Source organism: Solanum stenotomum, chromosome 7, assembly GCF_019186545.1.
Source record: "Solanum stenotomum isolate F172 chromosome 7, ASM1918654v1, whole genome shotgun sequence".
NCBI lineage: Eukaryota > Viridiplantae > Streptophyta > Magnoliopsida > Solanales > Solanaceae > Solanum > Solanum stenotomum.
In genome coordinates this window covers 52,074,773-52,146,861 of record NC_064288.1, presented here as the reverse complement: position 1 = coordinate 52,146,861, position 72,089 = coordinate 52,074,773, and the positions used below count along the sequence as shown (strand labels likewise).

At 29.9% G+C, this 72,089-nt stretch overlaps 4 protein-coding genes across 5 annotated transcripts; 2 read left to right on the top strand and 2 right to left on the bottom strand.

Annotated features, from left to right (window-relative positions):
* Positions 1–14,501: 14,501 nt before the first annotated feature.
* Positions 14,502–18,961, top strand: LOC125871802 (cytokinin riboside 5'-monophosphate phosphoribohydrolase LOG3). The gene is made up of 7 exons (XM_049552478.1): positions 14,502–14,865; positions 15,461–15,558; positions 15,722–15,752; positions 16,503–16,602; positions 18,186–18,256; positions 18,360–18,503; positions 18,610–18,961. Exons 1-7 carry the CDS (start codon positions 14,746–14,748, stop codon positions 18,700–18,702), a joined length of 657 nt encoding a protein of 218 aa, XP_049408435.1. The 5' UTR covers positions 14,502–14,745; the 3' UTR covers positions 18,703–18,961.
* Positions 18,962–25,665: 6,704 nt separating this feature from the next.
* Positions 25,666–28,867, bottom strand: LOC125871110 (BTB/POZ domain-containing protein At5g03250-like). Its single transcript, XM_049551705.1, has 4 exons — positions 28,800–28,867; positions 28,177–28,246; positions 26,451–27,653; positions 25,666–26,119 (listed from the first exon to the last, which is right to left on the bottom strand). The coding sequence occupies exons 1-4, from the start codon at positions 28,856–28,858 to the stop codon at positions 25,667–25,669; spliced, it is 1,785 nt and encodes a 594-aa protein (XP_049407662.1). The 5' UTR covers positions 28,859–28,867; the 3' UTR covers position 25,666.
* Positions 28,868–48,057: 19,190 nt separating this feature from the next.
* On the top strand, positions 48,058–51,956 carry LOC125870589 (auxin response factor 18-like). Of its 2 annotated transcripts, XR_007446915.1 has the most exons (5): positions 48,058–48,620; positions 48,735–49,942; positions 50,485–51,199; positions 51,279–51,383; positions 51,503–51,617. XR_007446915.1 is itself a non-coding variant. In XM_049551047.1 (4 exons), exons 2-4 carry the CDS (start codon positions 48,833–48,835, stop codon positions 51,576–51,578), a joined length of 2,085 nt encoding a protein of 694 aa, XP_049407004.1. In that variant the 5' UTR covers positions 48,061–48,620; positions 48,735–48,832; the 3' UTR covers positions 51,579–51,956. The 2 variants fall into 2 exon arrangements, 1 of the variants encoding a protein (XP_049407004.1); XM_049551047.1 differs by having other exon boundaries at positions 48,061–48,620; positions 50,485–51,383; positions 51,503–51,956.
* A 9,595-nt stretch (positions 51,957–61,551) lies between these two features.
* On the bottom strand, positions 61,552–68,766 carry LOC125870938 (uncharacterized). Its single transcript, XM_049551487.1, has 4 exons — positions 68,549–68,766; positions 65,442–65,553; positions 62,129–62,194; positions 61,552–61,946 (listed from the first exon to the last, which is right to left on the bottom strand). The coding sequence occupies exons 1-4, from the start codon at positions 68,701–68,703 to the stop codon at positions 61,860–61,862; spliced, it is 420 nt and encodes a 139-aa protein (XP_049407444.1). The 5' UTR covers positions 68,704–68,766; the 3' UTR covers positions 61,552–61,859.
* Between the last annotated feature and the right edge of the window lie 3,323 nt (positions 68,767–72,089).

The following is a 72,089-nucleotide window of genomic DNA, read 5'->3' as shown; positions in this document are numbered from 1 at the left end:
ATTCTTTTAACTTTAAAAAGCATAAACACAAACATTAATTATGGAAACTACTATAACAAATTTGTTATTTAAAATAATTCTATTACACTATGCTTGCATACTTAATTAACATGTTGGTACCAATTGAGAAGTCGGTTAAGCTACTAATTAAGTTGACTAGAAATTAAAGGAATCATTAAGATTCTTTTACCCCACCCCAAATGACTTTTGTAAGTGGAATTTGGCATCATCAATATTAAAGATCTCGACTTTAAACTTTATGTATAGATTCGTCTTTGATAGGGAGTGTTTTACTTTCAAAGTGAAACTTTTTGTCCCCCAAGTGAGACTTTATGTCGTCTTTGATAGAGAGCGTTACCCTCAATATGAGACTTTTCAATACAAATTTATATTAATCATGCATCAAAGTGAATATCAAACGCCAAACGAAAAATCTAAAAAAAAAGTGGAATTTGACAGTTAATACCGTTAGGATGTCAAATAAAGTTATTAATGCCTTATTCCTCCCAATAAAGTCGACCAAAAGCAGGCCACTTATTTGTCTTTATCAAAATATCAATTATTCTCATTAATTACTTTGTAAATATCATTGCTATTTATATATTGTAATTACGGATAAAATTACAGAAAAAAATGTTTATCATCATCATTATACATAATTTTTTGCTTGTATTTTGTCATGAGGGTAAGTTCTATACATATTCATTATAAAAAAATATTTACTAGAAAATTTAATACTAATTAATATTGATTGGATACCTACAAATAAATGACGAGAAACAATATTAAATATATATAGTTAGACATGTATAACTTAATTAAATCTCACCTATCCATAAATTGTAAGCACTATATAGTTAATGAGTTTAAATTATATATAACATACATTGTTTAGCATAATATCTTCATATAACTTAAAGGATATTTATTTGTAGGTAATGTTTATTAAAATTTGAAAATAAGAAAGGATTCCATAGGAAACAATAAAACCATGCATGTTTTTTTGGTCTAAAATGGCGGCCATCTATGCATGCCTATGAAAGCTATTTATCAAGAAACATGAAACCAATAAGTTTGCTTCCTGTCAGGTCCGAGTCAAATTTAAATTTAGTTAGATTTTAATATAAATATCAAACATCGGATAAAAAATTCAAAAAATAATATTAAAAAATAATTACTTCCTTTAACTTACTTTTTTTCATTTTAAAATTGAAATCAAGTAGTTTTTTTCTTTTCACATTTCCTTCATTATATATTCAGGTTAATTTTATAAATGGTTATATTAAATTATAAACTAATTGATAATATCAGACTTTTAATAGCGAATCAGAATAAATTAGAATAAAAATAAAGTATTAATATAACAAAAAGATCACAACGGTTTAAATTATAACTCGATACACTAACATATTTTCTTTTTATTTGCTTAAATTGCCACATTAGCACTTCCCTTAAACTGTCGATTCACATCGCTTAATTATCTATCTTCAATCACCTAAAAATATTTAGTAGTGAAAGATTACTTGGGTTGAAATATCTTTGATCAAAATGGATTAAATTATAGTATGTCATTAGCAATTTGCTCAATTCTAATCAATTTGTTTTTGTACTTCTTATATTATTCGGTTAATTAACTAATAAAACTTCTTTTATTTTTAGTATAATTATATATAATACAACATTTTTTCAAAATATTTTAACAAGATTTCTTACGAAGCAGTTAAATTTGATCTTTTTTTAAAAATCCAAAATAACCCAAAAAGAAAACCAGTGAGAAAATAGTCAAAGTGGGACTTCTTTGAACTTGACTAATGTAACAAAGCTTAACCACCGAAAGAGTTCTCTCTTTGCCATATAGAAACTCATTTTATACATATTTTTTTTGTTTGTTTGTTTTTATTCTACATTTTCAAGAAAATAAGAAAATAGAATAAAATAAATATAAATATAATATTTAAAGGAAAAAGAAGAAGAAGAAAAGGCAAATAAAAGTTGGTCTAACTTAATAAAGGGGTCCATAATTGTTTGCAACTTCATTAATGTTGTTCCCCTTTTATGTCTCAAACCTCATGAGCTTGTCCACTTAATTGTCATCATATTTTTTTTTAAAAAAAAATTATATTAAAAAATCTCACTTCCTTTTTCATGGGATTTTGTGTCATATTTGTACTTTATATTATTTTTTATAAATAAAAAAATCAATTTTAAATTGGTGTTTTGATCAATCAAAGCATGCATAAAGTTTTTAAAGCAAGGTGCTTATTATGATATATTTTGCATGGCTGACCAACATCTCATTTTTTTCAAAAAGAAAAAGAGGTTCATAACTAACTAATATGACACCTTGAAGTACTTTAAGGATAATCCTTTTCTTTTAAAACTTTTAACCGACTTTTCTACGATTACATCAACGTATTCAACGTAATTTCATAAGCCTAATCTGAAAAGAATGAGGTATATGCATGCTTTATTTCTATATTGTATTATGAGATAGAGAGATTGTTTTCAATAATCTTCAACTCATATGAATTAGTCATTCCAAACACTAGTTTATCAATATATTTTTGCTAATTAATATGGTATATATCTAAAATTTACAAAAAACAATCCTATTAATTCATATTCATGTAGGGTAAAACTCATTTGAGGGGAAACGTTTTTTAAAAAAAGAAAATGTTGCCCTATGCCCAAAAGCATTAATGAGTAAATGGAAGATGGTAATTAAAAAATAAATAAAAGAAAGGTGGTATCAGTATGACATGATGCTTTTCATTTTAACTTAAATAAGATGATTTATAATCACATAAAATCTACATTTTATTTAAACTATATAATTTTATCTTAAAACATTTCGTATGTTTAAAAGAACATATATGTAGGCAAACATTCCAAAAATATATTAAGAAAAATAAAAGGACTGTATTATTCATCAGACACATCATGTTATAATTACTAGTTAAGTTATATTTTCACAATACAATTTAATCCTTGATTATTACAACAAAAAAGCCAATAAATATGTTTAAAATAATATTAAACTATAACATTCAAATCCATCTTGACCAAACATAGTATAGTAGTTAGTTGATGCTTAGTCTCTTATTCTGCAATAATATGTTATTATTGTCTGTAATTGCTTCATTTGTTTTGTATCTTGTTATTTTGTTGTTATTTTTTCTTGCAATTCTACTTTGAAAACTCTTCTTTTGAACCAAAAATTTATCAAAAACAGTTTCTCTACGGCTATACTCCACAAAAATAAGGATAAAGTCTATATACATTGGAATTACATTGAATTTGTTGTTGTTATTATATTTCTTGACCAAACAATTGCACTAGTACTAACCTTCCTATAGATTTAATAATAATAATAATAATAATAGGAAATACATCTTCCACTATTAATATGATGGCAACTCACTCTTTAATTTCCTACTAATTTGAATAAATAAATCAGTCAAAACAAGAAAAGTAACTTTAATTATTCCCACTAAACTAGTATTGAAAAAACAGGAATTATTATCAAACATGATCATGATTGGTTATCTACTACCTTAAGTCATTACATCTTGCTTAAAATTAACCATTTGTTTCTCTCTTTTTATCTTTAAGTCAAAGATAATGAAGGTTTAAAAGTTGTAAGGGGAATCATTATAGTCACAACTTAGACTTCTTTAACATGATTCAAACACTACTAGCTATAGTTGAAGCCAATGCCTATTAATAATAAAATAAAGAACCTAAGTTATATATATTATCAGTACAAAAGTAATTTTTGTATATCATTGATCAGATCATTTCTATCTATTATAAGATATAACTTATCGTAATTTCAAGATTACATATCTTACATTTCAAGTAAGCTTATCTATAAATATCTTTTCAACTACCTAATTAATTAATAGAGTGAAAAATATATCTTAAACTGACGACTTATATATAATTTACACTCTAAGAATAAAATTTTAAAAAAATGAACGTTAACCTATTTTGAAAGCAAACATGCTAGCCATGCACTCATATAAGTCTTACTTAATAATCATTACCCAATGAAAGCACTCTAAAGTTTAGGCTTTTTTAATTTTTCCAAAGTTGAACCTTCTTAGGTCAAAAAAATATATTGTCTCACTTTAATTTGCACTTTATTTAATTGGTCTACATATATCACATGTTAAAAGAAAATGTTCTTTCCACAATTTTTGGATAATTTGTAGTCCAGTCAAACATTCACCTTAGAACAAATAGTTTCAAAACTAATTTGCTTCTATTTCCAAGATAATGGAACCACAAGTATATCAAGAACCTACCACTCCCTTCGTTCACTTTTATTAGTTTATTTTGAACTTAGCTAATTAATAAATATATTGTTATAATATTATTTAAGAAATGTATTTAACTTGCCTCCTTCGAAACACAATGATACATTTCAAGGGGTTACGTTAAACTCATTTTGTTATACTGTTTAAGCTATATACATCATTATCGTAGAATTTTGTAACAAATGTTTTATTTTATTTTAAAAATTATAAATCCTATAATATTCTAATGAGTCTACCTATAAATATTATTTGATTGATTAGTCATAAATATAAGTATATTATAATGAGTCTACCTATAAATATTATTTGATTAACTAGTCATAAATATAAGTATTCACATATTTTTTTTCTTTTCTTCTACTATTGCTTTGAGACAAAGGAAAACAAAAAGTGGAAAAGTTAAAAGGAGCTTAAACCAATGTAGGAAAAGACTTAAACATTTTGGCAGCCTCTTCTTTGACCATATTCAAATATAAAGCTGCATATAATTGAGCAAAAGCATATATAAGTCAATCATATAAAAGTTAGCGAAGTGAAACTATATCTTGAAAATTCTCATTGAACGAAAAGTACGAAATAAATCAGATATTATTCCCCTTCCTCGATACATAAATATATTAGTATACAATGTTTAAATTAATAGAGAATCTTTTCTTCTATATGAATTAATTATTCCATTTTAAATCCTCCTCAATACATTGAGTGGCAACGTTTGTCCTTTCACATATGCAGACGGGCCTCATCCACACACACATTAGTTCGACCTTAAAACATTGGGCTCTATCGAGTTCACAAGTTGTGATTTCTATGAAAAAAAGTGATAGTTACGTGATCATTTGCGAAATTTATGTGAAAAAAGTGTGTGTCATCATGTTGATTAATGGAGGTAGTCTTGTCAACGTGGAATATTCTAAAAGACTCATAAATGTTGTTTTACTAACTTAACAAATATGGTCAATAAAGCATTGGCATGTTCCTTCCCCAACCGATCGATGGGCACAATCCCTTCAAGTTAGGCTTTACAATTATTATTTTTCTTTTACAATCATTAAACAAAAAAAGTTGAAAATTTATATTATCCTTTTGTTTTTATTTTTTACTTGTGTCTGATTTGGACGTACATGACTAATTCAAATTCATATGTGTAAGGCATATTAAAGAATTAATGTTTTTAATTAAGATTTTTTTCATTTCAAATGTTTGATCGAACTTTGTTTGAAGATAGAAAAGTTCTATTCATTTCACCGCAATCTTTTATATTGAGTCGAATTGTATTTTCGATTTACTTTAGGCAAACGGTAGCCCATTTAAAGGAAGAAGTAGTTCTCCGATCCCTACTAATTGTTTCCTAGGGAAAACTTAGGTTTAAGTTTTTGGTAATGAATTTTTGGTAAGAAGCGACGCAACCTAAATTTGTAATTGGATTCCAAAAGCAGATATCGAACCTCGAGTGAAAAATAAAAAGTTAAAGCTCTTCATAGAGTACATATGCTGTTATTTTCCTCTTATTTTTAAAAATATAAAAAGAACAAACAGCCCAACAACTCTGTGCAATTGCAATTGTCAATCTTTTTTTAACTAATTCTAATTTGTACAATTGAATTTTCTTTATTATAAACATACAAACACCTTGATTTTCTATTATTATAAAATTTTTTTACTTAAAAAAATTATGTCTTCGTATCTTGTTTCAATTTATTTATCCTATTTTTATTTCAATTCATATATTCAATTTTTTTAATTTTAAGATCACAAAATTAAAAAATATGTTGATATATTTGACATGTTTTATGTTTATAACTATAAAATTTTAAAAAAAAGTTATTTTTTTTAAATTCTATATTAAATTATAAAAAGACAAATAAATTAAAAGGATGATGTGAGATATTTATGAGGGAGGATGTGAAAATGAATCAAGATTGGGCTAATAGTTGAAAAATGAAATAACCCACGATGAACCTACGTATAGGGGGAGACAAAACGTGACTTTTTTATACTCAAAATCTTTCATTAAATGCTTTAAATATTAGAATAAAAATTATGAGCAACGGATAATGTTCATGTTAAATAACAAAAAAAAATTATTGCTAATTATTTAGCATCATATAAAAATGCTACGAGTAAGATATGCAATTTCAAAAAGTAGAATATTCTATTTGATAACTAAAATATGTTGTGAAGTTTTATTAGACTTTTGACTTGAAAGGTGCAAAACGCAATTTTTATTTTTATTTTGGAAATGTGCAATAAAAAATTATACAAAAACTAAAAGTAATAAATTTGGTTTGAAAAATAAGCATAACAAATCACGAGAATTTTGTTAGTTATACTTATCCAGAATAGTTGATAATTTTGGTCACGGAAAATTTGAGGGTCATTATCAAGTTTTTATAGAAAGTAGAGTTTCACTTTTATGTAACCGATTTATTTTTGAGTAAATTTTAGGTTTAGAAAATATAAAAATTAACATAAAATTATATTTGTATGTTATATTTATAGTTTGTATAATTGCGCTCGATAACAAATTTTATGTTTGCTATGGAACATCAAATTTGTATAAAATCGATGACATCCTCTCATTTGTATAAATCGTTGTCAACCTCTCATTTGTATAAATCGCTGGCAGCCTCTCGTTTGTATAAAGAGCAACTTTCACATATAGCAAACATAAAAATCATATTTGTATGCTATAGCTATAGTTTGCATAATTGTGCTCCATAGCAAATTTTATGTTTGCTATGGAGCTTTTGATTTGTATAATTCACTAGATACATCCAATTTTATACAAATTGTTTAGTTTTGTATAAATTCATTTATACATTGTAATTTGTATAATAAGATCTGTATTTGTATAATTATAAGTGTATATGACGAAAATATATGTATTTGTATATACACTTTTCTCTCGTTTTATACAAACACAAACACATTTTTATATATTTATATATTGAATGGGTAATTGTATATCGAAAATGACTAATTGTATACCGAATCAAATGGTAAAAAAATGAAATGTTTACTGCGAATTACAAATAAAATAAACTATGATTATAGCATTTAAGGAAAAAATGAATATTTATTATTATTATTATTATTATTATTATTTCCAATTCAGAGACAACAGTCTGAAGCATAATTTTATCTATTTGACATGATAATATTTTAAGGCCTGTGGTTCAATTAGCTTTACACCAAAATTGCCTCTATCACACATTTATTCCACTTCTCACAAAATGTACTTTTTTCTTTCTTATTTCCACCTACCTCTTTTACATGGATTTTAATCCCTTACAAAATTTTAAAATGGAAACTTATTGTTAGGGAGCTAGTTGTGGCAAAAGCGAAAGATCTTCTAATATAATTTGAATGGAGTTTGATCGTCGAATTAATCCTGACCTCCCTGAATGTACTCCCTTCGTCCACAATTATTTGGCAGGTATACTAAAAATAGATGTCCAAGATTAATTATCAATTTAAACAATCAAGAAACAATTAATCACCTTTTTCCAATTCTGCCCTTAATGATAGTGTAGTTCAATTAAAAAGTTATGTAGACTTTTGGTATTCTTGGTATAATAGGGTTATATTAGTGAAATTACACCTTCTATTAAATTTTCCTTGAGGGGTGTGCATGACTTTACCCTGACAAACAATTGTGAACGGAGGGAGTATTTGATAAAGACTTTTCGCCTATTTAATAATGAAAAATTAATTCTTAATCTGTGAGCACATTGGTGAGTAGGCTTTTGTTCCGAATCGAGAAAAAGTACTCAAGCATAGTGAAAGGATATACCTAACCATAACACGAAGTTCAATCGAGACTGAAGAGATGTTTACTAGAAGCCTTTTCTCTTCTTTCTTAGAATTTTCAAAGCTTGTCATCCTTTCCCTTATATTTTTTTATTTTTTGGGTGATATTCATATTTGTAATTATCTCCCATCTTGGTGGTTTAATTAGTCCAAATAAAATAAAACTTGTTAAATCTTAATTTACTTGTCTTTAATATATTTTTTTCTTACAAATTTTATCGCTAACTATAATGTTGATTTTTCACGTAAACAAATGGATATAGTGATTAATTTAATTCTTGTGCCATCAAAATAATTGCCATTCGTTAATAATGAAAACCTGCCGACTATTTCACCTTTTAATTTATTTATTTTTACTTTTTATTTTTCCTCTTTAATTTCCTTCTGACTTTTCAATGAGAGCTAATAATGAAAATAATTTTAAGAGAATTTATAATTTAAAAAATTGTACACCACAAAATTGCAAATTGTGACGGTGCCAATTTATATTTATATAAAAGTAAAAATTTAAATTACCCCAATCAATTAAAAGTCACTTTCTACTCCACCAATTGACAGTTTGGTTTTATTATCATTTTTGTCTTCTTATTTATGTTGCCATCCTTTCCACTTCCAACACCCCCGCCCCCCAAACCCCACACACACACACCCATATTTTTTTTCATTTAAAATAAGAAAAAATGACAAATATACTTTTGATCTATCATAAATGATATGCAAATATCTCCGTCATACTTTTGGGATATTGGTGGTCCTGCCGTTCAAAAACTAGAGCATATATGTCTTTCACTCTAACAGAAGACTAAATAGTGACACGTGACACAATCTTATTCGTTGATCCAATATTTAATAAATATCGGATCGGTGGATGAGATTATGACACGTGGATGTCCGTTAATATAAACTATAAAGGGTATATATGCTCTAGTTTTTGGACGACAGGGGTACCAATGTCCCAAAAGTATGACGGAGGGTATCTGCATACCATTTACGATAGTTCGGAGATATATTTATCCTTTTTTCCTTTAAAATAATTTTTTTTTTGCTTTTTATATTTAATTTGAAATAAGTAGTAAAAATTAAAACAAATAAGAAAGTATTAAATTTATTTTATCAAATATTTCGTTCGTTCACTTTTACTGATTAGTTATTTATACATTGCACAAATAAATATACATATATTGCGATAAAGTGATATGTATTTTTTTATCACTAAATCAGAAGTTTTGAAAGTTCGATAGAATATACTTTAGTATTTCTTATGTGACTTTGAATTAGTCGAGTCGAGTGTTGCCACCAATTACAATACAGATCAAAATACACACAATACTTGAGTGTAAAAAAAAAATACACACAAAAACATGCTAATTATAATACCCCGCGTGCAAGCATGCACTCATTTTTTTTATGTGTGTATATCCAACATCCCACTAAACATATATAAGTAATTATATTTTGATAATCTCTATACTTTATAAATATTTTTTTTGTAGTTTCAAAAGAGTGGACTGTAAGTAATCAGACACAAAACAGAGATGAAAAAAATAAATAAAAAATAAGACAGATAGGCCAACCTAGGGATTGAGGAATTTTTTTCCTTCCAAAATAATTTAATTGAAATATGAGTTATTAGACTAATTATTTTTTGAGTTTCTTATTTACATGTGTCGACCTACAAACATATTTAAATATGAGTTATCACGGCATGGTCCCCTGTTCCTCCCATCCTGACACCAACATAAATGACTAAATTTTTTATTTTTTTTAATTATATTTAATTATTTGATATTCGAAATTCACTAGCTCGATCGATTAATTAAGATTCCTAATAAGAGTTAAAATCCAAGGGTGACTCAATGCCTTTAAAGATGAAGCATATGCCTTAGGCCCCCAAAATCAAAGGGCCTAATTTTTTTAGTAATAATAAAATTATCTTAAGTTTTTTTTTTAACAAAAAAATAAATAAAGAATGTTTTAATTTGTTTCGAAACATTAAAGAATGTTTCTTTTATGGATCAATTTTTAAATTTAACTTGCACATGATATATTTAAGACCACAAAATTAAAATATATATATATATATATATATATATATATATATATATAACAAGAAGTTTTTTTCTAACAGAAGTTAGATTCGTGTTATCTACCTTCATAAAGAGAAAATGTTGATCAGAGATAACATGTAGAGTCCAATTTCTTATCGTTTAGAAAATGTACATTGACACAACTTAGGATTATTTGTATTAGGGTCATAACCCCTCGATTGATCTTGACCTATTTTTACTCCTGATGAAATAATTTAGATGCACACCAACAAATCCAAACGCTATATTCATGGGTTTGGGACAACATGGTAAGCCAAGTGACATGGGAGGTGGGAAATAAAAATTGAAATGTTTCCTATTAATAGAGCAAGTGTGTCTAATGAAGTAGGGTGGATTAGGGTACAAGCCTGATACACCAATACCCAATTGTTTTAATTTGTTTATTCAATAATAATTAATAATAATAATAATAATAATAATAATAATAATAATAATCTTTTAATTTATTTAATTTGCACAATGCTCAATGAGTATTAGTGTTACTCCATCTGAATTTTTCACATATATTTGCCCATACAATGTGTTGTAACTTGTGAATGGTAGTAAGCATGCTAGTACTTGATTTTTTTTTAATTGTTTAGTCCAAGAGAGAAAATAATTGTTTTGTAATGTCCATTTAGAACCTTTTTGCAGTTGAAAAGGTGTTAATCTTTTTCAAAGTTGCATGAGAAAAAGGCAAAAATAAAAAATAAAACTAGATTAAGAAAAGTTTCAATATAGTACTGTTTATTTCAGAAAGGTAGAATATTTTATTTGTATTATGCTTATGGGGTTCATGTTGTTTATTTTCTTTTAAGTGATGAAGTTCTTTTAATTTTTTTCATCAATTTGAGGTTCTTTTTGTTTCTATTTTTGAGAATGGAATCTCCAAGAATATAGGAAAATGAGTGGAAAGATGAATTATTGATATGTGAACTTGTGAAATTATCATTAATCCATTGTTCATAAGGAAAATATAAAATTATATACAATTAATTAGAGGCCTCACCATTAAAAAAATTCGTTAAGAGTGTTCAAAATTTAATAAATAAAATATTTATAATATTTTTTATACAGATGATATAAATTTTTTATAAAGAATATTCCATTGATCAAATAGCCTTCATTATATTTGATTACCCTAATTTTATGAATCTAATGTTCTCATATTCAAGTAAACCCCCCCCCCCCCCCTCCCTACCCCCCCTAAATTTCTACCTTCTTCATTTGACTACTTATGCAAAGAAAATAAACATAATGTGTCAATAGCCTCAAATATAAATTTCAGGGTCTACTCTCTAAAAATCTTATTGAGAGCATACTCCTTAAGTATGAGCTATGTAATTTGCGATTTCGAATTTAGTTGTACCTCTATATACGAATAGAAAACCTTTTTAAAAAAGTCATTAATCCATTTTTCATAAGGAAAATTTAAAATTATGTATCATTAATTAGTGGTATCTGTTGGGTTCTGAAGGTGATTAGGGCGTCATGCGGAAGCTTACAATTTGCAAATCATATGATTGATAAATCAGATATCAAAAACTTATACTAAAAATCAAAATATTATTATATCAAAACTAATATAAAGAAAAATATTGAAACTTTAGAGATAATAAATCTCCCCATAAACAAGACTCTTAAACGACTACATTGTGGATGCTATTGTTGTTTTTGTTAGAAGAAACAAACCTATATTTATAGAGTCCTAAAACCTTTTCTTAGTAGAAAAAGAGTCCTAAAAGGAGAGAATAAACCAAATATGAAAGAATATTATATTTTCCTTTCAAGAAAAGTAAAAACATTTATGGTAATGTTTTGTCTTTTCTTTAAGGAAAAATAAATCTTAAATTATGGTAAGAAAATCAGGGCAAAACCCTAACAAATCTCCCCTTTTGGCTGGATTTTCTTGATAAAGCTTGATTTGTCTTCTTCATTGCATGACAATCTTGTTCTTCACAAAATCTTCATCACTGTTGCTTGCCATGGTTAAAAATAAAGTTTAAAATATATGGGTTAAAAATATTTTATTTTTATTCTTAAAAATTGCAGCAACATGAATGTTGAAAATATGTTGAAACTTCTTCTCCACATGTAGCTTGACAAAAAAATCTTCATTATCATCAAATTAATTACAAATTGATTTGAAACCATCTTGAGCCTGTCTTCAACCTCGTTGAACCATAGGACCATCGGACCATGGAATCGTTAGACCATGTGCTCTGATACCACTTGTTGGGTTCTGAAGGATGAGTAGTGCGTCATGCGGAAGCTTACAATTTGCAAATCATATGATTGATAAATCAAATATCAAAAACTTATACTAAAAATCAAAATATTATTATATCAAAACTAATATAAAGAAAAACATTGAAACTTTAGAGATAATAAATCTCCCCATAAACAAGACTCTTAAACGACTACATTGTAGATGCTATTGTTGTTTTTGTTAGAAGAAACAAACCTATATTTATAGAGTCCTAAAACCTTTTCTTAGTAGAAAAAGAGTCCTAAAAGGAGAGAATAAACCAAATATGAAAGAATATTATATTTTCCTTTCAAGAAAAGTAAAAACATTTATGGTAATGTTTTGTCTTTTCTTTAAGGAAAAATAAATCTTAAATTATGGTAAGAAAATCAGGGCAAAACCCTAACAAATCTCCCCATAAACAAATTTAGTTGAGCTATGAGCTATGTAATTTGCGATTTCGAATTTAGTTGTACCTCTATATACGAATAGAAAACCTTTTTAAAAAAGTCATTAATCCATTTTTCATAAGGAAAATTTAAAATTATGTATCATTAATTAGTGGTATCCACATAAAAAAAAAGTCATTAAGAGTGTTCAAAATTTTATAAACAAAATATTATATAAACAACATAAATTCTCGATAAAGAATATTCGACTATCGATACCCTTCAGTTTATGTAACTATGCTAATTTTATTAATCTATTATTGTTATATTCAAGTAAATCTCCCCACTAAATTTCTACCTTCTTCTTTTGACTACTTATGCAAAGAAAATAAACAAAATGTGTCATAATAAATTCTCCATAATTTCAAATATAGATTTCGGGTTTGAGTCTCTAGAAATCTTGTTGGGAGCATACTCCTTAAGTATGAGCTATGTAATCTGCGAATTCGAATTTAGTTGAACCTATAATACGAATATCAAATATACGTATAGAAAACATTAAAAAAAAACCTTCAAATACAAACTACCTAAAATACAAAATTGGATCAACAACATATTAGTGGATTCACATGAATTCAACAAACTTTGTTCATACTCTATATATATGAACAAAACAATTATATATTTATAAATTTTATTATTGTGATTACTATATATGAACTTCAATTATTATAGTTACTATATATTAACTTAAATTATTATAAAAACCTATAAAATTCTAACCTTTAAAAAAGATGGATAGAAGGATTTGGAAAAAGATGTGGAGTGAACATCATGGGTGAGGAGAGAAGGTATGGACCCTTTGGCCCTAACTAAAGGAAGTAAGAAAACACCAAGTACAAACTATTGTTATCTTACCAATAATTCTACAAATGAAATTATTATTCCCTGATTTACTTCTCAAATTTTGATTTGACACACCTATTAAAAAAATAATGATTGTTATATTGAGTTTATCATTTTACCTTTTTTTAAACATATATTAATTATGGAGAGTTTAGTTATTCATGTATATAGTTTTTTCAATTTCTATTATGCATAAAATAATATATAAATTCCTAATAACTTATACATGTATTAGTTATTCAGGTTTCTAGATTACAAACAAAAAATTTATTAATTTTGTACATGAATAGTTTACTTTCTAACCAGCTACCAAACATGATATTACTTATACAAGATTTAATATTTATCTAACTCACCTCCAAACCAGCTTTCCCATAGCTCACAGAACTAAAAGTTCATATCCATCTCCACCCCATAGCTACTTTTAGTCCTAATATTATTACAAATAAACAAAAATTACTGAATTCGTCCAAAATCATTCCTAATATTGTAACTTCACCCCTAAACTACACACGAGAACATGAATTCAAATTAATCGAGAAAAATGAATTAAGGTGGTCCACACGTGCCTAGAGAGCACAAAGCACAAGCGTGCTAAGTGATAGTCACGTGCCATACTCCCCCAATACATGTATAGAAAAAATCACATATTGTATTGAGCAATGGAGATTTTTTTAAATTTTTTTTATAATTTAGCAATTTTTTTTATTTTTTTTGTTTTTGTTTTAGTGTGGTCAAGCTAAAGGGTGTATAGGTATTATTCATTAATCCTATTATTCTATGTCACACGTATATATGTGAAAGACCCTATTGGTCTCTTTTGGCCCTCTATATATATTGCTCTCTCAGAGTGAGTAATTTGTAAGAATAGAGCTAAAAAGTTTGTAACTTTGAGTTTTGTTTTACAAGGGGAAGGGAAAAAAAAGGGGTCTTTTTGAAGGAATAGTGTTTAGTACTAGAAAAAAGTTGAGAACTTTTTAAGAAAAATGGAGATGGGGAGTGATGTGATGGTGTCAAAATTCAAGAGGATTTGTGTGTTTTGTGGGAGTAGTCAAGGGAAGAAGAGTAGCTATCAAGATGCTGCTATTGAGCTAGGAAAAGAATTGGTATTTCATTTTCTTAAGTCAAAAATGGAACTTCCCATTTTGTTTTCTTGATTTTTAGCTTTGGTTTCTTGGAATACTAGGATGTTGTAGTTTCTGACCTTTTTTTTTTTGGGTTTTTGGGTAAAATGGTTTTTTTTTTTGCTTTTTGCTCATTTGGGGGTCAGTGTTTGTACATTCTTGGTATGTAAAAATGGTATCTTTACATGAATTTAATCCAAGTTTTAAAGAATGTATTTGGATTTTAGGATATTTGGGTCCAAATTTTTTCATGCAAAATGTGATGTTACTTTGAGGTTTTTTCCAAAAGAAAGTCCTGCATGGAATTCTTCTATCTCTGTAGTTAGTGTGTGTGTATGTAGTCATGTTCTCTGCTTTACATTTTTGTAAAATCAATGTTTCCTGTTATTTTCATATACAGGGGTTTTGTATCTATTCCCCCCCACCCCCTTATTGTACAAACTCTTGCATTTATGCCTCATCATCATCTTGATATATGTTAATTAAATATACTACTTTAACAAGTATATTTGGTTTTTGGGACATGTTATTTTCCATTTTGAATGTACTAAAAGTTTCTTGTTTCTTCATATTGAAGGTCTCAAGGAACATTGATTTGGTCTATGGAGGAGGTAGTATAGGCCTAATGGGATTGGTTTCACAAGCTGTTCATGATGGTGGTAGGCATGTTATTGGGTGAGAAACAAAGAAGAAGAAGATACCTTTCTATGCTCTAATCACTCTGCTCTTAAATTAATGATAAAATATTAGTACTTTTTTAACATGAGGAATTTAGTTAATCATCTTAATTATTACTAACTCCTACTCTATGTTTTGTCATGTTATTGTCTGGCTGCAGAGTAATTCCCAAGACACTCATGCCTAGAGAGGTATGTCTGTTGTTTTCTTGACAAGTCTTAGGCCTTTCTTGATTTATATTATATTACTTAAAAAATAAGAACCTTCAATAGTATATTCTCATGTGTTTATGAGGTGAGACTTTGAGTTAGTTTCTTGTTAACACTAGTTTTGTCATAAATGTTGATGTTTGTGCTTTCATTTTCTTCTAATTGCTTTCTGGGGTTCTGAAGGAACTGTTTATTTCTTTGGTCCTTATTGGCCTTATCCATATATCCCCATAGTACTTTGGCATCTGGCTTTTTGTTTGATTTCCCCTTTTATGAGTAGCATGCTTTATTCACTCTGTTGCTGCTGTTTAGTTCTTGTAGTTTTCCCTCTTGGCTGTTAGTGAGTATCTGTACATGCTATGTTGCTCGGACTCTTCAAAAGTAGTATATTTTTGGAGTTATCCAACACGGTTGCGGCAACAATTTTGGAGAGTCGGAGCAACTTAGTGTACATGTACATGTATATAGTGTTTAGTTTTGTGTGTATATGTTTGGTGACTTTTCTACTATTTCAAAATGAAGAGTTTTGGGTGGATTTAACTCTTTCTGAAATGCTCATCATTGCTTCAGTGCATTAATAAGGCCACTACACTCCATCAAGAACCTGTTTCTTCTCCTGACCCTTTAACCCCCACCACCCCTTTTTTTTCTTCATTTCTCCCAAGAAGAAGGGCACATATTTCAAGAAGTTCAAAAAAGAAAATGAATTCATATTTTATCCTTTTTGCACAGTTAACTGGTGAAACAGTAGGGGAAGTGAAGGCAGTTGCAGGTATGCATCAAAGGAAAGCAGAAATGGCTAGGCACTCTGATGCTTTTATTGCCTTACCAGGTTGGTATAAGCACTATCAGTGCAAGTCTAAATTTCACCCTTTGCACTCAAATTCACAGGCAAAATGCTTATATAAAAAGGACATCAGGTGCTTTTAGTTTGCTAATTTGGGCATAAATTCACCATATATCTTGTCTGCTTTGTTCATTTGTGAGTTAATGTAGTCATTTTTTTAGCTTAGTCTTCCTCACATTTCCACAATAACTTTTAAGAGAAGTAACATCTAATATGCATCAGTTCTTTCAATGACTTTGTTTTAATTTGTTTGTCGTATGATTTTGATTTAACATGGAGTTTAACAAAGTAAAAGAAACTTTTTAATCTTGTGGCTTAAACATGTCACGCAGAAAATTAGAATTATAGAGTTGTCAAAAAAGAAAAAAAGACATTCTTTTTTAAACAAGACAAAAGTAGTAAAACAAACAAATTAAAACGGAGAGAGTATCACTTTTAGATTTTTCAAGATTTCTATGGATATTCTTGGATAGAAGTCCCAAGACAAGTTATAGGTTTGCTCTGCCTAGAGGCGGAGCTAGGATTTTAAGATTATGGGTTAAGGAATTGTTTCCTTTTGGAGTATCCATCACACCTCCGTTGACATTTTTGAAGAGTTCGACCAATAGATGAAATGTTATCTTCAAGAAGGCAGAGGAAAAAGTGAAATACAAAAGAATGTGAATTCCTGAAAGCTACTGTATGAAAAGATAAAAAGAATCAGTTGGATTACAAGTTCTTTGGTTTGATGTTTCTCACAATCCCCAAAGACTCATGATTAGAGAAGCCTATATAGTTCAACCCCTAGTTGTTGACCAATCAACATCTTGCACTGAAAATTAAGACCTGTTTTTTCACTACTTAAAATATTACTAATCTGGTTCTGTGATTTATTCTTTTTCCTTAAATGTTCACTGCCCTCCTGCAAGAATCTTCCTCTATCTCACTGAGAGAGAAGAAAGGAGAAAACTGTCACACTTTCACAAAATTGTAAATGCCAACTAGCTGCTGTACCTAACAAGGTATCATGCTCACTCTATTCAAGGAATTCTAATTGTCCAAAATATTCAACTAGTCATATACTTGTTCTGGCTGCATGTAAATAAAATATTTTTTTCAGTGACATTATATAGCCTGAGAACGTAGCAGAGGATCAAGCCATCCTATTTGCTGAAGGATGAGGCCAAAATAAATGTCAAATACTTGGGCACAACTAGCTTTCTGGCTCTACTGTTCAGGCAACAGAGTCAGTTTGAGAAAGTTGTGGAAAATAATAACTCCCTCCGTTTCAATTTTTTTTGTCTTTTTTTGTTTTTATTCTATTTAAAAAGAACGGCTCTTTCCCACTTTCTAATTCTAACTTTCCACATGACATGTGTATTTTGGTACTTTCTACTTATGTTTAAGACCTCATGATTCTTAAATTCCGTGTCTAGTCAAAACCAACAAACAAATTGAAACGGAGGAGTTATTAACTGGAATTTCACCTTCTTTGCTATTTGATTTAACCAACCAGAGTTGTTTGGCATTTACATGTAATTAGATTGTTTTGGAATTCAAACAGTGAATAAGCTTTTCATTGCATCCAGGTGGTTATGGCACACTTGAGGAGCTACTTGAAGTAATTACCTGGGCGCAACTTGGCATCCACGATAAGCCGGTATATATATATTATATAATGATACGTGCAACTTTTTTGTTCGTCTACTTTGTAGTTGACAAATGCAGAACTTAAAAGCTATATGCATTGTACAATTTTGCAGGTAGGATTGCTGAATGTGGATGGATATTACAATTCATTATTGTCATTTATTGACAAAGCTGTGGAGGAAGGATTCATCAGTCCCAATGCTCGCCAAATCATCGTATCTGCACCAACAGCAACGGAGCTGGTCGAGAAACTGGAGGTAACATCCTATAAGAGACAACCACAATGGTCATTATATTCTTGATGAAAATTTTCTATCTCCTGAACTGCTCTATCTAACTATTTTCCTCTTCTTGCAATTGCAGGAATATGTTCCTTGCCACGAAAGTGTTGCTTCGAAGTTGAACTGGGAGACGGAGCAGCTTGGCTACCCTCAAGTTCAAGAAATTGCGCGGTGAAAACAAAAGGGATTTGCAAGCATAGAAATGTGCATTAGGAATTGAAAATACCAAAGTGGAAGAAGCTAACATCAATGAAATTCTTAATTTTTGTTGTGTGGGGGGATACCTTTTTTTTGTAAATCAAACTAGAAATGACAAACAGCATATGTCCCTAGTCCCTTCACAATGAAATCTCCTTATTTACTACTATAAGATGTAAGTACTAAGATGCATATGAACTTCCCTTTTAATGTTAACTTACCAAGCTTTACTTTTTGCTCTTGTATTTCTTGTTCTTTATGAAATATTATATGTTCCTCTGTCCAAAGTTGTGGTTTATTCCCTGGTTTTCGAGCATCCTTCTCGATAAGCTCATCGCCTGTTATGGAGAAACATAAACAATAGGAACAGGTTGTTGAATCCAAAATGTTCATAAGTTAGGTAAATGTTGAATTCTAGAATTGCATCAACAATGGGAGAGACTTGTAACAGAGTTAGTGTTGTGGGGTTCTCTTTGTTGTTTCAACCATACACCAACAACATGAAGATTGATCATCCAGTTGTCAAAAGAAGGGCCTGTGACAACCCTGATTGAATCTTAGTGAAAATTATTAAAGACAAACTGAAAAATATGAAAGGGGACTGGTAAAGTTATCTTCGATCTATAGATTATGAGTTTTGAGCTGTAAAATTAGTCATTAATACTCGTGTCAAGGTAGATTGCCTACGCCACACTTTCTTTTGGTGCATCTCTTTCTTGTATTGTCTCTGTGTGAGAGATGTGAAATTAATCACTAATGATACTTAGGTCAAGTAGGCTTCCTATTCCATGCCTCCTTTGGGTGCAACTCATTCTCAGATTGTCTCCGTGTGGCCTATAGGCGACCTACTTAGATTTTCTATATCACATCAGATCCTGTTAGAACACACGATACTTTGTGCACCAAACTATACTTTTAAATTGAAATAAAAGTTGGTAACAACTCTTGTCATTGCACTCATTGGTGGGATAACATCATTGCTCAAATGGTAAAATGTCATCTCTGTACTTTCCTTTTTGATTAGGGATACTTTGATATAATTTATTCCTTTGTACACATTCACATTGTAAGGTCAACAAGAGCACTAACAAGATTGTTAACTAATCAAATGAGTCCATTTTTCATGTCCTTTTCTATTTTCTTTGTCTAGTATCTATACTGCATTGACAATGAAACATATTTCCTCTAGCTAGGACCAACTAATAAATTCAAGAATATTAAACTGTCTTAAAAGGAAAATTAACAAAACTTTCATGAAGTATAATTGGAGATGAGGGACCATTGGGGCCAGACACAAAGCACATGGTACGAGTTCATCTGAAATCAATAGCTTAGACTCAAATTATGTATGTGTCAAAAAATCACTTATAACAAATTCCGAATATAGTAAATCAAAAGTAATAAAAGTCAAAAAACAAACCTAAAGTACTACCTAAACATCGACTATTATTCATCCAAACACCCTTTAAATATCAATTGTTCCTTTTTACTACCTGAATGGTGGTGAAGTTTCAGGTCGAAAACTCACACACCTAATAGTTAAAATGTGTTTTGATAAATAGTATAGTTCAAGTTTTGAAACTCGAAAACCTGAGATACTTCAAACGTATTTCTTATTATTAACTCTCAATCAAATAAGTTGTAGTAGAATCTCGAATTTGAATCGCGTAAAATTTAAATTCTGAATTCGACTAGTCGATGGACCATGTCCTCTAACAGAAGCACATGTTTCTAACTGTTATTCAAGATTGATGTTTGCTGTTAAGGTTTCAACTATTAACACAAAGTTATGATCCACTATACCACTACCAACGACAGGTAACAGAATGGGCCCCTCTCCTTCTTGTTCCGGGGAACAATAAGGTGAGGTCGGGTCCCATTGCAGACGAATGAGGGGTTGACAAGTGTCATGTAAAGAAAGTCTTTTCAATGAGAGATCGACACATGTCATATAGAAGGAAAACCATGAATTTAAAATATTTGGATTCAAAATTAGTATAATTTTGTTACATATGCACAATTTTTATTTTTAATATAAGGTACTTTCTTGATGTTTCTAGTTAAAATCTATTTTCTCATAGTTCTTATAAAATCTATCAGCTAGAGTTTATTAAATATTTGACGAAAATCAAAAGTGTTAGGTTTTGATAAAACATAGAGGATCAAAACCATTTTTGTCATTTTCTAGTCAAGAAAAAAAAAATAACAAGTGTAATTAAAATTACTGAACGTGTTCAAAATCCGCCTCTAATAAAAATTATGGCTAACTAGATACATAAGCAAGTAAAGGAGAGCATGTGGACTAGTTGATTATTCTAGACAAAATGATAGCCTCATGTTGGTCCCAAATTTCACTTCATATCATGTACTAGTGAACCACACTTGGTAATGCTTAACTGGCTATAGTTGGAGGAATATGTATACAAGGTGCCAAAAGGAAGTTGAACAGTCAATTTCTATGTCTCTTATTTTTGGTTTTGCTTTAATTATGTAAAGTTCATATAAGGGAATATACTCTTGAAATGGTGTTGAAACATAGGAAAGGTTGAAAAAAATAAAAAAAAAGTATCCACTTCCAATATCAATGGGTAGTGGTGTTGTGTGAAAATTTTCTCTTTTGGGATAACTGTTTAGGAAATGATTATCTTTAAAATAGACGAAGAAGTTACGTCAATCAAAAGAATATGTCCAAAACTTCTAAGTTTACTATGTGTTTCCTCATTTCTAAGGTTCAAACTCAAGACGAGTAAAATTAGAAAATAATCACTTATTAACCTGTGTAACTGAAAAATGAAAAATTGATCCTGAAATGATGTTGAAACATAGGAAAGGTTGGAGGAAAAAAAGGTATCACTTCCAATATCAATGGGTAGTGCTGTTTCTACTAAAAGGAGGGTCAAAAACTATTCGGAACGTTATTTCTAAGTTCGAGATTTATAGATAAGGACGGAAAAATCCATCTCATTACACCCCTTGATAGTCAGAGAGCTTGTTACACAGCCCAATTAATGTGTACCATTGATTTGTCTCAGAAGTGGATGTTATTCTTTCACTCCCTTATCTCAAATTACTTGTCATGTTTTACTTTACAAGAAACAAACTATATGCATCAATGGATAGTGTTTTTATAAAGGGAGGGCCAAAAAGTACTATCTAGAGTGTTATTTCTACGTTCGATTTCTACATAAGGGCGGAGAAATCCGTCTCACTACGCCCTTTGATGGTCAGAGAGCTTGTTACACGTCCCTATTAACTTGAACCATTAATTTGTCTCAAAAGTGCCCCGTCTCAAATTACTTGATGATTTTTTTTTCAAGAGTCAAACTATATAAATTTTGATGAACTTTTTAATATGCATTTTTTTATTATACTGATATAAGAAAAAAACAATCTTACTCATGATAATATTCATTTAGCTTTCAAATATTTTAATTTTAAAATATGAAGCTAATCTAATTTAATTTCGCTTCAAATATTAATTAAATTAGCTCTAAAAAATAAAATATGACAAATGACACATATTTTAGGACATATGGAGTATAAGGCAAAGTGTGCCAATTTTATAAAAAAGGTTTAATTTGGGGAAGGAGTAATTATTATTACATATATAACAACTAAAATTGACAGCTTATATAAATGTAAAACAGTAGAAAAATTGTATTTCCATAGTGTTTTTATAGACAAACATAAAATTCTTCAGAGGAACACAATCATTTGAAATTATACTTTGGATAAGTTGGTGAACTGAACAATTATTTTTGGTGCAGCTCATCTCTGTTCAATTTGATTTGACTGGCTACTATTTTCGACTCGAAATATAGATATTTATATAAATAAGTTGATAAATTTTTAATAAATATTAAATTCTAAATTCATAATTCCAAAAGCGGGAGCACTCATGACCTTTCAAAAGTTGCACCTTTAAAATTTAAATCTTAAATTCACATCGAACTTTATTTTAGGCCAAACACATAAGCAAACTCTTAAACTTGTTCCTAAATTTCATTTTGGCACTCCAACTCAACCTTGTTCCATTTTAATCCTTTAACTCCAATTTTTATGTTTCCTTTTGGCACTTCTAAGTGATGTAGCAGAGTGTGCATCACACTTTCTCTAAGAGAGTGAAAGACAAAAAAAAAAGTATTTTTTAAAAAAATAATAAAAGATAACCCTTCAACTCTATTTTTTTATGTACCATTTAAACACAAAATACTAATTTTATGATTTCTTTATTTCTATATATGTTCTTCAACTGCAATTTTGCATTTTAAAAATTGTCGTTTATCCGTTAGTTATTGTAAAAAATTCAAATTGACGGGAATGAAAAATTAGAAAGCTGGTATTTGAGTTAGTCCAAATAGATTAGATATGAAAATAAAAATATGTGGTGTTATTTAATTTAATTAATTGTTTTAAAAAGAAAATCAACACACTTTTGTCGATTATTTTTCACACAATAATGTACTCTAAAAAAAAGTCAAAAAAAATTAATGTTCATCCATTATTTTTTTGTAAAAAAAAAAGATATGACGTTGATTTTTAAAATGAAAAAAGTGGAAATGAAGAGCATAAATAAAAATGAAGAAACTTATCATTAAAAATACAACATAAAAAATTTCTTCATTTTTATTTATGTTCTTCATTTCTAGTTTTTCATTTTAAAAATCCACGTAATATCTTTTTTTAAAAAAATAAAATAATGGATGAACATCAAATTTTTTTAAAAAAATTTACATGGAAACTCTCAAAAGAAATTGTTACTTTAAAAAAATAAATCAAAGATCATCCATTAATTTGATTTTTTACAATAACTAACGGATGTACGACGATATTTAAAATGCAAAACTGCAGTTGAAGAGCATATATAGAAATAAAGAAATCATAAAATTATTATTTTGTGTTTAAATGGTACATAAAAAAAATAGAGTTGAAGGGTTAATCTTTTATTATTTTTTTAATTTTTTTTTCTTTCACTGTCTTAGAGAAAGTGTGATGCACACACTCTACCACATCACTTAGAAGTGCCAAAATGAAACATAAAAAATTATAGTTAAATGATTAAAATGAAACAAGATTGAGTTGAAATGAAAAATAAAATTTAGGGATAAATTTAAAGATATGCATATGTGTTTAGCCTTTATTTTATGAAGAAAAAATAGGCAGCTAATTAATGATAAAAAGGGGAATAAAGAATATACAAGAAGGATGAGTTTTGCCTGCCATAATAATGATAATAATTCCTCAAGAGACAAAACTTTTTATAGCTGGCATATAGAACTTCTGTTCCCCATTTAGCTTTCTAAAACCTTTTTTTTTTTTTCTTTTTGTGATTTTTTTGATAATCAAAATGCCTATAATGTTTAGGTTGAAATTTTTTTGACCTTTGAAAAAAAAAAGTGTTTTATTAAGATTGGGATCATCTTACATTATTTAAAGTTTAGCCCCACCTTGTAATCGCTTCAGATAAATGAGTTTCGAGTTATAAAATTCAAATTCTTGAGGTTCTTAAATTAGCAATTATTAAAATCTAACTTCATATTTGATATTTAAATTTTGTATTTAAGCTTTGCCTCATATTTGAGATATCAAGTTTGTATTTAGGCTTTGGCAAAGCTTAACTTTTTAAATTAGAACTTCGGTTTATCAAATTTCAGATATTTAAATATGAAGTTAGGTTTTAATGAACCCAACTTTAGACATCGTAGAAGAAGAAGAATATTAGTACTTAGTAGCAACAAGTTCAATCTGAAACATGGCTAAACTTTTAAATAGCTTTGAAAATGAATTATATTTTAAATTAACGCTGCTACAAGCGTGAAATTTGTTTGGGGTAATTATTTAGTAAACAATCATTTTTTTAATTATCACTCTTACAACTTATGAACCTTTTAGATTACGGTCTAAAAATATTTTTTGAACAAACAGAATATTACATGATAGTAATAATTTATTGTGATGTGGAGCGATCGCAAACATTATAACCGAATCTAATATAGTCCAAAAGGGTAATTTTTCAAATACTATATTTGTACAATTTTTTAAGAAATATAGGAAAAATTTAAATGATGGCCTAAAAAATAATAAACATTTGCATAAATCAGTGGCTCCCTGGTGTCATTTCAGCCCAATTTAACAAGGCCTAAAATGAGTCCACTAAGTTATAGCCCAATTTCTGGACCCAGTTGTGGATAATATAGCAACAACTTCAATTGGGCCAATTTCTTATCTTAGATGTAAAAAATGTTAGGCCGTTCATTTCATTGATTTAACTTCACTTAATTTACGATCCATCATAGAGGTCGGGGCAAATGAAGGTTTAATTAGTAGACAACAAGCGAACCGCAAGAACTTACTCATATCAAAATGATTAGAAATCAAGCGGAACTTGAACTTGAAGAAACTTGCCTCTATCACGGAAAGTTGTTGCATGCTAACCCCTTTTATAGGTTTTCAAACTGAATCCGAGTTTGTTGCTTCAACCATTACCAAACTAATGTACTTAATTTAGAATCCCCAACAACTCTATTTACATAACACATACCTTGTATTTGTACTAAAAAATCCATTCAACGTATATAAATAATCTGTCAAGAACCTAGTAACTTTCTTTTTATAGAATCTAGAATCCATAAACTCTGACTAACTATTATGGTCAGATATCTTTATAATAACCTTCCTCTATAACAACATTTCACTATAACAACCAAGTTTTATGTGGAACTAATTTTCATGTTGTGTTATAGTATATGTTCTCTATAATAGTATTTCGCTATAACATCCAAAAGAATATTCGTATAAACAACATTGTTATAGAGAGTAGAACAAAAGTAATCAATGAAACTTGGCTAAATATTTGAGAATCAAAAGATTGGCAAATGTCAAAATGACCAAAATAAAAGACTTTCAGAAACTCCAAAAACAGTTTTATTAGTGTTTAAAACTTAGTGAACTTTTGGTGGAACAGTTTGACATGTTGCATCTTCACTAGGCTTTCCTGATTTTGAATTACACTGAGATTTTCTCCTGAAAAATATATTCCATCTCCTCTTTGTTTTCACCATCTTTTGGAACTCTTCCTTCATGTTGTTACACTCTTTTTCAAGCTCGGAAACACGTTCCCTCATGTCCTCAACACTCCTTCCTCTGCCTCGTGTAGCATTGTCCGCGTGTTGTCCAATTGCTCCGCTAACATTTTCAAGGTTTTCGGACACAAAGAACCATCCAGAGATTGATGTACGTAGACGAAGCTGTTCAAAAAACAGGACTTGAACAATCACCCTTAGGGGAAGCCTCTCGTTTTGAGCAGCGTGCGTGCTGGCCTCTAACGACAGCTTCTGGCAATTCATTAGTCTGCAGATTTGCTCTCTTTCAATGTCTGTCAACCAAGGATGTGCCTACATTTGAAACGTTTAAATTCAACTCCTTTCTTTTTTTAAAAACAGAACGTCAGACAAACAAACTGAAACAAAGGGAGTAGTTTCTATCTTATGTTTAGATCAGTACTATTATCATAAGCTGTGTTGTTAGGACTTAGGACTCTTCAAAAATAATACCGGGTGCATGACAGATTGTCCAAAAGTAGTGCATTTCTAGAAGATCCGACAGGGTACAACTATATATTTGAATAGTCCTAGCAACATAGCTCTGAACTATCAACCTTTATAAAACAAAACAGAGTAAAATGGTTTATATACACACACCATCAAAGTTGAATTTAAGAGTTACCTTCAAATATATATCGATTGCACGATAGATACCATCGGAGACTGGCCTAGCATATTCTGGGATTGCAGAAGCAAGAGTCTGAAATTTTGGAAACTTGAAATTAACATCAGGGGCGACCTCAGCAAGATACGAATCCACGAGATTAGCTACTCTTGTTATGGAAGCCAAAGACTGACTACCTTCAATCAACTGACTCTCTTCCATTATACATGGAGATACGGCTGCTGAAGCCTGATCTATTAACAAGAAATGATCTAGAATACGCTGAAAACAGTCTATATCATACAAAGTTTCAACAGTGTAACCGATATTTGGTATGAGCAGATCATCAAGTATAGCCTGGTCTAACTGCAACCCTACTCTTCCTTCCAAATTTACTCGACAAGATGGACTAGCCTGCAACATCATAGCAGTACGTAGCAGCCTGAGGAGAAATCTAGTCTCCGTTACACCTTTCTGTTTTGGTAACAACTCAACGATCTCTTCTAAAAGCGCTCTTTGATCAGCCTCAGACGGAGTAGAACCTGATTTAGCATGAGTAACGTCCTTAAAGCTCGATTGCCTATTCATTAAAGGAACATATTTCTTTGCATAAAACACGAGTGCACCCGATATGTTCCCAGCCCTCATTCCTCCAGCTTCAACAGCCTGAATCAAACGTTTGTACAAAGGTAAGCTGAGGAAGGACACATCCTCGTACCACCAATCATCAGTCATCGGTTGTGTCTTAGTCCCCGTGCTTATACCATTCCATACATCATGAACACTATCGTTACCATTCTCCATCACAGGCCAATTAAGCAACTTAGAATCGCTACAAGCTTTCATAGCTAATGAATTTATGCATCGCGACACAATGTGAAGCTCTTCAGCATATGACAACACTTCTTCACAAGTTTCTAATGCTTTAATTGTATCTGTCCAATTACTAAAAACATCATTGAGAAAAGACTCGGTTTGTGATACAAGATTTTCTTCACCATATTCATTTGTCATTTGCAAATACTCAGATGCACATCTAAGGGCAACTACATTTAGAGGAGTAAGTTCAAATCTAACACCATAACAAAACTTGGCTACTAACTCAAATGCTTTAGCTCCACCAGGTATCTCACTAAGCTGAAGAACGCATAACGATCCATCGTCTTTTGTTGATTCATTCATCAGCTTTTCTAGTAGTCCACTTCTTGAAAGCAAAGGGAACTGCAACACAACATCTTGTATGTAGTGTTAATCTTTAAAAAGCAACTCCTTGGGGCGCAGTGGGGGAGACAAGATTTTCATCCAGGAACTTCAACATTTACTATAACACATATATATATATAAACAAGTGTGATTTTCCACGAAAAGGGGTTGGAATAAACCCCCTTTCGCGCACTTCTTTGAAGTATACAGTGTTTTTTAAAGCGAAAAACAGCAACAACAAAGGTCCTTAGGGATTGAAGCAAAAACCAAGAGTGAAGTGCGTGCTTCTTTGAAGCTATGTTGCTTTGACTCTTCCAAAACTTCGACCGGTTCATGTCAGATCTTTCAAAAGTAGTGCATTTTTTGGACGATCTGACAAAACGTTCGACCACATTTTTGGAGAGTCTCTAAGCAACGTAGTTTTGAAGTAAAGCCCACAATCATAGAAAAAAATTAGAAATATACTAAATTTGTATATATGAATGTATGGTTAAAAATACTAAAATAATTATTAAATGCTAAAATAAATATTGAATCGAACCTTATGTAGATAAAATGACATTTCTCCAATTTCAACTGTAATGTCACTTGGAAGTCCTGACTTACATCGCCTGAACAAAGTTTATATATGCATAAGTTAAAAATAAATTCACTATTGAAGATAAGTTAAACATAAACAAAACATAAATAACTTAAATAACTTTATTGTTGCTCCAAGGCTCTCTTTGATTCAAATATATGAAAGTCAAATAATGTTTTGAGGTGAAAATCATTAATTCATTCCCAATGCCATGTCCCATGTTATGCAACATTATGAAAATTAAGTATTTTTTAACTCTCATACTCTAAATTCTTCACATAAAATGGGACGGAAGGAATCACACCCTATGGATATAAGCTCATTTATAACACAAGACAAGAACACTTCTCTCAAAATTTACTCGTAAAATGGGAATTGATTTCTCATATGATCACTCAAATAGTAGTTATTCAGAAAATGGACATTCTGAGATAACAACCATCAACTGAGCAACCATCTGAGAAATCAACTCTATAAAATCGTAAAGCTTAAACATAAAAACATAAGAACTTGTCATTTTTTTTCTTCTAATTATGTGAATAAAAGAACTAACAAATTAAATTATACAAATAAAAAAGAATTACCAAGCTTGACCTTCACAACAGAAGGCTTCAGATTTAGAACCAAGCTTCAAAAGAGCCATTAATTTAATCTTTTTTCTGCTAAGAATATAATTACACTAATTATAAGTCATATATAGAAAGAGTACTACTTTGCTTTCCTTGCATAAAAAAAGAACACAAACAATACACTAAAAATTACATATATTTATATATATATAAGGAAACAAGAATTTCAGTATTTACTGTAGTTATTTTAAGTAACTATGAAGTTTTATCCTTTTTATTTATTTATTTTTAATTTTTTTATTTCACCATAATTTTAAGTGAGTACCTAGTCTAAAGGGATTATTTTTTTTTGTTACAACTGTCCTACCAGTCCCCCATAATACTCGCTCAGTGTGGATTTAGTCTACTAAATTAGCTATTTTGGTAACCCGCTCGATCCATCCAAGGGTTATATGGGTCGGATCGTGATGTTTGTTACTAATGAGTTCAACTCAATCGATTACGATGAGATAGTGTAACCAAATGGATCAATATTTATCGAATTAAAAAATATTTATAAAATTATGTTACTTACTATTTAGGATAATTTAGTGCATAAAGCATCTGGTATTAGCTAGAGGTTTCAGGTTACTTATACAATCAAAGAAAAAAAATACTGAAATACACGTCTTATGTTTCCCTTATTTCTAATATTCATTTCTATTTTTAAAAACCTCTAAAATCCCTTATTTCTCTTCTAATTATAAATTATTTTATAATATATATCCGAGCTACATATTATGTATCCAGTTTATTTTATAATGTATCCGAGCTAGTTTTTAATGTATCCAAGCTACTTATTATGTATCCGATTTATTTTACCTTTTCAGGGATTAATGTAATTACAAATTAAATAGAGATAGATTGTAATTTCATATTAAAACTATGTGATTCCTAAAATTTATACTTAAATCAAATATTAAACAAAATTATTATTTTTTGTAAATCCAATTTCAGATGCCCCTAGGATTTGCATTTAGTTGTAGAACCTCCCTAATCTAACAACAAAAATATTTGAAACCACAATTATCTCAAAATACAGTAAAAAGGAGAGTATCTTTTTTCTTTGGATACTTTTTGTTCACTTTTATTTGTCCATTTTAAAATCCGCATGTCCCTTAAGAGATAAGAATAATATAATATTTTACCATTACTACTAAAAAATCATAATTTTTTCCATTGAAATATGTTTAATGGCTATTTTCACATATATTTTGATTGAATCGGTAAAAAAAAAAATAGTAGTGTTTTCATATGAAAAAAACAAGAAGTTTCCTAGCATTTCAGTCGGAATCTATTTCCCATCATGCGTCTTACCAATTCCCAATGAGTTGGTTTGGTGGAAAATGAGTGGGGAAAAAATCATGTTTGATTGTATAAACTTTTCACTGATTCGTGCTGGAAAAAAACATTTGTTTCTAGTAGTGCACATTATCCATATCAATTGATATATAGTCTTAGATCTTGAGAAATAATTTCGAGAGTGAATAAATAATGTTGAGTGTAAAACATGAAAAAAAAATGTGGTTATTTTTTAAACTGTTAAAAGTGACAAGTAAAAAGATAGATCAATTTTTAATATAGTAGACAAATAAAAGTGAACGGCGTGAAATAACCAAGTTGAAATATCCATAAAAATCAGTGAAATAAACAAGACATATTCATGTTAAAATTTTAGGAATCCCATATAAGGAGCAAATTACATCTTATCCCTACTCTTTTCAATTTACAAAAATTCTCTTAAATTGCTGTCATCCGAATACGTCACATTTGATACATTATACAACTAGTTTGTTGAGATTAAAAAGGAAATATAAAATTATATGTCAGTTCCCCAAATCATGATGTCAATCTCTCCAAAATAACAACTTCAAACAATTCAAATTTCAAATTTTCTTCTCTCAAATCTCGCACAAATCGTAACAGATTAAAAAAAAAGTCGACAATTATATATAGTTATGTACAATATACAAAAAGATAACTGTGAATATGATATACATTGATTTATTTATAAAACAGTGTTGCAGATACTTAACAGCATGTGATACATCACAACATCAGATACATAACTATGTTATACACATAACAAAGTTATATGTCATATTCATAACTATGAATATGATACAAACTAATTTTGTTATAAAATATTAGTATTTATGATCAACAATTATATGTGATAGCGTCTATAGATAGATAGCCTTCTACTAGTTGAATAAGGCTGGGTGTATATATCAGTAGTAAAAGATAACGAAATTTGTAATAGTTGTGTATCCAATATGTAACTATGAACATGGTACCTACTAATTTACATTTCAACAAATTAGGGTTATGTATCAAAACTAATATTTGAAAACGATATATTGTACATGATAAAATTGTAATGTATCATAAAGGTGAAATAAACGAATTATACATTAATTTAAGAATCAAAATCAACTAGATACATTAAAAGATCGGATGAAAACAAAAAAAAATCAACAATTTGATCTGCTAAAAGCAAAAAAATAAAATGATGAAGAAATCCTTCCACACTTTCTCTTTTGCTCTATATCAACTCTTGTAGCTATTTTCACTTTCAACAAGGACGTCACCCATGGATTTCGACCCAAAATCCTTACCAAAGCCACCAATAACTCTTGATAAAATTGTAATGTATCATAATGTTGAAACGAATGTGTTATACATTAATTTAAGAAACAAAAACAACTAGAACATTAAAAAACTGAACACATATGTAACAAAAAAGATGAACAACAAGAAATCGAAAAATAAGTCAACAATCTAATTTGGTGAAAGAAAAAAAATGAAGAATAAATCCTTCTAGACTTTTTCTTTTGCTCTGTATCAATTCTCATAGTTTTTTTTTTGACTCTCAACAATGGCGTCACTATGGATTTCGACCCAAAGCACTTACTGGAGCCACCAACAACTCGACCTTTTCCTTCCTTTTTTGGGCGTTTTTTCCACAATCGATTTTGATGTTGAAGATGCATCCTTCATCGACTAAATCTGTAGATGAAAATGCTAAAAAATAAAAATAAAGTTGATGCATGATGAAGTAGAAAGAAAAAATTTGATGAAGAAGAACTACCTCTTCAATAACTTGCAATCAGAAAGAGAAAATATTTGAAATTCAAAAACAGAGTGATGGAGATAAGTGGTGATACCATGGAGGTGATTTAAGGCGTGAAAAAAAAAAGAAAAAAAAATCTTGAGGTGATAGTTTACAGTGATGTATTTGGAAAAGTGACAAAAAATGTGAAAACGGAAATTTTTGTAATTTTTTAGAATGATAGAGAATAAAAAAAAATAGGGCAAAATAATGTATAGTTAGATAATTTTTCCTTTTAAAAAAAGAAAAAATTTTGGGCCTTGATTTCCAAAGTTTGGGCCTCACACTATTTGAGCTAAAAGATGGACCTATTCCACTACCAAAATTGGACCAATTGTCCAACTACATATACATTTTTCAATATAATTTTATTTTCTTACAATAAATATGCTCCACATATATCTTTTTCATAACTTAAAATAAAATATCTTAACTGATACTTAATTAGTTTTGATATGATTTGAAATTACAAGGAAATCATGCAGTAGTTGAATAAATCATGTAATGATGTCATTTACACAGCAAACATAAATTCTTGATGACAAAATCATTAATTATTGTAATTTAGGCCACAACTACTAATTAATAAACAAAGTCTTCATTCTACTCGTTTTCTTTAAATTGATTTTGCAAAACATGGGTCCATTCCACGTATTCTATACGTGTCTATATATTGCATTTTCCACCATCTTTGCTTCATTTTTTATTTTATTTTTGTGGTTTTGCTTATAGAGAAACAACTCAAAATAGTCTCTTATATTTGGACTCAAAATTAAAAGAAGGAAAAATTACTTAAATACACAACACTTATTTATCTATACTCAATTTTTCCCTACTCTTTTATTAAAATATAAAAATCCCTTATTTTCCCCCAATTCAACTTAACCTGATACTTTATTAGTTTAAGTATCTGCCCGTTATTAATTAAAGTATTCGTGCTGCTATATTATGCATCCTCCCGTTAATTAAGTATCCGTGCTGCTAACAACTTAATAATTTAAGCATCCGCCCGTTATTAATTAAAGTATCCGCGCTGCTATATTATGCATCCCCCGTTAATTAAGTATCCGTGTTGCTAACAACTTAATAATTTAAGTATCCGCCCGTTATTAATTAAAGTATCCGCGCTGCTATATTAAGTATCCACACTGCTATATTATGTATCCGAAAAACACTAAAAAAGGGGATTTTTGGTAATTAATGAAAGAGTAGGGAAAGGAAGTAATTTCTTTCTTATACTATGTCATTTGCCTAATTTTTACTTAATAGAAATTTCTTATATTTAATTTGTAGCACTAATAATCCTTTACACAATATTGATATACTTTCGGATGTTTTACACAAATAGCTGGCCTAATTTATTATTTATTTTTTCTAGTCTATATATATATACCCATTATCTTTGTTTTTGTTGATGGGCAACTATTTAGGTCGATTCTTTTAAATTTGTAACTATACACTAAAACTAATGGAACTTAGACTCACATAACTCTTTGTTTATAGCTTATAAGTTTAAAATAATTCCTTTTAAGTTAAGTTTTGTTAATTTTAGGACCAAAATGCACTAATATTGTATGGCTAAGGGAAATAATTTAACTAAAATTAATTTTTTACTTCCGTTATAGGAAAAGGATACATTTGAGTCATTTGTATAACAGTAGGGGTATATATGCGTCACTTTCATAACGATGGTATATTAACTTTAAATGACAAAATTGAAAAGTATATCAGACCCTTTTCCTATTAAAGAATAAGAATGTCTTTGGTTAAATGTCTTAATATAAAGGACTATTTAGAGCTTTTTTTCTTTTTGTTTGTACTAATTCTTTTTCAACAAATTAGAACTCGACAAACATGACTTACTAGCGCAAGTCTCTCTTAAACATCAACATCTAACTATCATCATCAACATTTAAAACTTTAATTAATTTTACAAATTGATCTTCTTGTCTTATTCTAAAAAGAAAAGGTTTACTCCTATACATATAAAAATTATTTTTTACACAATTATATTATGGTATAACTTGTAAGTACATATAAAATAAAGGGAACCCAGTAATAAATCCAAAAAAGAATACAATATAAGTTTATCGATATTCTCGTTCTACCATTCAACAGTGTGGAGGGATGAATACGAGATCCTTCAACTCTTAAATTAGAGCTATTAAGTTCACACTAGGACGGTTCAAAATCGAATCGAAGCCAATAATTCAAATCAATAATTTAGTTATCCGGTCAATGATTCGAGTTAATGATTTAACAGTTCGGGTCTCGATTTACTATAAACTTTTTATCGGCTTATCGATTCGGAACTCGATTTGACCATATTTCTAATCGGGTGCCTCGATAACCCGATAAGAAGTTTAATTAATTACATTTATATCAGTTAAGGTGTTAGGCACTTTTAGCTTTTAGGGTTTACACTTCATTCTTTAGACTCTTTACAATGACTTTATAGTTGACACTCAAATTTCACAATAATATTCCAAAGCTGCGACATCACTCATTGATTCACAGTCACTGCCCCCATGTTGGCGAGTTATATTGAATATCATTCTCTAAGTGTCTAAATTGAGGTTCAATGGTTGGTTCCCTTGATTTAAGTCTTTGTTTTTATCTTCTCATTACAGTGAGCGAGTCAGTGAGATATGCTTGCAATATTGCAATACTACAATCTGCAATGAAAAAGTTTTTATTAGTAATGGTCTCATGATCATTAATGTTTTCGTTAGTAGTGCTGTAATGGTTTCTCTTCATAGTTCATATCGAAATTAGCTTGGTTGTTAAGAGGAATCCTTTTGAGTTTGCCAGTTTGGGCAATGTTGACATCTCTGTCCAAGTTAATATGGAGTTTTATTAAGTGTTTTATGTAGTAATGGACTAACACAGAAAAATTTATCAGTGACTATTGGCTACTGCATACGGTTAATTAGTGATTAGTCCATTAGTAATTCTCAATAAAAATTGTGTGAACTGTTAATGGTTAACCCGATAACTGAACCAATAACGATTACTAACCGATAAATCAATATCCGACATCTTAATAGTTCTATAATGATTTAGCATGATTACAAACCGATAAGTAAAATCAATAAATTTTAAAACCGAACCGATTGATACACAACCCTAATTTGACTTGATTTTAAAACAGTCATGCCAGTATATTTCGAATACGTTACATTTCTTAGGTTTTTACCAACTTCTACTGTCTTTTAATTGGGGGGGGGGGGGGGGGGGGGTACCAAGACGACAGAGATTCTGAAAGGAGTTGCAGTCGTTGCACTAACTAAAAACAAGTGGCCAAAGAGGTTTCCATCAACATACTCACCAACTACCCAACATTTCACAACAAGTGCTTCTTACTTTTGTCAAATACTAATAAAGTAATATGGGCCAATGTCTCCCTCTCTAATAGCTTTGTGACAAAGACACTTTCCTTCACGCTTAATTAGAGGTGTTAAATAGGCGTGATCGAGTTATATGGGTTATAAAAGTGGGATAAGTTAATAAATAGATGAATCAAGAGAAAATTGATAAATATACCTTTGAATTATCGTAAATGGTATGCATATACCCTCCATCATATTTTTGAGACATTGGTGCCCCTGCCATCCAAAAACTAGAGCATATATGCCCTTCACTCTAACAGAAGACTAGATAAATAGGGACACGTGACGCAATAATCTTATCCATTGATCCAATATTTAATAAATGTCGGGTCGGTGGATAAGATTATGACACGTGTATCTCCATTAGTATAAAGGGTATATATGCTCTAGTTTTTGGATGCAGGGACACCAATGTCCCAAAAATATGACGGAGGGTATATGCATATCATTTACGATAGTTCGGAAGTATATTTGTCCTTTTTCCCATGAATCAAAGACTAGCTTGTTTAAAAGTTACTTAGGTTGAATGAGTTAAAAGGTAAATCATAACATAAAATTTTAATTTCTTTGTTTGTTCTTATATGATTTATAAAAACCTAATATTTTTCTCTCTTTATTATAGCTATATATAAACATTATCAAATAAAAAAATTCAAAATATTTTTATTTTGATAAGATTTCTCATGAATTAATTTGAGCTATGTGTCAAGTTAATGTTTAATCTGAATTAGGGTGGTAAAAATGCATCGATCTGCCCAAACTTGCACGAGTTGGGTGGATCATATCTTCATGCGCTAATTATTGATCCGACCAAATATGTATGTATGCGATGGTCGGGTGATCGAGCTATATTTTTATGGACTAATTTTGTCCTGATAAATGTATTTGTTAATTAGTGATCCATTATGTAGTTTCAATTTAAAATAGAGAATCTGAATCATCAAAGAATTAATAATCAGTTTGAGAAGTATTTCAAGTGAAATAATGAATTTCACTCACGAAACTTCAGCATTATTATTTTTTTAGTGAAATTCATGTACAAACAATACAACGTTTCACTCTCAAATATCATTTTTTAACGTTAATTTCAAATGCTTTTTTTCCTAACAAATTTCAACCAAATCAATATTCAAACATCGATATTAGTAATGTTCAAGTGGAAAATACGTTTTTGATCCATTTATAATGAGGCGTATGTTATAAATAAAATATAGGCACGTTTTTAGTTGCACAGTTGCACTTTACAAGTTTTGTAACTCAAAAAGGTAAATTTAGTTTACACGATATCAAAAGGCAAACTAAATTTTAAGAAAGTTTGCTAGACTTTTTAAATTTCAAACACAAATTTTCTTCGCATATTTTTTCGATCGATGTTGATTATATGAAGGTTACTTAATGCAATTTACTCCTCTTGTACTGTGGCTTGCGTCTTTGTGAGGTATTATACTATAATAGGATTTACTTTATATCACCCAAAAAAAATAATAACCAGATATTATATATATACTGCTGATAAAAGCTTTTGCATGGTTTCTTTCCAAGGGGCATTGATTTCTTTGATGTATATTCTAGAGGAATTTTATTTATAATTTGACCAGAGTACAATATGCCTTTTTCATAGTTGGAATATTTACCTTAGAAAAGGAGGAGGTAGATAGAAGAAAACATTCAAAATTCGTAAGTCTTAGATTTGAGCTTTTAAAATAAAATTATTTTTAATATAAAATATTTTTATCTTAAAAATTAAATTCTCAAAATAAATTTAATTTAATTGAACTTCAATATAATACTAAAATCAAGGTGTGAGTATAGTCTTGACGTTTATTTTTCTTTTTTCATTGTGACAATCATTGTATTAGACTTTGAGAAAGCACAAGAAGAGAACATTTTTGACTTTTTTGTTACTTTTAAGGACAAGATGTGAGTAATATGTGTCAATAAATTCATCTTTGAAATGATTTTGCTTCTTCTAGTACTAATTTTTTCTTATTTCTTTTGTCTCATTATGTCTCTCATGAAATTTCATCTAAAAGTAATGCCTCATAGCAGTGTAATTTTGCTTTTTTATTTAATTATAAGTTCAAAATACAAATGCTTATTTTATTTTTAAAATGAAACAAAAAAAACATTAAACATTGTATTTGATTAGGTTTTTGATACAATAATAAGATAATTTAGTGTTTATTTATGCTTGGATTGGTAAAGAGAAATAGAGGTAATTATTTTTTACTTTCAATCATGTATCAATTTAAAATCTTAAATAATACTTATTTTTTTTGTCTCAATTTATATGTCATAGTTTAAACTTCGAAACTCAAACCTTTTAAATTTTGACCGTGAATTTTGAAAATTATGTAAAATATAACTGCGAGGAGGCGACATTTTCAAAGTTTTTCGACCTACTAAAGCAGGTAATACCATACGCCACACTAATTAACAATTTAAAATATATGAAATTTATGATTTTTCGAAATTCAAACATTTTCATAATTCTCACTCCAAATCCCACACAAAAATTCAAAAACAATTTTAATTATATTCATATCAAAACATAATCAATTTTCAATTTAAAAACAAATGAGTACTACTTTTGATCAAATTTCACAAATTTTATGTCCAAACGTCCACTTAACGTCCATATAAAGAAAAAAAAACAAGGAAACTAATTGCTGGTCCCATTATCATATTAATGTTGTGACAAATACATGGTTTTGCCAACAAAAACCAACTAGTACTTACACTAAAGTCTTTGAGAAATTAATTAAGTAGGTTTAATAGAAAAACTTTGCCATTATGACACCCCACAAAATATACAAATTTACCAAACTTTGCCATTAACATACCCTACTTAGCTAGTCATACATAAAATCCAAATTAAACCTTGCATTAATATGCAAGTATGTGGTTGTTTAAACTTTTTTCTTTTAATTTGTACTGCTTTTATTTTATTTAATTAATTACATTCTCAGTAACAAAGGAATATATGTTTTTTCTCCAATCATGAAATTTGGAGTTATATATATTAAGGCTTAACTTAAGCAAAAACTGCCTTTTTTTAATTATAATTAAATTAAATTAATAAATTATAATCAAAGGGACAATATGTATAGATCCCACATTACAACATGCAATGCTAGAGGCAGATTAAGGCAGGTTCCATTAGGTTCAATTCATAATTAAATCTTGTTTCTTTCGATTCGAACATAATACCTACGAAAAAAACTAAATGCACATATATACAATAAGATCGTTGTCTTCTGAATGATTAAATTCATCGATTCAACATTCTGAATCTGCCTCTATTATTGATATTAGAAGGAGTTCAAGTGGCGCTCGAAAAAAATCCAATAATGTTTGGAGGATCAAAAACCCTAATTGACGTTTGTGTTCTCCATACACAAGTATATATATATATATATATTCTTATTGATTGAACTTATTAATATATAATTGTAAGAAAACAAAATAAAATGAAACACAATGATGTACTATAACTAACACAAACTTAGTGATGCTTTAATGTTGCTGTACGTTTATAGTTGCTTAATTAATATGTATTAGACCCTACAACACAACATGCAAATTAAATATGTAAAACTTTAATTAGAAATGCAAAACGCAAGTTGATCAAAGTGAACGTACATGTATAGACCCTACTATACATATATGCATGCTAGAGGCTTATTAGAGCAGGCTGAGTGGATTCATAACTAAATCGATTGGGCAAATTACAGAAATCACATACTTTTAAGGTAAAATTACAATCTATCTCTTAAAAGTTTATAATTACAGAAATCCCTCAAACGGATATAATAATATAAGCGTTGATACATTAATCTGATGCGCGAGATACATTAATCGTTAAGTAAGACGCATTACATTTTATACATGATACACTAATCTGATGCGCGAGATACACTAATCTAATGCGCGAAAATGAGGGATTTTGGAGATTTGTAAAACTTATAGGGGATAATGGTAATAAGTAAACTAAAAGGTGGAATTTCTGTAATTTGGAGGATAAAAGATAACCCTAGATGGAGGCTTGTGTTGATCTCCACACAACTATATTTTTCTAAGGGATTGTACCTAATAAAAAAAAAAGGAAACACAATGATAAAACATGTGAGGTTTATTTGAACTTTCTTTATCGAATATTATATATAAAGGACTATTATATATATATATATATATATATATATATATATATTTGTATATATATTTGTATATAGTAAATAATGAACCTTCTTAGTAAAAATTCAGCCTTTGCTACTAAGTATCATAAACAAAGCTAGAATATAGCTTTACCGGTTTGGTTGAATTCGGTAAGAAATTTATTGAATATGTACCAACTATCAATTGAAAAACCTATAACCTCAAATTCATAAGCTTCAAATCCTAACTCCATCTCAGTTCTACTGAATATTTGTATAACTAATAAAGCTTGAATTTAGTTTTTTCTTTTTTCCTCTTTCACTACAAGAAAACATGAAATCCATTAATCTATCCCTAGATAGGTTTAGTATGAGACTTTTATTTTCAACTACAAAATTTTATTTATCGCTAATTTCTTATTATTGATAGTGTTTTATTATGTGTTGGCAAAGAAACCATCATGTGGTGTCTTTGATGATGGCTAATCTCACACTTGAATTGTCTTTTATATATATATATATATATTTATATTTATATTATGTGTGATGTGGAGTTGGTTAGCTGTCTGTATGGCAAAGGCTGTGTAGACAATTTAGTCGTGGGGTGTATCAAGCACTTGAAAGACAAAACCCACCAACATCTTGAAATGGACCATTTTTATTTATTTATTTTTTCTTGCATTAACTCATGAAATTAATACTACTACAACACAATACAATGGGAAGTAGGCCTTGAGTTGTAAAGAGGTTAGGGGTAGAGCATGTCCCATGCATCTATTTGCCTTTTTCAAACTTTTCTTTTATCTATTTTTCTATATTGGATGGTTAGGTTGAAACAAAGGTTAGAGGCGAATTCAGTATTTAAAATTTATGATTTCTGAATTCTCGCCTTCTGAATCGGCTGGGGGATTAGATTCCATAATTTATAATTTGTACAATTATTGAATTCTATCGAACACATATTAAAAACAATATATCTTTCCTAACAGATGTACGTATATACAAGAGTTTCAATTAAATTCATCTATCATAATATATGCATGGTTGAATTTCGCTAACATACGACAAGTTTGTTGTGTACAGTGCTAAAGGTTACTCAGAATTTGCTTAAGGTTACAAAATCAAATCTCCAGTGTGACGTTCTTGCTTGTTTTTAGTCCTTTTATTAGAATTTCTAATTTCGACATTAATTAATCTATGCAGGGCCGATGCTAGGGTTCATCTGAAACCCTTCGTTCGAAAAAATACACTATATATTCAAATATAAAATTAATAATATTTATAGTAAATATTAAATTATTTTCATTTATCGTACGTTTATTTTTTTATATTTTGAATTCTTTATCGATTCCACCATTAATGGTAGGGTTAGTATGCAGAGAAATATATTATATATTGATATGGTTAAAGTGTCTCATTCTTGGTGCTCCTTAGCTAATATTCAGAAATAAGGTGGACATAGTTTCATGGCATTAATAATATCTTTCAACCAAACTGTGGGGATGGTCTTTTGCACTCCTTTCTGGTCATGTCTTAATTATGACTTTAGAATATTAGTCTTCTTCTTTGTTTCTTATACTATATAATATAATATAATATATTAATTTGTACATTTCTATGTTTGTGTACATGTGTGTTACCGACTTGTATATATCTATTTATTGTGTATATATTGACATGGTCCATATACAATATATAATGACATGAATCTAACATTTGGTTTGAAAATAACTAGTCACATAATGTGGTGGACAAATAAAATTATTTTTATTCTTAATTAGAAATTTCGAATTCGAATAGTATAAATGAATAACAAAACATGGTAGTGAGTGCTTTCTTTTTAATTGGCTTTATGCATTGCCAATTTGAATTAATTAGAGCTCCAAAATAAATATAAGATAACATGTGGAAATTAAAACTAAACAAAAATGTTCTATAAGAAATTAAGAATAATTAATGGTCGCTTAACCAAATAATTTTTATAAGTATCTAATTAGACAAGCACTCCTATCATATTTACTAAATTCCTCTCTACTTTAAAATAATTACATAATTCCTCTCTTCCCTTTTTATGCCCTTCTTACTTGAAAGACATTTAAACGTTCATTTTCAAAATTATGCTGGGAAACAACAAAACCCCTTTCTATTTAATATCTTAATTGTTGGGGGGCATTAACTAAGGAGCTAAACTGGAGGATCTCATTCTATGCCTTATCCCCCTCGCTATCTCCCTCTTTCTCAATGATGATGTGCATTAGGTAAACTGGAATTAATATCAGATATATTGAATCAAATTGATTTTGGATACTCAGATACATGTAATTGATATTGGATACTTACATAAAATTTGTGAAACTCAAATACATTCTTAAATACATATACATAGGAATTAGGAATAGAGGCATGAGAGAAGAGAGAGGTGAGCGAAAGAGTTTGTGTATCAGAGATAAATATGAATTACGATTAAATAAAATGTATCTAAAATAAATTACATCTAATTTAACTCGTGTATATCTGAAATACATATATTTGTTCTGTATACATGTATTTGGAACATAATTCTTCTAGTTTAGGGTTTGGGGCCTAAAATAAAATTAGGTAAATTGTTGTTTCATCATATTATAATTAGCACCAATAATAGTATGATTTGTTTGTTTTATTTTGGTCCCTGATAGAGCACTTATTTTGTTAAACGGCCGACCAAGTAATTAAGTTTTTAATAATTTTCTTAGCTAAGACGGCTTTACTATATATGATTAAAAACTATGGTCCCAAAAATATAACCAACTTCCCCATCTATTTATTATAATAATGACACAAATAATAATAATAATAATAATACTAATAATAATAATAATAATAATAATAATAATAATAATAATAACAATAATAATAATAAAAAATTATTAATTGAATTCATTATTTTCAATTATCATGTTGCAAGGACGGAAAATAATTAAAGATAAAAGAAGTCAAAACTACCAAATAAACATAGGTTACAACAAAACCCTTATTATCAATATTGAAGTTTCTAAATTATGTCAAATAAGAGATGTGTGGTGGTACAATTTATGACATACAAAATTTTGTATGTACATAGATTTGAAAAAAATCTTGTAAATCAATCGAATTGAATCCAATAGAATATTGAATCAATCGAATAAAGATCTCCATTCTATTTCAGTCGTTAGTAGCAAATTCACACTAAAGACAATTCAGACATTTGTAGCTAGTCTTCAAATTTTAAATATGTTGCTAATTATAAGATATGTAAATGATCCTTTTTATATGTATGATCGTAAAAAATTTACATATGTTATACTGATATAAGTTAAATACACGCCTCACACTACTTTTTAAATGGAAAGACTCCCTATACCAAGATAATATGTGAATATGATCAAAACTAATGATTCTTCAAATATTATTTTTTTCATTTTCTTCTATTTTTATTTCCTCATAGATTGGCCAAAGTTGGCAAAAATAGTACTCCTATAAAATATGTTTGGCATAGCAGTACACAAACTTTTGCCTATTGAAACTTTAGCCACATCTTTAATTTGTAGTTGAAACTACAAGTCTTTTGAGTTATCTTTGCACTGTATACCCATATTGCATTATTGTGTTGTGTTTTTGTCTTAGCCTCTTTAGTCTTTAGTATGGACCATTACTACAGTGACTCTGGTCCTAAACATTATAGCAATATTCAAAATTTAGAGTCGGTGAGTTCAAAATGACTATAACTATTTACAGTTCAATATGTTTAGCTAGACTTAGAAAAGTTGATCTAAATTGGTTTTTGCATGTCGCATTTTTGCAACTTCTTGTAAGTATTTATTCGTCCTTCACTAAATATCTCATACTCAACTCATATGTTTGGGATTGATCTTATTAGGGAGCATTGTACTCTCTAATATGAAACTTTTCAGCTTGAATTTAAATTTTATACGATCTCAATATAATTATCAAACACCACTAAAAAAAAAAACCTTTTAAAAACATACATTCTAATACTCATTTGTGTTGTGTTTCTCTATTATCACCTCAATGTTTTGAAAAGGAGTAAATGAGGTACTAACATTAGGACCATCTTGATTTATTTTTTGAACCACTATAATTGTATCTCACTTTGGGTATATTCTCCCCTCCTTCATTTTTACATTATTTCAAAATTAATTTTTTACATTTATTTGCTATTTTTCATATTTCAGAAAAAAAATATTTTTTTTATTTTATCCTCAACGTTAATTACTTATTTCTCGAATAACCTAAAATTATATTAATTATTATTTTTTAACAGGCGTACAAAACTACCAACATGGGTTGTGGTGCACTGGTGGGAGTACTTCACCCTTAACCAGATGTCTCGGGTTTGAGCCCTGGGTATGGAGAAAATCTTGTTGGGAGCGCCACCCCCGAATGGGCCCTGCAAAGCACGATCCAAATTTAGTCGGAGCTCCAATGTGGGCTTTAGACACTGGATGGGAAACCAAAAAAACAGGCTTACAAAACTCAAAATGAATAAATAAAAGTGAACGGACGATAGGTTATAAAGTACAATTGATTGATAAATCTAACTAAGAGTTAATATCTTCACATACATGCAATGCAGCGTTGTAAAGTACAATTGATTAACTACCTTTTTTACAATTTTGAAATTCACGCCATAGATTAGTCCATTGTACGTAATGTAGCATAAACTTGGCATAGAAAGGTTATAATTGCAAAGATTTTTTGTTAGAATTCCTTCAATTACTTTGCCCTTATTTATTATAGGTAACTTTTTTTGGAATTTTCTGATCTTCATATAATCCCAGCACTTCATATATTCTCTTAATGGGGGATTTTTAAAATAGCACTATTTAGTATCGAACGAAATTACGTGAATATAATATCTGATTTTAACTATATATAGTAAAAATTACATGTATGTAAAGACATATGATATGTATAGCCAACTTGATCCATTGTATATTTGTTTTCAAACTATATGTGAGATCAACTGTATGTGAAAAATATGTAAAATATATGTGGAGTGTATATTTGTTGTAAAAATATATAACGTTCTTATGTTTTGTAATTTTTTTAATAGTACCATTATAAAGAGTAATAGAAGGACTCTAAATCGTTGCATCGAGTAGTTTTTATATCTTTTTTAACTTGGCGTCTGGTATCAATATTATTGGGAGTTTGATTTTGAATAATTTAAATTCAAAACTTTTTAAAATATTTATTGTGTAATCCCATTTAATAGAAATATTCCCTCCGTTTCTTAAAAGAATTTACCTTAAACCTTCAAGTGAATTTGGATATACATTTCTTATTATTTATAAATATAATTAGTATCTAGAAATTACAAAAAAACACTTTATTTAATTTATTATATTTAAAATTACTTTAAATTCTTCTTGTTGTCAACCTTTTTTGATGATTGTTTTTTAAAAAAATAAAAAATACAAGGTAAATTTCTCGATGTTGACATTATCAAGAGGACGTAAATATTGAAAAGTCTTTCAAGAAAGGAAACATTTTTATTTAATCAATAGAAAGAAAAGAAAAAGTATATATAATTTTTTTATAGTAAAATAATCATTAATTTTATCCTGAACTTCTAAAATAATAAATAATTTGAGATATTTAATTTTAAAAATTAAGAAAATAATTTGAAATGAAATAGGTAATTACCAAGATGACACAAGAAATTTAGTTGGTTGGATAACCCTTTCCCCATCCGACCCACTAAAAGTTGTCCCGACTCTATCCAAGCTCGAACCTAACAAAGACACAGTTTAGTTTAGTGGGTCAAGTTGGCCCAAACCGGTCCCCGTTGCCGGTCTTAATTGAAGGTCTCTTTACTATCTTTATCGAATTATGTGGTTAAAATTTAAAAGAAGTTAAATGAATCCACATATTTGAAATATAGCCATCATCTAAGTAAAGTGAAAAAAGGAAAAGACATTAATGCCAATTCTGTACTTTTGAAACATAATGACATGTTTTTCTCATATATTATTGAATAAAATTATATAGTTTTCTTTGTTTTTAGGTTTAAATAACTTTTTTGTGGAATTTTGGTTTTTTAGGTTAAAGTTGGCTTAAGTTTGGATATGTAATATGTAGTTATGATTTTAAATTAGCATTTGAAAATGTAATTTAGGATCGTAATATCAACTTAGCATTTAGAAATGCGATTTGGGATCATAATTCAAATTTCAAATTCAACAAAAAAAAAAATATGATTTCGAATCGTGAATTTAATTTATATTTTTTTTAAATGTAAAACTTGATCCATAAGTTTATATTTTGTAAGAAAGACCTATCATTTTGAAACTCTACAAAAAATAAAAATAAAAACTCATGCTCCACTGAAGAGATTGGTTGTACCACGTGAAAGATATATAAAAGAATAATTGGTTACTACTCTTATTGATTAATGAAACTCTATAAAATTATGTGTATTTTGATAAATTATTAAGTAATTAAACGAGTTATAAGATAACAAACAAACAAATCAAATATAGAAGTTGATTCGATATAATTTGTGATTCATTGTTTAGTTCATCTTAACCCAAAAACATCTTTAAAAAATTACTACAATGGATATGTCAACAATCTGTAATAAAGATTACTAAGTATCAGCATCAAAATGCAATCGTTAAAGAGAGCTTAAAAAAATCTCAATAAACACAACTATTGAAAATAATCTATATAGAATTTGTGCACGGGTTGTAGATTGGGAGAACTCAATTTAGTTAACTAAAAACCAGTAGTATATTGAATTTAATTTTTCAATATATAAAATATCTCGACCAAACTAACTCGAATTCACGGCAAATAAACACATTAAAAGAGGTAAGTGTTCCAAAGTTGTCCCTAGGGTCACACTCACACACATACATAAATAAATAAATTAACACCAACATAACAACAATATTACTATTTAGTAGGTACAACTAATTTAATAAACCAAATTTGGAGGTTAATTATGTCAATTTATAGTTAGTTAACTTCAGTCAAAAAATAAAATTAGTGTTCCACATGGTTTAGTCAATCTAACCCAATATTTTAATATTCTCAACCTAATTAATTAATCACAGCATTTGCTTGCTTTAAGAGTACTATTGACTTCCCATATTTCCAACTATCACAATAATCACATTAAATTAATCCAACTTCAACTTATCAAATTGATCAAGTAAATCCAAGAGAATAAATCAATTAATTTTTTAATCCATTAAATAAATAATGAAAATGACAATACTATTTTCCTAGTATTATTTTATTTAATACCATAATAATTGAAAATAACAAAAAGAAGAAAAAAAAAGTGAATAGCTGGCTTTAAGATCTTTGTTGTTTTGCTGGCTTCTGAAGATACAGCAGAGTTTCTTCAGATCCGAAGAAAATGGTCAGAAAAATAAAATTTTATTCAACCAACCAAAAACCATAAAAATATACTTATCAATTATCAAGAAACCTACAAAAAATAACAAAAAAAAAAAATCATCACATGTGGATGAAACTGTATTTTCCTTAACACTCAATTTCGAGTCTCAATATTAAAACAATTCTTGAATAAAAGCTATCCCCGATATAAATTTAAATTATTTGAGCCACAATTTAAATATCGAACATCACAAAAAAAACAACTAAAAAGTATAAAAAAATTTATAGAGAGAATCATTTATCAAAAATGCTAGTAAAAAAAATAATTTACTAAGTGGTGTACTTCATAAGGCTACTAGTTTTTTAATAAAAAAATGTTGAAATGAGGCTATTTCTTTTTTAATTAGAGATTTTGATTTTGAGTGGTGAATATAATATATTTTAGATAAAAAGAGTGACACCGAATTAGGGGTGTGCACTATTCGGATTAAACCGAATAACCAAACCAAATCAAACCGAATTTTTATTTGGATTGGTTTTTTGGTTTTTGGAATTGATTTTTATGGTTTTTTGGTTTGGTTTCAGATTTTAAAAATAAAAACCGAAAAAACCGAATTATTTAGGCTTAGAATTAAGTTGGAGTTAACCACTTTTGTCTCTTTTTGGTTATTGTCTTTCATGATGATTACGTTTATATTTTATGCTTGAATTATATCTCTAATAGGTATACTGATAAGTATTGTATTTTAAGTTTTACTTATGATTTATATTAGAAAGTATATTTAAGGGATTAAATATTATTACTTTGGTTATATATGTTATTAATTATTGACATAACCGAATAACCAAACCGAAAAAATTCAAACCGAATAGAGGAAAATCAAACCAAACCAAATTTATTTTGGATCGAATTGGGTTACACTTTTACAAAATTAAAAATCGAAAAACCAAATGCACACCCCTACACCAGATAGACTCTATCCGTAAATAATGATTGTAATTTAATTAGACTCCAATTGAGAGAGATCGAATAGGTAAATAGTGAAAGTTAAAACAGAGCAAGAGAGAGAGAAATAGACAAGTTTTTTACATGGGCACACACATACATGTGTGGACATAGAGTGCATAGAGGAGTCATCATATATATATATATATGTATACATCTTTTTCTTTTTGTATGATACAAACAGAGAACTCTCTCTTTCTCTTTTGTGTGAGAAATATATATATTTGTGTGTATTTTGAGACAAAAACATGACAAAGAGTATTGTTAGCGAAAGCCCACTCTAAACCAGTTTTTCACTTTCCACCAATTTTGATGATTTGTTAGGGTTTTCTTGGTTTTTTTTTCTGTCTTTTTTCTTGTTTCTTGTTTCTGTCTGGTGAATTGTGAAGTGGGGTTCTGTTATTTTGTTGTGGGTGTGGCAAAAACAGTGTAAAGGTGGAATCTTTTGGTTTCTTGGAGCAAATTTTGAGTGTTTCTTGATTTTGAGAAAAAAAGATTGGATTTTTTGCTTGATTTTGAGCTCAAAGTGAGTCAAGGTTGTTGGAGACCTCAGTTATTTTGTGTTTAATGGATGATTAGGAGGGAATTTTATGTTTTGAAGTCTTCAAATTGAAGAAAATGAGGGGTTTTGGGTTGAATCTTGTAAAATTGTTCTAATTTGGTGGTAATTCAGCAAATTCTCTTGAGTATTATGTACTTATAATTGGTGTTTCTGGAGATAGATTTCTTTGTTGAACAGATATAAAAAAGGTATGGACTTTTGAAACTTCTTTGAGTTGAATTTATTGTGATTTACTTTGTTTTTTGCTAATTGGTACAATTAATATGCTTAAAGAATATTTGTTTCTTTTTATTTGATGACAGCATTTCTATTCCTAATGGGAAAGTAAGTATTTATGAGGTGAAAGACTTGTTGGTTCTTGAATTGATTGTCATATTAGTAAGATTTTGTTGACATCAAGATGATTACATTTATGGATCCAAAGGACAAAGTGAAGGAAATAGAAAAGTGTTTAGATTCTCAACTATGGCATGCTTGTGCTGGTAGTATGGTACAAATGCCTTCAATTAGTTCAAAAGTTTTCTACTTTCCTCAAGGACACTCAGAGCATGCCTCTGGAAATGTTGATTTTAGGAGCTCCATTAGGATTCCGTCGTATATTCCTTGTAAAGTCTCCGCAATTAAGTATATGGCAGATCCTGAGACTGATGAGGTTTTTGCCAAAATTAGGTTGATTCCTGTTGGTAGGAATGAGGTTGAATTTGATGATGATGGGGTTGTTGGGATGAATGGTTCGGATAACCAAGATAAGCCTAGTTCATTTGCTAAGACGTTAACGCAATCAGATGCGAATAATGGTGGAGGTTTTTCTGTCCCGAGGTATTGTGCAGAGACGATCTTTCCTCGTCTGGATTACTCTGCGGATCCTCCTGTTCAGACCATCCTTGCTAAGGATGTTCATGGGGAGACGTGGAAATTCAGGCATATTTATAGAGGGACGCCAAGGCGCCATCTGTTGACGACTGGATGGAGTACTTTTGTGAACCATAAAAAGCTCGTCGCGGGTGATTCCATTGTGTTCTTGAGGGCTGAAAACGGGGACCTTTGTGTAGGCATTCGGAGGGCAAAGAGGGGAATTGGAGGTGGACCTGAGACTTCTTCTGGATGGAATCCGGCTGGAGGGAATTGTATGGTACCATACGGAGGGTTTTCCAGTTTTCTTAGGGAAGATGAGAATAAATTAATGAGAAATGGGAATGGGAATAATGGTGGGAACTTGATGAACAAGGGAAAAGTGAAGGCAGAATCAGTTGTTGAAGCTGCAAATCTTGCAGCCAGTGGACAGCCATTTGAGGTGATCTACTACCCTCGTGCTAGTACTCCGGAGTTCTGCGTGAAGTCATCGCTTGTAAAGTCAGCATTGCAGATCCGTTGGTGCTCGGGGATGAGGTTCAAGATGCCTTTTGAAACTGAAGATTCTTCACGGATAAGTTGGTTCATGGGAACTATATCTTCAGTTCAGGTCTCCGATCCCGTTCGATGGCCAGATTCACCGTGGAGGCTTCTTCAGGTAATACCATCTTTATTTAGTGCATCCCCATTGTGATCTGTCATATATGATCCTGATGTAAGCACACATACTCGGTCACATAATGTTTCTCACATTTTGTGCTGATTGTTCCCCACAGATTCGTTTTTTGTTTTGATTAAAAAAGAATAACATAGTGTTGCACTTGTTATGTTATACACATATACTTATAGGAAGTGATTCAGATTGGTATACCAAAAAGGAAAAGAACTCCTAATCTGTAGAAAAGATAAACTATTTAAATTTGTTTTTAGAGAAAAAAAGAATCAGGGACTTTTTATATTCTGTAACACGATGTTTGATGATTTTCACAATCTCGTGAAGTTGGAGAGTTTTGATACCTGTATTTGAACTCAATGAACAATACTTGGAGTTGTAGCTTTTATTTCCCAAACAGAGGGTTGAATTATTACATAGTGTGTCCTGTTTCTTTACTTACAAAAGAAGGGGACAGAATCCGACAATCAATCAATTCTTGCTTAATTTAGTATGATCCTGACTTAAATTGTGATGAATTGCTGTAGGTGACGTGGGACGAACCTGATCTGCTCCAAAACGTAAAACGTGTCAGCCCATGGCTTGTGGAATTAGTCTCAAACATGCCTACCATTCATCTTTCTCCCTTTTCGCCCCCACGAAAGAAACTAAGATTACCTCAACATCCAGATTTTCCTCTCGATGGCCACCTTCCTATGCCGGCTTTCTCCGGCAACCACCTTCTAGGGCCTAATAGCCCCTTTGGTTGTCTTCCCGACAACACCCCTGCTGGCATGCAGGGAGCCAGGCATGCTCAATATGGTTTATCATTATCAGATCTCCATTTCAATAAGTTGCATTCTAGTTTGTTTCCGGTTGGTTTTCCACCACTTGATCAGGCTGCAGCAGCACCTCGTAGACCCCTGAATATTCCAATGATCAGCAAGCCATGCAACAATGAGAATATATCTTGCTTGCTAACCATGGGAAATTCTGCTCACTCTACGAAGAAATCTGATATTGGGAAAGCACCACAACTCGTGCTTTTTGGTCAACCTATACTTACTGAGCAGCAGATTTCTCTTAGCTGCTCGGGAGATACTGTTTCTACTGTTCGTACAGGGAATAGTTCCTCTGATGGAAATGCTGATAAAATCGGGAACGTGTCCGATGGTTCAGGTTCTGCACTCAATCAACGTGGATTAACAGAACGCTCACCGTGCGACACATTTCAATCTGAGCCTAATACCGAGATTGGACACTGTAAGGTTTTTATGGAATCAGAAGATGTAGGTCGCACTCTGGATCTTTCATTGCTAGGATCTTACGAAGAGTTATGCAGGAAATTGGCAAATATGTTCGGTATTGACAACTCGGAGATGCTTAATCACGTACTTTACCGGGATACCACTGGCTCGGTCAAGCAACTTGGTGATGAACCATATAGGTATGTTTTCAAAAAATTTCCCATGTTTTCCAACATACTCCATTATCTGTTTATTCATGTAATGAAATATTTCACATTGTTTTCGTAGTAAGGAAGTGTTTCTTTCCTCTATTTTGCAGCGACTTCATGAAAACAGCGCGAAGGTTAACAATTCTAACTGATTCAAGCAGTGACAATGTAGGAATCAGGGAATAGAGAGAACAAGTAAATCTCCACTTTCCTTTTTTCGAACTGTATAGCTGGATGATCGAGTGCTTTGTTCCTAACATCTCAACTCTTTCGGACATGCTGACGATGATGATGTTCAATTTACCTAGTTCATGAGTGGAAAAGTTTGCGTTTTGCATCAACGTTTCAGTATATTTACTAGTAGTTTTCACTTTTCTTGGGATCGTTTCCGAGTTTTTGTTTCAAGACAATACCTACAAAGAACAAGATAGAACTTGTTTTTTGTAGGCTTTGTCTGCTAATTCTAGTACTCCATTTGTTAATTAAAGGCCTTCTAAGAAGGCTTAAAAGACTTGTTCTAGTTTCTGTTTTCTATATATCTAATCAGTATATAGTTTAAAAGTTTTTTTTCTTGTTTTATTGATGATTTAGTATTCTAGCGGCAAATGCACGCACATCTATTGTCTTCAGCTCGAACTATATGTATATATAAATGGGAATTTTTGTTCAAATACACATACAAAGTCAAACATTCATTGTCACTGACTTCAAATTTTTGATTTGTCTCTGCCTCATAACATCTCCAAAGTCAAAAGAGTGGAAAGGAACACATTTGATTGCAAAAAAGGCATAGATAAGCATATATAGAGCCTATTAATTGGTCATTTTGAACAACTCGATGAATTAAGTAGATCATTCCAGAAGGCCTTAATGACTATAGATTGAACATATTCAACTTTTATTGTACGAGTATGATGGTTGTTCACGGCCTAACTACACCTATCACATCATAAAAAGTATCATCGTGTTTACGTAGGATTTGGGGAAAATCGTATTCTAAAAGGGGTGTGATATAGACGACTTACGAAATTCTTAATATATGGAAGACCTGCACAAAGGTGTTGGTCGGAATATGGGAAAATATATTTGTCAACATCATTATTGGATCAAAGGATATTATATTTAGAAATTAGAAAGTATATATATTTAAAAGGATTCTAGATATTTTGCGTACACGATTATGTCAATCTTTAAAAAGATTTTGTTTTTTTCTTTAAATTGGACTTATTATTAATCTTGATAATGATTAAGTATATGTCTAATCAAATAATTGACAAAAAATATTAGTACTAAATCAACAAGCAAACCTCCCTCCAACTATTACCTCAAATCTTGAGTTTGAATCCTCTTACAACTTTAATCGAGTTTTAATACATGTATCGAACGTTCGGTGAAAAAATAATAAAATGCCATGTGTACACGACATAATCTGCAGTCCCTAAAAGAGCAGAAGTCACATGGTAGACCAAAAACATTTGAAAACAAGATACCCTAAAACAAAGTCCTACATTAAATACTGCTATTTTGTTGCCGCAAGAATTGGGAATTTTTTTTTAAATTAATTAAATGTTTGTTTACGTGATTAGTATTGGGATTGAGGCAATTAAATATTAATTAAATTTAATGAAACATTGACCTTAATTTCAGCAACAAACAGCAAACACAAAGTCAAAGATAGAGTTACGCAAAGACAACATCAGCCACACCAACAACAAATGACTTTTATTTCTTTCTTTTTTAAAAAAAAAAAAAAAAAAACCTTGAGGCGGTTTTCGAATGGTTAAATCAGAATTCAAAATTTATGCATTTTCATTATATCAAAATAAATAATAATAATTGATACTTTAATTATTAGCTACTCACACATAAAATTTGGATAAAAATGAAATTATTGAATTCACGTGAATCTGTACTAGAGGTGATAACAAAAGTGAAATCAGAATTTTAACAATTTCAAATATTAATAATTGTGTTCTAAACTTAATATCTATACGTATTCAATAAAACTTCTTAATACAAATGCACCAAGCAAAAGTTACTGAATTTGACAAAATCTATTTTCGAACTTTTAGCTCCGCCCCAATGAGACACACGTGTGAAGAGTGAAGACACGTGTAAGTCAAATAAAGGAGGTTGATTGGTCAAAGAGTAAATAGGGTTCACGTGTGGCCAACGTAAGCAAGAGTAGATTTTTGCATGGGTTGCGCCGTTTTGAAGACCACGCTGTTTCTTTCTTTGAATTTTTTTTTTATTGTGTACTTAAATGGTAATCGAAATAAATGGTAATTCATATGTTTAAATAAAATTTATAAAGTTATCGATTTATCGATATGTTAGAGCCAAACAAATAAGATTCCCTATATCCTACGCCAGGGAAGGGTACCTATAAAAATTGATTTAGTTATACCTTCTAAATGCTGTAGTCTTAACTACTCCGATTCTTCCGGAATATCATATGTAAATTTTATAATACAGTATTTAAAGTGTTTGTTTATTTGATTTAAATATTGGAAAAATATTTGTGTTTGTGCTATAGATATGATATGTACATAGATAGATATCATACATGATGGTCATCATGTACATGCATTGTATGATAATAACAATAATCAGGGGTGACTCTAATAAATTGGTGGCCTAAAAACAAATTCGAATGGAGACCTTCAATTTGAATATATATTTTTTATGAAGTTTATTATAGCCAATTATTTAATCTTTCTTGAGACATAGTATTCATAATTTGTCAAACTTCTATTATTTCTTTATTTTTTTATGAAAAGTTTTTATTTTCTATAAGTAATCGGTATTTTTAAAAAAAAAATACTTATAACCTATTATTTTTTTTAAAAATTGAGTGCCCTNGTGACTCTAATAAATTGGTGGCCTAAAAACAAATTTGAATGGAGGCCTTCAATTTGAATATATATTTTTTATGAAATTTATTATAGTCAATTATTTAATCTTTCTTGAGACATAGTATTTATAATTTGTCAAACTTCTATTACTTCTTTATTTTTTTATGAAAAGTTTTTATTTTCTATAAGTAATATTCGGTATTTTTAAAAAAAAATACTTATAACCTATTATTTTTTTAAAAAAATTGAGTGCCCTCAAATTTTAGGGTCTAAGGCAATTGCTTTTTTTTCAAAGTTGTAGAGTCGCCCCTGATAATCGTGGTTTAGTATTCGCACTGAAATACAATTAAACTAAAATTAATTTGAGGATCGTTGAGTTATTTTTGAAGAGACGGTTTCAAATAAGATATGTTTCATTTTTAAGAGTTCGAAAATTGAGACATCTAATTTAGGATAAAGAAATCGCAATCATCCTATCATAATTTATATTGATTGGTGTGCTTTAATGAAGATTGAAAACATGAACATGTAATTTTTTGAGTTTTAAAATATTATTTTAAGAAGATTGAAATAGTTGTTTAATTCTATAACTGTATTTGCATTTTGTTTCATATAACAATATGCAATAATTTTTTCCCTAAATATTTTTTTTTCCCTTTGTCTGTATGTACGGGTTACGTGTGTGACTAAATATGTAGGTTTTTGACAAAATAAATTGTACACTAGCTTGTCCCAATATATAGACTGAAGAACTACAAATAATTAAAATTCAACATCAATATATATATATATATATAAAAAATTTATTTTGTGGTGCAAAAAAGTGCACACACTTAAAACATACGTATATACGAGTATAATTATACACAAGTTGGGATCCATTAATTTCAAGCCATTGACTCAGTATGTGTAAACCTTTTACTGACAAAGATCCATTTTATGAGCTTAATAAACATCATTTAATTATAGAAAAGAGAAGACTTTTATAATAAGCTTCTTAATTTCCACTCCTAAAGACTAATCAGATCCTAATTAAGCCATAGTACTACTTAGCATTAATAACATTAATTTAAGTAAAAGAGTTATTCACGTCCCAAATTATATGTCGTGATTTCTTAATAGTTATCTTAAAGTAATATAAATTATTATTATTTTCATTTTATGGCTTACGCTTAGTAAAATTTGTTATTAAATACTATAAACAGTTCAATTATGGGATAATGATACATAAATTGAGTAAATATTCAATGAAGGGATAACATATCTTCAAACATAAATAAGGATAACGTAGTCAAAACTCAAAACTGTTCCTAGTTACTCCTTCCGTTTCATTTAAATTGACTTCTATACTAAAAATATAGTGTAAATAGTTTTTTTTTTCTCATAAAACTATTTGTATTAAAATAATATTAGTCAAATTTAGAGGTTTTAAAACATCATTAATAAAATGAACTTAGTAAAATACACTCTTAATAAAAACTCTCTTAAAAATTGTACTACGTTAATATAATTTATATTTTCTTTTAAGACGTATAAGAAAAATACGACAAATAATTTGTGACGAACGGAGTGAAAGAACCGACAGAGACACTTTACTTGGAGTGAAAATAGTCACCGACAGATTTCACAACACAAAATAAAAACAAAAGAATAGACAAGATCATAAGTAGTTTTGAGTTGGATCACGTGAATGTACAACCACGTTTGATCAACGTTGTCTTTAATCCTTTTTATATGTTAGCCATATGAGTCTTTTTGGTGAGAGAGACGAATTCAGAATTTATATTTTTATGAATCACAAAATTTAAAATGATAATATCAAGTTTTAATAAGTGTATACGAAATAAAGAATGTGGTATGTTTTGATAAATTTACATATAATGATTGAGGCAAAATTACCATGTTTCAGCTAAATCGTATTCTATCGAATTGAATATGAAAATTTTGTTTTTAATGATTGATACTTTTGAATATCTCAAAATTCATGTCCAAATAAAAAGTATTTCTCCATATAATCCAAGATTCAAATTGCAATTCAATTCAAATATTTAAAAAACACAAAATAAGGGTGTGTGTTTTCCTTTTTTCTGCTGGTTAAAAATTCTGAAAAATATTTTTTCTTGTAGAAAAACCAAGTCCTTGAAAAAACTTTTAAGAAAAATGACTTACATAATAAAAGTAGAAAAAACAAGTTAGAGTATGTTCTCCTCGCTCTCTCTTGCACCCCCATCCCATCCGCATATATAAATATTTTTAAAATAATAATTTTACTTACATATCCTACACAAACTGATTAGTAAAAAATCACTTATTTTTCACAAAAATATTTTCATACCAAACCCACCCAAAAAGAGAAATTAAAAATAGGGGACATGTAACACTTTCCAAGGCCTTTTCAAAATGTAAGTATTTATTTGGAGCAAACATTTAATTAATTACTCTGTTTTCAGCACCCCAGGAATTGATCTCCATAATATCTGCACCATGTTTAATTTCTCTGATTCTCTCCATTTATGAGATAAAAGTCTACACCAAAAATACCACTATCAATTTAATTTTAATTAATTCCACTTTCTACAAGTTGTACTTGCTAGGTTAAAATTTGATATGCTAGATATATCTTCTTCTTAATGATTATGGTGTCTCGATCAGTTTTAACTTTTAGTGTACATTAGTAGGTATTTAAATTTATATAAAGTATTCCCTATGTCCCTAATTACTTGTACACTTTTGAATTGACACACCTATTAAGAAAATAATGATTGACATAGTGAGTTTACCATTTTACCCCTATTAATTATGAAGTAGATGAATTAAAAACTTAAGAGTTTCAAGAAGCTCTACATTTTTCTAAGTAATTAATTGAGGGTATAATAGGTAAAAAAAAATTGTCCTTTCTTGATTTGTCAAAATGGACAAGTAATTAGGGACAACTAAAAAAAGAAAAGTAGACAAATAATTAGGGACAGAGGGAGTATTGAACAAATAGACATATGCGTCCTACGTGGCATAATACATTTGTTTGAGTGTATCTCACGCAAATTTACACGTAGAACGTGTGTGTCTAGTTATTCAACTTTATACAAGTTTAATAAGTGTCTACATATACATATCTAAAATTGCATAAATATGATCAGGTGAATCCAAATTAAATGACATATTTATATATTACGAGCGCTAAATTAAAGGACAAAGAAGTTGGGAAATTTAGGAGAGGAAAGGACGCATGCATATGCATGTGTTGTCTTGGGATTAAGTTTGCTTACAATTTACGTTAAATGATCTATCGATCAGTGCAGAAAACTAAAAAAAGTTCTGTTTGTTTTTTTGTTTTTTCATCTTTCCTTTTTTGATAGATCCAAAGCAAACACCAAAAATGGGGGGTGAGAGAGAGAGAGAGAGACCGTTCATTATTTTACACATTTTTTGCATCATCAAAAACATTATGAAGCATGGTTGGTTTGTCCTATAACACAACAATCCCCCACCCCACCCCATCACCTAAAAAACTAATCCTTATTGAGTGATAAAACTAACGTTTGATCATATATTTTGAGTCAGATTTTGAAATTTTATCTTCAAATATCTGTTTGGCCATGAAATTTTAAAAAACTAGCTCAGAATTAACTTTGGGAGAAAAGGATTGATTTTTTTTCAATTAAGATACATGTTCAAACATACAACTTGAAAAATTCAAAATTTCGATTTTCGATATCAAATTCTATGGACAAAGGGATGGGAATTTAATTTTTTCGTAATACTTAAATGGGGTTAAAAAGGAAGAAAGACCATACTTTTAAGAGTTTAATGAAATACATATCATGTATTATGTATTGATGGTATAAGAAATATTGGTATCTTTATACAAATAACTGATTGAATTTACTGTTTACTTTTTTAGACAATATACATTAATTATACATTAAGTATATACAATACTTCGAGACCATATTACAAATGAACTTTATACATTATGCCATATATTCACTAACCATTGTCAATTTAAGCAATTGATTAACGAACAATTAAGTAAGTTGATTCTTAAGAAATATTAATACAATCAAATATTGCATATAAGATATAAGATAATTATAAATAACATATATATTAGTTATTGCTATCGTATGCTAAATTATAGTGAGAATATAAAAATACGTAAATTGTCAATATATATAACTTAAGTCCTTTTGATCTTAACGTCTAGGCGTCTACCTACAATGCTCTGATGGAAACCAAATGAAGTGGGTCCGGCCCATTCAGGATATGGGCTTTTTCTCTCCACGAATGTCATATGGGCCCAGGCCGACAGAGATTCGTAGATGAGATTAATCAGTTGGCCCATTAGGTCCACTACAATAATGGCCCAATCATGAATTGTTTGAAAATGACCTTTCAACAGTTGCCTAAAGGACTATTGTGGACCTAACTATTGGGCCCATTTCATTAACTGCAGTATTTATAAGGACTAGGTGGGCCTAACTAATGGGCCCTCATGTTGATGAAGGGCGATTTACGAGAATGGCCTTGGACGTGAGCGTGAGTGGTTTTGAACTTTTGACATAGAAAATTTGGATATCCGTTGTTTTGACGGATTAAAAAATTCTGAATGGAATGATTTTGAATATCGATTTGCTAAATCAAACATATTTTAACGTGCTCAATTTGTGTTAATCATGAATTGAGAAGAAAAAAAAGTTTTTATATGTTGTCTTTTTCACTGCTTTTTTTTATGGAGTGATTGTGAAAGGTAATTTTCTCTTAATTTTTAGAGTGAAAAGAGTAATAAAATCTGAATTATTTTATGTCTAAAGTTGGAGTTTTTGGTCAAAATCATCCTTAAACTATACTCCAAACTTGAACTACATTTTTAAAGTATCATTCTTAGTAGAAAACATCCTTCAAGTATTTAAAAGTGAATAATTTTTATTCTTCTACTTGGAAACTTAATCCATTAAAGTATCCACTTACCAAAGAGTTTTTTGTTACATTATCATGCTTCCAAAATTAATATGGAAACAAAATGTAGTAGAGAGTCATTGAACAAGAAAAAAATTGTGACTTTCTAATGGACGGGTTGAGCCAAATTAAAATGAAATTAAAATAGTCGAGTTATTAATTAAAGAGATTTCAGATCGAATCGCATAATTCATGTTTTGTGCAGTATATTTAATTTCGAGAACAAAATTGATGCCCTAAGGTATCATAGGTGGATTGATTTAAGTTTGGACCGATTAATAAAGGTAGTTGAAATTATAAATGTTTAATGTATGATATTAAACATTAACTTTTGGACCATTCATAAGGTACAAAGTGAACTAGTAGTATGGTATCATTCCTATTTAAATATATTTCGATTGCCAATAAAATAGAATGCAACTGATTAACACATACAAAAAAAACTTCTAACATTATGAAAAGATAAAGAGTGCAATATTACACCAACTTTAATAGAAATACACACAACTTAAAATAACAATTTTTCTATATTGTTTTTACAAGCATATTAGAGATAACAACAACAATATCAATAAGCAAACCCAAAATATAATTATTTTTTGTAAGAGGGGAAAGCAATTTAGCCTTTTTGAAGGATTCTTCACAAAAATTAATATCCAAATTTGCATCTTTAGCATAATAACCCAAATCCATAAATTGCTTGTATTCCAAGTACAATTGTGTTTCTCCAAGAAAATCCATTGCCTCTTCATAATTAATTGAACAATTCCCATAAATGTTTCTCAATTTTGAATCTTTTTCATCCAATAAAAGTGAATTAACTTTGTCATTTGTAGCATTAATATGGGAAATTGCCAAATTAATGGCTATATATTCAAGAGTGGGCAAATTTGATGTTTTGGATTTTGGATTTGACTCCAAAATCTTTTCACAAAATTTTTCATTCTTGATTTGTTTGCAAACATTTGGAATCAAATGTCCAAATGAAAAACCAATTAGAAAAAATAAGTTGAAGAACAGGAATAGAAGTGAAAATAATTGAGAAGATGAGGCCATTTTTTTTATTGAAAAATGTTTGTNATATATATATATATATATATATAGTATTAATTTTTAATTTTTTTTCCTTTTTTGAGTTGAAATTATTGAATTTATGATTGTTGTAATCTGTATAAATATTTGTTGCCTTGTTTGTTCTATTATTACTTCTCAATTAAGAAAAATACAATTATATACATTAATAGCCTTGTACAGACAACGACCAAAATCGTCCACCAATTCTTACTTACAAATGTTCTTCTTTATTTTTTAAGCCAAAGTTGATTACTTACAAATGTTCATTTGTATCGTTCACTATATTATTACGGATGATTTCATAAAATTTGGGTAAAAAATATTGATCAATTATATTTTTAAAAAAATTTATGGACTAATACACAAAAATATTGAGAAAATCTTGAATTCATGTTTCGTGACCTTTAAATGCTAATAAAAGTTGTGTGGATCATGTAGATGCTATGAATATCGTTCACTAGGTCAATAGGTATAATTCCACAAAATTTAGGGTTAAAAAGATCTAATCAATCATATTCCAAAAAAAATTATGGATTAGTACACACAAAAAAAAGAGAAAATCTTTTTCTTGATTTTTTTGTTTTGTGATCTCTAAACGCAAAAATATAAAAAGTGGCATAGATCTTGTAGAGGCTATGGGTATGTTCACTTGGTCATTCCAGAAGATTTCAAAAAAAAAAAAAAAGGGTCAACAAGATCTAGTTTGTAATATTACAAAAAATTCATGAACTAATACACACGAAAAACTGTAATAACTCAAATTCCTCGTTCATGACCGTTAAATGCTAAAAAAAGTAACGTAAATTTTATAGAAGCTATGAGTATCGTTCACTAGGTCATTACGGATGATTTGCAAAAAATTAACGTCAAAAAAATTACATCGTCATATTTTCAAAAATTCATAGACTACTATACACAAAAAAGTTGAAAAAGTCTAAATTCCTTTTTTGAATGCTAAATAAAAGTGGCATAAATCTTGTAAAGTCTATGAATATCGTTCACCGGGTAATTACGGATGATTTAGAGTTGTGACACCATTGACAAGGAAGGCATCCCTATCAACAGCTGTTAATCTACGCCAATAAAGAGCATATTTATGTATTATGCTTTTTAGAACCTCTGCAATGCAAAATGCAATACTATCATTCAAATTTCAATTGACAGTGTTGAGAATGTCACTCATACATACATAACAATGTAAAATACTTAATAATCAGCTCACAAGCACTGAGCAATACAAAGGAGTTTTAGTAATTTCACTTTGTAAAAGCATTTAACATATTGCATTTTGTAACCTCTGATTGTTAACTCCTTTTGGTCATATCTACTAAAAATCTATACAATTCAAGATTTGATAAAATGTTGTATGGGAACTTAGAAATATCTAAGAACCATCACTTAACAAAAGAGAGTATTCTAGGGAGGCCAAAAATTTGGATGGAAGATGCTCCGGCATGCCTCTCGGAAAGCATAATGTAACGCAAATTCTGAAGCATAATCCTCCTTGCCATGTTTGAGTTGGATTAATTTGGTAAGCTGTCAACTTCTGAATGATCTCTGGACCACCAGGGTTCTGGTGAAGTCATATCTGTTTCATGCTACATTTCAACTTCTCCGATTCAAGCTCTTGTTTCAAAGACTCGAGTCGTTCAAGTAAATCAATGTTTTCCTGGTGAAATCGAACATCGGAGACAAAGGTATAAATTGAACTGTGGCAATTATAATAAGCAACATGGTTATCACAATCTACAAACTTAACATTTCTCATATGAAAGGCGACAAAGAGGGGGAGAAGAAGAGAAAGATCAAAGATTAACAAAAGACATCAAGTAAATTGTCTCGAACGTTCACCTTTTGCAGCAGGTCCAACTTCTTCTTAATGCCAGCAGCACCATCCTCCTTCAACAACTGCTTAATCTGCACGAAAGGCCACAAGTTAAAAGACTAGCAAATGAGGTGCAACTACATTGCTTAGACTCTATAAAAATGTTGCCGCGCCCATCTAGGATTCTCCAAAAATGCACTACTTTTGGAGGATCCGACATGCACATGTCGGTATTTTTGATAAGTCTGAGCAATATCAGTTAACCCTCTTTCCGGGTAAAGTCCTCGTAAGTAATGACATCTACCCATGAAAGAAACATGCTTCAATAATCAGACAATGCAAAACAAAGAGATTTTCATTTGGATGTGAATCTAATGCAGATGACATGTTCTCTGTCTTAATGCACATTATGGAAGAGCTAATAGCAAAAAAAAACAGAAACAATGCATCAGTAACCGGATATATAGGCTGCGATCATGCAATCATTAAGCTCCTTACACAGATCAGAGCGGAAAGACTTAAGAAGGATATTGAGAAAATGGTCAAATGTCCCCCCAAGCTTTAGCCGTATTTCCAATTACACACTTAATCTTCACGGGAGTCCTATTACCCCCCCTCCCCCCCAAACCTTTTTTTATATATTAGTTCACCCTTATAGGCTGATGTGTCCACCTACGTGAACTCACCTCTGTGAGGCGCGTAAGAACCAAATAAAATGTACACCTGGAGTCCAAATAAGCTTCCAACGGTAACTTTAAACATATATTTAACCATCACTTTTTCTTTTATCCTTGAACAAAAATTAATCTCTCTTTTGTTCTTGAACAAAAAGTAATCACTTTCCTTTCTCTTTTGTTCTTCAAGGATAACTATTCCACCATTTTCAAAGCATGAAGTTAGTTGTCGTAATTGTATCTTTTGCTACAAATATTGAATTTAGGGTTTGCAATTTTCCCCAATTTCATATTGAAGATTCAAAATCTTCCCCAATTTTATCTTCTCCTATTTTTATTTCATTTTGTGTTATTAGGGTTAGTAATGTCAAATGTAAAATTGAATAAGCTATGCATAGAAGAATCAGACTCAATGCTCAAAGTCATAGTACGATGCAAACATGAAAGTTTGTTGCATATGCAGACTTCTTGATCGAAGTCAAATCCTGGAAGACGATTTTGGTCTTGCCCCTGCTATGGTGTATGTGACTTTTCTTTTGTTGTTTGATTTTGTTGGGTTTAACTGATGTTAATGTTAATATATTCTCCGACTAAAAAAATAAAAACAATATATTAACATGAACATCAGTTAAACCCAACAAAATCAAACAACAAAAGAAAGTCACATACACCATAGCAGGGGCAAGACCAAAATCGTCTTTTTGACATCAACCAAGAAGTCTGCATATGCAACAAACTTCCATGTTTCATCGTACTATGGCTTTGAGCATTGGATCTGATTCTTCCATGCATAGCTCATTCAACTTCGCATTACTAACCCTAACAACACAAAATAAAAAAAATAAAAAAAATAGGAGAAGAGAAAATTGGGGAAGATTTCGAATCTTCAATATGAAATTGGGGAAAATTGCAAACCCTAAATTAAATCTTTGTAGCAAAAGATACAATTACGACAACTAAATTCAAGCTTCATGCTTTGAAAATGGTGGAATAGTTACCCTTGAAGAACAAAAGAGAAAGGAGAGAGATTAATTTTTGTTCAAGAACAAAAGAGAAAGATATTAATTTTTGTTCAAGAATAAAAGAAAAAGAGATGATTGAATATATGTTTAAAGTTACCGTTGGAAGCTTATTTGGACTCCAGGTGTACATGTTATTTGGTTCTTACGTGCCTCACGGAGGTGAGTTCACGTTTGTGGAAAATTAGCCTATAAGGGTGAACTAATATATAAAAAAGGTTTAGGGGTAATAGGACTCCCATGAAGATTAAGTGTGTAGTTGGAAATACGGCTAAAGCTTGAGGGAGGATTTGACGATTTTCTCAAGGATATTAGGAACAAGAAATCGAAGAGCAAAAGGGACTTCAACATTGGCTCAAAACTTCTCCTCTTCATTGACCTATTATATTATTTCTTTTTTATGACTGATAAATTGGTCTGAAGCCACCCTTCGGGTCATTTTCCACTTAAATACTAGACTTTGTTCATTCACTTGGCATTGGGATCAAACTTGTGACCGAAGACACAAGTCCCTCTCAATCTTGGGTTAATTTAACTTTTCTATTCTGTCTGCCCACTTTTTTGAATATTATCTTTTTCTTAAACAAAAAAAAAAAAAATCAAATAAGTTTGGCAAACACAATAGGAAATATTCTAGTTTTACGTTTGAGGACAACATCACTTTTTATTTGGTAAGATGACATGAGATGAGCTTAAATGGAGAAATATTGTCAGTTAGGATCCATATAGACGAACCCAACTTGTTTGGACTAAGACGTAGTTATTGTTGTAAAGATCACAACAGGACCTGGTAGCAAGACTGATCCTTCTCCAACTAGTTTGATTAAGTTGGAGAAACTTCAAAACTTATGTCTATTCATCTTAAATTTTAGATAAGATCTTTTACCACAAGGACAACTCAGCAAACTGATTCTACTTATTCAGCATGGTCAGAGTAGTAGCTAAGGGCCTTACATCAACTTTGATTGTATTCAATAATGATTTTTACCTACAAACTATAGAGTGTATGCAAAATTTCTTTCACAAATCGAGTCAAATGTCTTATTTAAGGGTTTAAAATCGATTATTCTTTAAACGAGTCAAATATTGTCTTAGTAATAATTATTTATTACTAGCATATTTAGGATTCCAGGAGAGATTGTTTTCACCGCATTTCTGGAAGTCCTTGTGTAAGGAGCTGGTTACTCGGGTAGAGCTTAGCATAGCATCTCACATATGGACTGATGGTCAGTCCGTGTGGACCATTCAGCCCAATCCATGTATATAATGTTGTTCATTCATGTCCAACAATGCTTTATTTCTTTTCTTAGACATAGGGTCATCGATACAATCATTTTTCTAGGCAGATGTATCAAACTAGAAGAAAAGGTGAATGTTTACTTTTTATGTATTTGCTTTTTTATGCTGGTACATATGTGATTGCCTAGTTAATATTCTTGATTAAAGTGATAGATTACTTGGTTAATAAGGCAATATGGTGTTACATTACACTCAAGCCATCATTGATTGTCAATAGAGAGGATAACATGTCGCAGAAAAATAATATACAACGGAAGTTCAAGGACTTCGCCAAATATATATATATATATATATAAAATACTTAATCAAGCATCTATGGTATTGATTCTGAATGAAAAGATGCCTACCTTAATCAGTTCCTTTTGGCAGGAAGAAGATATCTTTTCCTCGTCATCATATCTTTTTCTCCACACTGCAGATTCGTCCATTGCTTCTCTACTGGCAAGATCGAACTGTCTCCTACAAGAAACCAAGAACAATATACTTAGCCAAGCACTAAATGGCATTGAAATACCATCTTAGTGGGAAAGTTGGATTTTAAATCTAAAATATGATCATATGTTTGATTGCCATCAATTTTAGACTCGTGCTGGGAATGTGGAATGATTAAAAACCTTGGTCCTGAAAACAAAGTTTCTTATTTATTTGAACACTACTTAAACTTGGAAGCGGTTTTGCATCGGCAACTTAAAGAAAACAGTACAATGTTCACAAAACATTCTAGTAGAAACTAGTTCTAATAGTTTGATATATGCCAACAAAACCCACCTCTATAATCAAAACCCATGTCAAGTCACCTATTAAAGCATTTGCAATAGAGTTCACATGATTTTCACCTGCTAAAGAAAATAAACATTGGGCCTAACTCAACTTCAAAAGCTAGTTTATGCAATGAGGATTGCCCAAAACCATATAAAGAGTCTAATTGAACTATCCCCATATATGTGGGACTTCCAACCCCCCGCACGCCTAGGCCTGCCTATTGGAGCATGTACAACATAATATGAGGGCCAACATCGGGTAAACCAAGAATCAGGATGGGTCTAGCTCTCTTCATGATAAGAAAATGGACTTTTGGGTTAACTCAAATTCAAAAGCTAGCACATGTGGTGAGGATCGCCCAAGACTACATAGAGAGTCCTATTTCACCATCCCACATTGATGTACAACTTCCAACCTCAATTGGTAATCAAGTCCAAATGGGGCATTCAAATTGGTTTTCCTTTTGCTGGTCACTCAAGCAAGAAAAGAAAGAAACACTTCTCTTGGGTGGTTATCAAAATTGAATACAAACATGAAAACTACATTCTATGCTGGATACAAGTAAAGGTGATTTGTTTTTTAATGTTCTTGCTCAAAAGTTAAGACTAATCAACATCCCCAACTACTCCTCCAGTTCCTTGAACTACACCCAATTTTTCGAGCAACCAAACAAAGTGAAAACAGAATTCCAATCAATTTCTTGATCCATTTTTGGGTGCAAAGACATGACCTTTTTGAGGTACATACAAAAGATTAAGCAAGAACATTAAGATAAAGGTCGCCAACACAAAATACAAACAAGAAACACCAATTCCTGTGCTAGATACAAAAATGAAGGTTGGCACTTTTTAATATTCTTGACTGAGAGTTCAGACTGATTCAAATTCCCAACTTATAATTCTGTTTCTTGAACTACAACCAATTTTACCAGCAACCAACCAAAGTAAAAGTCCATAACTGGGTGCAAAAACATAATCTTTTTTAGGTACATTCCAATGCTGGATACAAGTAATTTTGCTTTCTTCTTCTTTTTGTTTTTTTGATTTTTTTGCTTCAAATTAAGATTAATCAACACCCCCAACTAGTTCTTCTGTTTCTTGAACCACCCCAACTTTCCCCAGCAACCAAACAAAGTGGAATTCCATTTCTAATCAATGATTTAACCCATTTCTGAGTGCAAAGACATGATCTTTTTGAGGTACATACAAAAGATTAATCAAGAACATTAAAACAAAGGTTTCCAATATTGAACACAAACAAGAAATCTACTCCTAGGCTAGATACAAAAATAAAGGTTGATGCTTCTTAATATTCGTGATTGAGCGTTAAGACTAATCAAAAATCCCCAACTAGTCCTTCTAATTCTTGAACTACACCCAATTTTCCCAACAAACAAATAAAGAGAAGAACCATTTCCAATTATTTTGCTGATCTATTTTTGGGTGCAAAAACATTATCTTTTTTTAGGTACATTCCAATCATGGGCGGAGGTAGAAGCCCAATCACCAATAGTTTGCTCAAATAGTTACAACAACATATCCAGTGTAATCCCACGGTAGAGTGTACACAAACCTTACACCTACATTGGGAGGCTTTTGCTCAAATTGTGTAGTTATGCTAAGAAACTCATTATATATGTACATACATTATGTTTAAAACTCAAGTATTAGCAGTTGAACTGGTCGTTCTAAAATCATGGCTCCGCCTCTAATTCTAATGCCAGATACAAAGGTGACTGACTGCTTCTTTTTTCCCTTCTTTTTAATGTTCTTGCTTAAAACTAAGACTAATCAACATCCCCAAAAGACACCAACTAGTCCTTTCTGTTTCTTGAACCACACCCAGTTTTCCCAGCACCCAAACAAAGTGAAAATCTATTTCCAACTATTTCCTTGGTGCAAAAACATGATCTTTTTGAGGTACAGTCCAATACTTGATAAAAGTAAAGGTGTTCGTTCTTTTTTCCCAATGTTATGCTTAAAGTTAAGATTAATCAACATCCCCAATCACTCCTCCAGCTTCTTGAACCACACCCAATTTTCCCAGCAACCAAACAAAGTGAATATCCATTTCCAACCATTTTCTTGGCTCAAAGACATGATCTTTTTTAGCTACATACAAGTAAAGGTGATTGCTTTTTCAATGTTCTTGCTTACAGTTAAGACTAATCAACATCCCCAATTAGTCCTCCAGTTTCTTGAACTACACCCAATTTTCCCAACACCCCAACAAAGTGAAAATCAATTTCCAAACATTTTCTTGGTTCAAAGACATGATCTTTTTGAGCTACATACAAGTAAAGATGATTTCTTTTTCAATGTTCTTGCATAAAATTAAGACTAATCAACATCCCCAATTACTCCTCCAGTTTCTTGACCTACACCCAATTTTCCCAACACCCCAACAAAGTGAAAATCAATTTCCAAACATTTTCTTGGTTCAAAGACATGATCTTTTTGAGGTACATATAAGTAAAGGTGATTGCTTTTTCAATGTTCTTGCTTAAAATTAAGACTAATCAACACCCCCAATTAGTCCTCCAGTTACTTAGACTACACCCAATTAACCCACCAACCAAACAAAAGTCAAAATCCATTTCCAACCATTTTCTTGGTGCAAAGACATGATCTTTTTGAGGTAAAATAAGCAAGAAAGAAGAAGAAGAAGAAGAAGAAGAAGAAGAAGAGAGTACCTGAGTAATTCAGTTTCACTAGATGAGAAATTGTAGTCAATGGTCCAAAGCCTCAAGTAAACAGCTAAACCCATCACCATAACAAGACCAAGTCCCAGGAATATTTGCTTTCTTCCTCCTCCCATCTTCTCCTTCTTTCTTCCCAACCTCTGCATTTACTGATTTCTAGGTTTCTCAAAAATTATTTACAAAAAAACAAAAAAAAAAGTTAGCTACTGTAATTTGGGATTAATATTGGTTTTAAAGTCCATTTTGATTTTTGACTTAACTAAGATATTAAGCTAATGGTAATTGATTGGTCAATTTTTTTGAAAGGAAATTTTCAAAGTTAAATTAAATTATATTAATTTGATATTTTAAATAGAAAATTTAGATATTTTAAAACGATATGAAAATATTATAAATTGTAATTTTTTACATAATACATCGAAGTTTTTGTCATTTGACTCTAAAAAAAAGAAATAATAACAATTAAAAGTAGACGGAATGATTAATTTTCTAGTCTTATGCAACTTTTTTTTAGTTTTATACTTTATTTATAAAAGATCTTTGTTATTTTATATAAGGATAAAAAAAGACTTTTTTTTTTAATTCAAATAATAAAAGGGCAAGAGATTTCGGCGTGAAGTAATACATTTTAATATTTTGGTGAAAAATGAAGGAATAATTGTTATTCATTTACTAGTTCTCATAAAATGCCTAGGAATTAACTACTATTAGGCAATTGAAATATTTTCTATAGTATGTATAAATTATAATGGTAGCATTTTCTTTGAGAAAAACTTGAACCACAAGTATTGTGTTTCAAAACAAGAAATTATAGGTCTAGATATATATCCATTTGGCCAACTAATTATAATTATGATTTATTTAAATTTTAATCACTTGAAATTATATTTGAGAGATTTGAAGATCAAACTTCAATCTTTTGAATCTAAAGATGGAATTGACCAAGTCTAACGGTTAGATTTCGAGTTTAAAATTGAAGAGTCTAAAGTTCGACCAAATTATGATAAAGTTGATTCTCATGCCAAATATAAGAATAATGAATTTATAAATATAATTAGAGAAACATAAAAGTAAAAATGGGTGACATATACTGATTCTTCTAAAAAAAATGATGCTGCCTTTTTGCATCATTTAAGTTCACGATCTATCAAAACAATCTTTCTACCCATAGGAATAGGAGTAAAATCTCCATAAGTCATATCATTTTTGAACTCCACTTCGGAAATTTTATATATATATATATATATATATATATATATAGAAAACTACCTTTAGCTTTATTAAACATACATACATACCATATTATATTAATTCTACTTATACTTTTAAATATTTACGTATCTTACTTCTAATTAAGAGTTTTTCTACCTATATTGAGAAAGATACATCTAGATACATGTATTTTTGCTATCAAATAGACTAAAATAGGGAGAGAGGTGAGCGAGATGAGAAGGAAGGCAAGTCATATAGTCATGAGGTGAGCGAGATAGTCATGCATCTCAGATACATGTATTTGTACGTATCTGATATGATTCACATGTATCTGGAATATCTAATACATATGAGAGTGGCGAGATAGGAGGGAGGCGAGCGAGATTTGTTATGGATAGAGTGTATCTAGAATAAATTATATACCCCAATTTTGACTCATGTATCCCGAGATACATGTTTTGAAACGTAAATGAATGCATCAAAATCTGATAAGATTTGTAATATTGAAAACTAAAGCGTATCTATGTAATTAGGTCCTAAACTAGTAAGGTTTCTGTAAGTTTTATTTTGGAAAAATTGTATATATTAGCAAATTATTAATTCAAATTAAATGTTATAACCACAGTTTGATTTAATTGTAACCCGTAGCAAACTGTTGTCATTCGTCACTCTCCCTGAAATTCTCGCTCGCCACTCTCCCTCCCTCGCTCGCCAGTCTCTCATTCGCCTTTCTCACTTTATACAAACACAAATGTATAAAATGTGTTTCTTTTTGTATAAATTGAGAGAAAATTGTATATACACATGCAAATACATATATTTTCGTCATATACACTTATAATTATACAATATAAATCTTCCTCTACCCAGTTCTCTTTTGCCTTTCTCTTTTTCTCGCTTTATACAAACACAAATTATACAAAATATAATGTATAATTTGTGTTTGTATAAAATGAGAGAGAGAGAGATTTGATATACAAACGTTTTATTTCGATTCAATTGTATACAAATTCAAATTTTATGCAGATATACAAACACATAAAGTTGAATTGAGAGGTTGCCAGCGATTTATACAAACGAGAGGCTGCCAGCAATTTATACAAATGAGAGACTGTCAGCGATTTTATACAAATTTGTTGCCCCCAGCGATTTATACAATTTGATGCTCCATAGAAAATATAAAATTTGCTATAAAGCGTAATTATGCAAAATATAGTTATAACATACAAATATGATTTTTATGTTTGGTAACTGTGAAAGTTGCTCTGTTATTTTCCATAAGATCCACACAAGGTGGAAAAGTATTGGGCTTAAAGAAGTGTAGAGTTGGGCTATGTACGCCAATAACCACTTTAGGATTGTTGTTTAAGATTTATCTTCTATGTAATATACACAAAGTATTTAAAATATAGCCAGTATTGTTTTCAAATACCATTTGTTCCCTATTCAAATTTAGGGAATGACGTCAATGACTCATCTATTTAGTAACTCCATCTATTTTGATCAGTTCAATTATGCTCACAAGAAAGGTTAGGCTAAAAATATTTAAAAAGGTGTATATTTGGTTGAAGTAGTCAACATAAAGAAACAAAGTTTTATTTTTGAAAGAAGGTGGGATACACAAGAATCCAAGTGAATTAGAAAAAACAAAATAAAGGATAAATTTTACTCTCATTAGTTACTTTGAAAAAAAATTTAAAAAATAAATTGAATAAAAATTGGACAAGTTAGGCTATGAATACTTATTTTAACCCAATCCACACTGTTTAAGTAATTTTTTTCAACTCATTTTAATTTGTCTAAATTCAGCTCAATTCACACATTTAACACGTCTACGTATGTTCCTTTCAAGTGTCCTTCCAATTCCATCATGTACTGAAAATAGATTTTGGACAAATAGATCAGCAAGTATATAAATATATCAATATAAATTGAACATGTTATATATACTCTTAGAGAAAAATAATATAATAATATATTACTATATAAGAAGAGTGAATAAAATTCACTCTTCTTTCGACACGTGGCACCAAATAAAAGGAGCCATATATATATATAATATAATGTATAATATAAGTAGTAGATAAGTGTGAAAGTGAGGGTATTTTGGGTATTTAAAAATACCCTCACATTCACACTTATCTACTAAAAAAAAAATATATAAGTAGTAGATTTAAATATATTTAAAAATAATATAAGTAATACTTTACTTAGTATGCTTAAAAATAGTAAAAACTACATAAAAAGTACTACATATCATATTACAATAATTAACAATTATTTGACACTTTCAATTCTATCAATGCCATATAAATTAGGA

Bases quoted from the DNA above. Each gene is read 5' to 3' on its own strand.
- LOC125871802 (XM_049552478.1), top strand. From the start codon at position 14,746: ATGGAGATGGGGAGTGATGTGATGGTGTCAAAATTCAAGAGGATTTGT. The intron at 14,866-15,460 runs GTATTTCATTTT...TTCATATTGAAG, and splicing joins TTGAGCTAGGAAAAGAATTG to GTCTCAAGGAACATTGATTT. The intron at 15,753-16,502 runs GTATGTCTGTTG...CTTTTTGCACAG, and splicing joins AGACACTCATGCCTAGAGAG to TTAACTGGTGAAACAGTAGG.
- LOC125871110 (XM_049551705.1), bottom strand. From the start codon at position 28,858: ATGGCTCTTTTGAAGCTTGGTTCTAAATCTGAAGCCTTCTGTTGTGAA. The intron at 27,654-28,176 runs GTTCGATTCAAT...GTTGTGTTGCAG, and splicing joins TGTCATTTTATCTACATAAG to TTCCCTTTGCTTTCAAGAAG. The intron at 26,120-26,450 runs GTAACTCTTAAA...TTTCAAATGTAG, and splicing joins CAATCGATATATATTTGAAG to GCACATCCTTGGTTGACAGA.
- LOC125870589 (XM_049551047.1), top strand. From the start codon at position 48,833: ATGATTACATTTATGGATCCAAAGGACAAAGTGAAGGAAATAGAAAAG. The intron at 49,943-50,484 runs GTAATACCATCT...GAATTGCTGTAG, and splicing joins CACCGTGGAGGCTTCTTCAG to GTGACGTGGGACGAACCTGA. The intron at 51,384-51,502 runs GTATGTTTTCAA...TCTATTTTGCAG, and splicing joins CTTGGTGATGAACCATATAG to CGACTTCATGAAAACAGCGC.
- LOC125870938 (XM_049551487.1), bottom strand. From the start codon at position 68,703: ATGCAGAGGTTGGGAAGAAAGAAGGAGAAGATGGGAGGAGGAAGAAAG. The intron at 62,195-65,441 runs GTAGGCATCTTT...CCTTTCGTGCAG, and splicing joins GCCAAAAGGAACTGATTAAG to ATTAAGCAGTTGTTGAAGGA. The intron at 61,947-62,128 runs GTGAACGTTCGA...CGATTTCACCAG, and splicing joins AGTTGGACCTGCTGCAAAAG to GAAAACATTGATTTACTTGA.